We start from the raw sequence: 71,833 nt of genomic DNA, 5'->3' as shown, positions 1-71,833 counted from the left end.
AGGATAGTGCGGTGGTTGAGCTCGTGGTGGAGGACCACGACGTTGCTTTCGTGCTCTCTGAGCTGGAAAGGAAGACGACAGCAGGAGGGGTTGAAGGGGTACGGGCCAGGTGGAAACTGGGCTTGGGCCAGCAAGGAAGAAAGGGAGGAGAGAGGAAGAACATGGGCCACCGGGGGAAGGAGGAAAAGAGAGAGGGGGGAACGGGCCAGGGAGAGAGGGAGCCCACGGGAGGGGTTTGGGTTTTATTTCGAAAATCTTTTCTCTTTTCTTTTTCAAAACTGTTTTAGCCATTTGATTTGAACTTGCTCAAATAAAAAATTGAATTTGAATACAAGATGGATAGAGTGAGAGGAAATTGCCAAAATATTTTATACCCAGAAATATAATAGGTTTGTTGGTTAGGTTTTGTTAAAAGAAAGATAAGAGGAGGTTATTATATAAACCATATGGGAAGGAAAATAAGATAATTTCTATTTAAAATAATTTTTATTTTGTTAAAATCATGTGGATGATATGATGCATATGCCATGATGATGCACAAAAGAAAAACACAAACAAAATCTATAGGGGTACTACCCTGGGCCGTTACAGGGGAAGTGCCCCCGGAAGGCATCTTCATCGACACCACCGCCATCTCCATCAACGCTGCTGTCTCCCATGAGGAGGGAGTAGTTCTCCATCGAGGCTAAGGGCTGTACCGGTAGCTATGTGGTTCATCTCTCTCTCCATGTACTTCAATACAATGATCTCATGAGCTGCCTTACATGATTGAGATCCATATGATGAGCTTGTAATCTAGATGTCGTTATGCTATTCAAGTGGATTTTACTTATGTGATCTCCGGAGACTCCTTGTCCCACGTGTGTAAAGGTGACAGTGTGTGCACCGTGTGGGTCTCTTAGGCTATATTTCACAGAATACTTATTCACTAAGTTATGATTTGAGTTGGATGTCTCTATGAAATTGTGGTGTGTTAGTACCTCCTATGAATGCTCACAGTGAAAGCCTGGGGTGTTTATTAGTACTTGGGAATACATCTTAAAGTTTTCCTACATGATGAATTAGTGTTCGTTATCTTGCCAGAGAGTAATTCAGAATAGCATAGTGAAGTGCTTATTTATATTCCTTTATGATTGCAATGTGCTTTATATCACTATTAATATGTGCTACTCTAGTGATGTTATTAAAGTACTCTATTCCTCCTCCATGATGTAATGGTGACAGTGTGTGCATCATGTAGTACCTGGCGTAGTTTATGATTGTAATCTCTTGTAGATTATGGAGTTAACTATTACTATGATAGTATTGATGTGATCTATTCCCCCTTTCATAGCTTGATGGTGACAGTGTGCATGCTATGTTAGTACTCGGTATAATTGCGTTGGTCTATCATGCACTCTAAGGTTATTTAAATATGAACATCGAATGTTGTGGAGCTTGTTAACTCCGGCATTGAGGTGCTCTTGTAGCCCTACACAATTAATGGTGTTCATCATCCAACAAGAGAGTGTAGAGTGGTTTTATTATGTGATCAATGTTGAGAGTGTCCACTAGTGAAAGTGTGATCCCTAGGCCTTGTTTCCAAATACTGCAGTCATCGCTTATTTACTGTTTGACTGCATCTTTACTTCCTGCAATATTACTACTATCAACTGCACGCCAGCAAGCTATTTTCTGGCGCCGTTACTACTGCTCATATTCATTCATATCACTTGTATTTCACTATCTCTTCGCCGAACTAGTGCACCTATACATCTGACAAGTGTATTAGGTGTGTTGGGAACACAAGAGACTTCTTGTATCGTGATTGCAGGGTTGCTTGAGAGGGATATGTTTGACCTCTTCCTCCCTAAGTTCGATAAACCTTGGGTGATCCACTTAAGGGAAAACTTGCTGCTGTTCTACAAACCTCTGCTCTTGGAGGCCCAACACTGTCTACAGGAATAGAAGCGTGCGTAGACATCAGGTTTCAACGTTTGAGAGGCGGCACGAGAACGAAAGAAAAAGGCAAGTGACCAAATATGAGGTGCCAAAAAAACTCCAAGAAAAGAAAGTTGATTGCACGTACAGGATGACATGCGGGTCCCATTTAGCAGCAGCGGTATCACCGTTTGAGAGGTGGCACGGGACCGAAAGAAAAAGGCAAGTGACCAAATATGAGGTGCCAAAAAAAACTCCAAGAAAAGAAAGTTGATTGCACATAGAGGATGACATGCGGGTCCCATTTAGCAGCAGCGGTCTCAACGTTTCCAAGGCGGCACGGGACCGAAAGAAAAAGGAAGTAGCCAGAAATCAGGGGGTCAAAATAATCCAAGAATAGAAAGAATTTTAGTTCATACAGGAAGACCTGCGGGACCCATGATCCTGCATCGTAAACGGCTCGATCGGAGAGCGTTGAACGAGATGGCGCGATCGAGGAAAAAATCAATGCTAGAGAGGCTGCCATCTGGGCCCTACATCCCTGGGCGGTGCGGATTTGCGTTGACTCGGCCGGCGAACCCGAGAATTCGTGATGCACCACGTCCCGGGCCACCATACGAGACGTTTTGGACGTTTTCGTCGGGCTAGGCGGCCTCAAAAACGAGAAAAAAAAGTTTTGACATGCACCACGGAGAGACGCAAAATCGTCAGCCATGGTGCACCAGCAACCACGGCGCGACTTCAACTTCGTCGGCCATGGCAACTTTTCTTGTAGTGAGACAACGAGTTGCCAGTTCTTACATGGCGTGAGATGAAGGCCATTATGCAAGCCCGTTTCGTCCCCACTAATTATTTGCGAACAATATATGATAAGTTGACCCTCTTGAGACAAGGTGTGAAGACTGTTGATACTTATTTCATGGAGATGGAGATGCTTATGCAGCGTGGCCGTGTCCGTGAGTCACTTGAGATGACAATGCAGCGTTTTCTACATGGTTTGAAGCATGATATCAAAGGCATTGTTCGTCATCATAGTTACACCACTATGAATGAGTTGCTACATCATGCAAGAGAAGCTGAAGCACAATTGGCTGAAGAAGCGCAAATCAAAGGTCGTGCTACGGGAGCTGGGCGCTACACGCCTAGGGCGCCCCCATCTACGCGATCCGCACAGTTTCCTACTTCATCTAGCAAGCCGGTTTCCAATGTTTCCAACACAAAGAAGTCTGAACCTGCTGCAAGTACAAGTGGTTCTAGCATGTCTACTGCGCGCAACCGTGATATGGCTTGTCATACATGTGGTGGCAAGGGTCACTTCAAGAGAGATTGTCCTAATCGCAAGGTCATGTTTATCAATGAGGACAGTGAGTATGAGACTGGAGATGATGTTGATCCATATGGTCCAGAAGATGATGATTATGACAGTGATGGTGTAGATGCTTATCCGTCTGAAGCTCGCACTATTGTTGTGTCTCAGCGTGCTCTTAATGTGTTGCCAAGTGCATCTACTCAGCGCTGCAATTTGTTCCAAACAAAGGCTTTAGTTGGTCCTGACAAGGCTTGCAAGGTCATTATTGATGGCGGGATTTGCCGCAATTTAGCAAGCAAGGAGTTGTGTACCAAGCTGAAGTTGAAGTATCTGCCGCACCCACATCCATACAATATTCAGTGGTTGAGTGACAATGGTGAGATGAAGGTAAACCACATGGTGCGTGTTGAGTTTGATATTTGACCGTATAAGGATTCCATTGATTTTGATGTGGTTCCTATGATGGTGTGTCACCTATTATTGGGTCGGACATGGATCTATGTCACCACAGCAAATTGTCAATGAATCTCGTCAAAAAGTTGAAGTAAACTTGGAGGATGCACCTACAGATAGGCGAGAGAATTGTAATACCGTGAGTGATATAACGAAAAGTGAGAGAGTGAATTCCTTAGTCTTATTAGCCACCAAAGAGGACATGAGAGAATTTAGTGAGGATCCTACAGCCATGCCTCTTGTGCTCATGTACAAGGGTGAGGTTTTGGTTTCTAACGACATGACCCCTATTTCTCTTGGTGTTTCTAGTGTATTGCAGGAATCTCATGCTGGAGGTTTGATGGGTCACTTTGGGCGTGAGAAGACGCTACTCATGCTAGCTGACCACTTTTATTGGCCAAAGATGAGGCGGGATGTGGACATATATGTGAAGAGATGCATTACTTGCAACAAGTCCAAGTCTAAGATGAAGCCTCACGGTTTGTATACTCCTTTACCGGCACCTACTACACCATAGGAAGACATAATTATGGATTTTGTGTTGGGTTTGCCGCGTACTAAACGAGGCCATGATTCTATATTTGTGGTAGTGGATAGATTTTTCAGGGAGATTGTACTAAACGAGGCCATGATTCTATATTTGTGTTGGGTTTGCCGCGTACTAAACGAGGCCATGGGAAGACACACTTTATTGCCTGCCACAAGAGCGACGATGTGTCGCATATTGCTAACCTGTTTTTCAGGGAGATTGTACGTCTACATGGAGTTACGAAGACTATTGTTTCTGATCGTGACGTGAAGTTTATGATCTACTTCTGGAAGACGCTTTGGAGAAAGCTGGGGACAAAGCTACTTTTCAGTACTACTTTTCATCCCCAAACTGATGGTCAAACTGAAGTGGTGAATAGAACATTGTCACAACTGTTGAGATCCATGATCAAGAAAACCTGAAGGAGTGGGAAGATTGTTTGCCACATGTGGAGTTTGCTTACAACAGGGCGGTACACTCTACCACAGAGCTGTGTCCCTTTGAGGTGGTGTATTGTTTCAAACCCATTACTCCACTTGACTTGTTGCCTTTACCCATACATGAGAGAGTCAATATGGAGGCATCAAAGAGCACGGTTTTGTGCGAAAGATTCATGTGAAGACTAAAGAGTTGATAGAGAAGAAAGGCAAGAGCAATGCTGCAAGGGTGAACAAGAAGCGCAAGGAGATATTGTTCAAGCCTGGTGATATGGTCTGGGTACATTTTTGCAAGGATAGGTTCCCGAAGCTACGGAAGTCCAAGTTGCTTCCTCGTGGTGCTGGTCCTTACAAAGTGCTTGCCAAGATCAATGATAATGCATACTCTATAGATCTTCCAATAGATGAGTTTGGTGTCAGAAATTCTTTCAATGTGGCTAATTTGACACCATATGACGGAGAAGACTTTGCAGCGTCGAGGTCGACGCCTTTTGAAGGGGGGGAGATGATGAGAAATTCCCTACTACACTACTACCTCCGTCATTCCAAGATGAAGACGATGCTGTTGTGAAGCTCAAGTCCAATGAAGTCAGGATTGGACCAATGACACGAGCTCGTGCAAAGCTACTCAAACAACATGTGAACTTGTTCCTAAGTGATACTTTGATCGACGAGAACTTTATACTGCCTAAGTCCTTTTACTTATGTATGATCAGGTATGAAGAAGGAGCAAGCATCGCACGAGGAGGAGAAGAGCAATTGGACATGAAGTTGGACATGAAGCTGGACATGGAGCTAGCCATGAAGCTGGACATGAAGACATCCCATGGAAGTGCGAGGGAGGAGAGGGAGGCATGCAGGAGGGAAGAAGACGAAGTCCAGGACGGTGCTAAACCCGGTCTGACTGGCCGCCACGCCGGCGCGCCCGGTCCCAGGCCTGGTCCAACCGGGCGCCCGACCGGCCCAGCCCGGCGCCGACCGGATCCCCAGCTTGAAAAGTTCGATAGTCCTTCTGAAGATGACCCGACCGTCTCTTTCCCTTATTGTCGAGGTAGAAGTGCATCCGACATGGCCCGTTCAATAGATCTTCGGGTGACATGTTGTATGGTCTTTGGAACCTAGGCCGATTATTTTGCCTGCTGGAACTCGGCACATCTCTATGATTGTTCCGCTGGTAATCATCCCGATGATTTTCTCCACTATTTCCTCAGAAGCCAGCCGCCACTTGGCTGGGACCGTCATAATCTGTGAAGTGGCAAAAACCTCGCCTATTTTGATTGTTATTTTTGTTGCGATCTTCCTCGGGTGACCTCTGCCGTTTGTTATGAACAGCATCTTCTCCCCATCAGCCCAGCGATTCGCTATCTCCATGAGGTCAGTTATTTTTCTTCGGTTGGACCTTCCTAATTCCTCGATTAGAACTCTTCTTCGGATTCCTGCAACAAACGCGTTGATTTCCCTTTCATCTGACACGTTCTCAGCAAAAAAAAATTATGATGCTCCACCTCTAGATGTACATCCTCATTGATTCGTCCAACTTCTGCCTGCAAGTCCTTCACTGCTCTTTTGATGCAGGTTTCTTTCACGTGGAACGTAAATTCCTTACGAACAAGTCCTCAAAGGTTTCCCAGCTGTCAATGGATCCTTTCGGTACCTTCTTCATCCAAGATCTTGCGGCTCCGCTAAGGTGGACCTGAATGCTCTGCATGGCCATTGCCCTGGTTCCACCCATCAGCTTCACTGTCTCTAAGTAATCAACTAGGCAATCCTCAGGATCTTGCAATCCGTCGAATTTTTTGTAGCTGTCAGGTAACTTGAAGCTAGAAGGTACTTTAGTTTTACGAACTCGTCGGGTGAAGCAAGGGAGTCCGCATAAATCCTCCTCACTAACTTCCGGTGAGTGTCGACGTTCTCATGTTCTGTTTTCACGGTTCCTCTCGTCCTGTGCTCTGTCGACTCGGGCTTTGGTCACTGTGTTCCTCGCGTCACCTTCTCGTGGAGGATCTCACGCTGCCACCGTAATGGGTCGGGGACTATTTTGCCTTGGACTATTTCTTCGTGGAGCACTTTCGAGCTGTGGTGCACTTGAACCTGCTATCGGTGCCCCCATAACGCTGACTCCTGCCATAGCCATCTGGTACAATGCTTCCCTGGGATCTCCCTGAGGTAGTTTAGATGCCATTATGAAGGCATGTGTCGCCATATATCCTGCTTCCGGAGTTTTTGGGATGATGTTCCCTCTCGTGTCTATCGACATAAAGGACATGTTGAGGTTTTGGATCAGGTTTTCCCGTTCATGATCGGGCACATTTGCCAATCGAGATCTTGCTCTTGCACGGGCGTCTCTGTGACTGTCTCCCGAAGTTCCTGATTGTCGACTCAGGTTGGCCCTGCGCGCACTTGACGCAGAAGCGGCAACTCTTCTTTCGTCGAGTGACTTTCTTTGCTTTTCTAACTCTCGTCCAGCACGAGCGAGTTTATATTGATATTCTTGCAGCACCTTCGGTGTAGCCGTGGTGGTCATCGGCTCTGTACCATCCATGGCTCTCTGAGCTCTATCCCAAGCTGCTTGCGGCAACCGTATTTTTTCTCACGGCGTAGCCCCGATGTATTTGTTTCATGTTCCACGCGTGAGATCTGCGGGATCGATGTATGGATTGCCCAAATCACCGAAAGCCTCCGATGCTTTGTCCTCTTGGCGTCTTTAGGATATTAGGATATCCTGCTAGTTATGCATAAACACCACAGCTTTTATTTCACAATTAAATTATGTATCCCATCATTACGGTTTGGTGCTCAATATTGGTGATGATACATAGAGCCATAATAAAATCCTTAAATATCGGCACTGCCTTTATACATGTAAATCTCCCAATTAATATGAGCATATCTTCTACATAAGCACCATACACTAGTAGAAAACAAGGCTTTCGTGCAAAGCCCCTGGGAGCTTTAGTCCCTGTTTTAAAACAAACCGGGACCAGTGGGGGCATTGGTCCCGGTTCGACCGGCGCAGGTCGACAACACTCTCTAGTCCCGGTTCGTTTGGGGCCTTTGGTCCTGGTTTGTATTACAAAACGGGACCAAATGCCTATCTCTCTCTCTATATATATACCCCTGCCCTGCCCAAGTATGGGCCACAGTCATCTTTTTTCACTTCTTAGCACAGGAGGTGTATGTTTCTTTGCTCTCTCTTCTTATGCACAAGAGGTGTTCGATGAAATTCCTAAGATCTTTTGCTTTCTCCTGTCGTTTTTCCTTCTCGATCGAGGTTAACAACTTTATCCTTTCATCCTTCATTGATAAAATGCATGCATATATATATACATCACTTCACTAATCATGATGTTCTGTATTGGTTTTTGATAAGCTTAATTATATCATGTAGATGAATCGGCAACGGATGTACATTGACCGACGCCTTCACGAGTTCTCTTGAGGCCTGATTTATTTTATCAATGTGGCTGAGAAAAACAAGCGGGGTGGTTTTATATATTGTCCATGTGTTAACTATCAGAATAACATAAATTACTCTTCCTCGAGTACCATTCACACCCACCTGCTGCGGTCCGGTTTCATGCCCCACTACAATTGTTGGACCAAGTACGGAGAAAGAGGGGTTATGTATGGACTGTGGAGATGGATGTTAACACTCTTTTTCCAGCTGAATGTTGTGTCTCGGGACAGAGCATTTGGACTGAAATATAGAGACTAACCCCCATTGTTAATAAATTGTGGCATAAAGTGAAGTAAAGAAAAATTCCGGTGAACAAAAACATTGTAAGCACCAATTTCAGTTTACTAACTTCCGACTTGAAGGATGCTAGCTCACTTTTGGATTTTATGTGAAAACCTGATTTTCGGAACTTGTTGTTTCACACTTAAGTCCTCTATCAGGATCCTATGTATCCATTTGGCTACCCCAGAAGAGCTAGTCTGAATAGTATTCATGTCTTGAACCTTATGCTTAAATGCTAAATCAATCTTCTTTATGTAACCTTTGAATCATGATCCCCTCTTGCATAGAATTACTTGCTTTACTTGAGGACAAGCAAAGATTTGAGTGTGGGGGATTTGATCACTCCTATTCTTTTCATACCTTTTGAATACATTTCATTCAAATTGTGAGCACATTTGGGAATATTACACTTCCATACATATATATTGTATCACCAAAATTAGTTTTACTCCATTTCAAGTCTTTATTGCAGGATGGATGTGTCAAGGCATCAAAAACCTTCTTCTATTCATCATTTGCAATCAGAGTCCACTAGAGCACGACACATCGCAGAGTCAAATTCAAATACTTGTCTAGGGAAAGAGAAATGTATTGGAGGGGGGGCTTGTGCAAAAGGGTACCAACCACTCAAGCTATGGGATCACGTTTCTTAGATGCTATAAGAGGAGAGAAGAGGGTGGCAAAAAGTGACACGCATGGAGGGACGCCACTACAATCACCTACTTTTGAGCGGGAAAGGGAGCAGGAGTCCAGATCGGATCGAGATCTGGAGCGGTGAAGTTCATCGCCATCAACATACATCAACAACTCTTCCTCCCGATCCTTGCTTCGCCGCGTTTACATCAACAACTGAAGTTGATCGTCGCGAGTTTGCACTCTTCCCTCTGATCCTTGTTGTTGAACCATGTGATACTCATGTAAAGCAGAAGTTGAAACTTGAACTCAATTCTCCTCATCCTTTTGCTAGTGTATGTTGATTCGTTGTGGACCACAAAATTCTCCTCATCCTTTTGCTAGTGTCTGTTGATTCATTGTGGACCATGAACCTGAGTTCCAAGTAATTGAGTTGTTCGATTTTCTCTCTCTTATTCTCCTTGCTCGTGTTATCGCCGTATGATGAGTGATCCATGTGTGTTATTATTTAGGGTGTGTTTGGTAATGGAGTGAAGTGGAATGGAATGGAACCGTTCCATTCCAGTAGAATGGAACGGTTCCATGCTCGTGTTTGGTTTGGACAAAAATGTGTGATGGAACGAGCAATATTTAGAGTTCATTACAATCCACTGAATCACGGCAAGTTCACATAACATGCTAGGAATAGTAGTCTTACAACAACACATAACTAAACATGATACCATCATTTCAAATTATATAACACCTGAAGATCTTCTCCACATACCTAGTCACCCAAACCAACTTGTTGTCAAGGCTCAGCGTCATGAATGCATTCGCGATTTTAGGACTGTCAACAAGATGAGCATAGTAGTGAGCTATATGTGAATCATCAAATCCCTTGATTGCTGCTAAAGCATCCCACAAGCCATCAGGTATAGCATCATTGTCTCCACCAGACTTCATAAGAGCACCAGCCATCATTTTGAACCCATCTTTGAGAGTGCTGACTAATGGATCATCTTCAATGTGTACAACCTTAGCCTTCTATTTTGGTGGTGCTTTGGCAGAAGACTCACCTACATTTGGTGACGTTTGCAGCTCACTTTCTTGATCAAGATCAATAGAGAATGTATCATTGCTGGACTTGGCATATTTCCCAGTAGCCGTGGCTGACCCAAAAATTGTTTCCATTGCACGATAGTGTTCAATTGGGGTATTCAACAACGGGTATCAGATTTGTTGTTCTACAAAAAATGCAAAAGTGAGTAACATACTATAGAAAAAAAAGAGGGCAACTGACTAACAAACTGAGTAACATACTATAGATAAAAACTTACCATGCAATTGTGTTCATCGCTAAGCCTAATAGTGCAAGTATCCTCATCCCATAGAGCTCCACTCAGATTTTTTCAATTGAACTAGCCTGCCCCAAATCTTCCTCCACTTTTTAAGATGGTTACTAATCTCATCTCCGGTTAAAGAAAGCTTCAAATTGTCATTCAAAACCTTAGCACATTGGTTGTGATGGCAAGTCTTGAATCCACTTGATGTTCTAGCACCACTAGCCACAAGGTCGGCTAAGAATACTAGCATCATGGTAGACATGGGATTGGTCCAGTGAACCACCCCACTCTTGGCAGTGCTCCCGCTTGCCCCGGTGACACTGGCCCCGGTGTCCATTCCTGTCTAGCCATATAAAGGTTGCCAAAAAAAGATATTGAGCATCACAAACACATGGTTTCATTCAAATAAAGGGTACATAGTTTCATTACAATGAACGGTTCCAAATGTAACACCACAAACAGATGGTTTGATTACAATAAAATGGTACATAGATAGCACTACAAATACATGGAGAATTCCACACTCAATGACCATTCAAGGCTTGCCTATCCGCCCACATTTGGTTAGCCATTTGTTTCCTACCATCTATTGTGTCCCTATGGTCTCTTGCTTGTTGGCTTTGTGTCCGGATTGGTTGAGTGGTCCAAGTCACCTCCGGTATAATGAATTCATCAATTCCTTGAGATAGTGCATAATTATGAAGAACACAACAAGCTACAACAATGTCAACTTGTACCGGTAAAGTAAAGAAAGGTGTGGCATCACTTAAAATTTTAAACCTCCTCTTGAGTGATGCAAAAGCTCGCTCAACCGTTACCCATAGAGACGAGTGCCAAAGGTTGAATAGCTCCTGTGCATTTTGGACGGGATTGCTGCCCCACTCATTCAAATGGTACCTCACATTACGAAAAGGTGGCAAGAATCCAGGCTTCACTCCGTAATATCCAGCATCAACTAGGTAGTATTTGCCTAAAAATAAAACAAAGATTGGTGACAACGGTTTGAACAATATATGGACAACTATATCTAAGGCAATTTGTTACCTTCTGGTACCTGTAGGCCTCTCTCACGTGCTAATGCATCAGCTAAAACTAATGCATCATGTGATGTCCCCTCCCAACCAGCCAACACATATGTGAACCGGAGGTCAAAATCTACCGCCGCCATCACATTTTGAGTAGCAAATGCCTTCCTACCACGAAAGAAATGTTCCACATCTTTGGTAATAGATGCTCTCACATGTGTACCATCTATAGCTCCAATACAGTCCTACATAGTGAAAGTATTAATAAATTATATGAAGGTTTCTCCTAAATAGCTAAGGAATAGTTTGAACAAATACCTTAAAATATGGGTCAAACCGAGGGTTTCCTGCAATTTTTTCTGGAGTGTCCGGTGAAGGTGGCATGATATATTCATTACGCAGCTCACCAATGGCATGAAGGACACGCCTAAAGTACACGCTGATTGTCCAAAATGATCTACCAAAATTGGTTGCAACAACCCTATTCCGAACGTTATGTCCAATGGTGTGAAAAAACATCGCCAATTGTTGCTCTACACTTACATGAACACTATCTTCTAGCAACTTGCGATCCCTCAATATGTTGCACGACCGAAAGAAAGGAGCTCTTTCAAATCTCAACATATTTCTACAGGTGACATCGCATTGCCAAAATTTACTATTGAGATATTCAATATGTTGCCGATCCCTTTCATGCATTGGCCCATAGCTTATACGCGCTCTTCTCTTTTTTTTATAGCCCGAACTGCTACAACAATTGCAGCAAAAACAACAAAAACAGCAGCTCCCCTAATCATTTTTTCCTTCTATCCATCATCTTGGCCATCTACAATGCATTTATCTTGACATAAATCACCACAATACACAGTCAAGTTGCTAAACAAAAATTAGACAGCAACATATACCACATAGATTGCTAAAAAAATGACATGGATTTGAGCCTAACACATGTTTTCAGCTCAATTTTGAAGAGGACAGGGCGCGTAAAAAGAAGAAGAGCATAGGGCCTATACCGCTGCTACCAGCCTGCCGCCGCCGATGCCTGCCGCTGCTGCCCTGCTCGCGCCGGCGGTGCTGCCGGCTGCTCGCTTTGCTCGCGTCCGGTGGCCGCCGGTGCACATTGCCCGGTCTGCTCCCTTTCCGCCGGTCAGAGGAGGAGCGCGAGATGGGGAGAAGCGGGAGGCATGGCGACGCACGGTGGAGAGAGGCCTGGCGGCACGCGATGGAGGCGTGGAGGCACGGGGTGGAGAGAGGCGTGGCTGCGTGCGGTGGAGGCGTGGCGGCAGGAGATAGACGAGAGGAGAGGCACGGGGGTGGACAAGAGGAGAGATGAGTGGGGTGGGGCTCGCTCGGTGAGGGTAAGGAGTTTTCTTTTTTTTTTCTTGCTCGACGCGGTGTTTATTAGCAGCCCGTTCCACCAAATTCCACCGATTTGGTGGAACGGGTGTATTCCGAATCTAAGGGGTATATTCCCTTTTGAGGAACCACTTGCTTCCATTCCTCATGTCCAACCAAACATAAGAATAGCCTCTAGGAATGGAACGGTTCCATTACATTCCACCTCATTCCATTACCAAACACACCCTTAGAGAATTTCCCCTTTTAAACAAACCCTAAAACTTTGCTAACTAGGATGTTTTAATGGTAGCTTAATCCCTGAGGAGAACCACGACAATACCTAAACCCTACTAAACTACTGCGATCAGTGCTTACCTTACGCCCTCCTCCATTGCTGCTGAGCTTAGATTGTGTGGATCTCCCTCCCTATCCAAGAACTTTGCGATTCCTCTGGGGATCTACCATCCTACCAAAGGATCGATTTTTGGTTTGGAGTTGATTCCTGCTAGGAACTTATTGACCTAGGTCTCCTTTGTGGGGATCCTTGTAGGGTGTCTCCTGTTGTGGGGATTCCTCTTGTTTGGGACACCTGGTGGCTAGGTTAGCTATCTAGCACCATGGTGTAGTTGGGATCCTTCTTGTTGTGGAGTTTGCCTCAACCTTATCTAAAAGCTGTGCTACCTTGACATCACCTTGAGTGGACAAGTGGAGGATGCTTTTGTGGTGCTCTTCATTGGATAATAGGTTGAAGCCTTTGGGCCGGCCTTTGTGGCTTCAACAACCTTTGTGGCAGTGCACCTCTCCAAACATAGACGTACTTCCCTTGTGAAGGAACCGTGGGAAACAAATCCTGCATCCTCATCTTGTCTCTTCACTCGCGGTGACTTTGCTCCTTTACTCAACCCGTACTTTGGTTACTTGTTTCATGCACTTGTTGTTTACTCCTTGTATCCGATGTGCATCTAGGCTCACCTTTGCATATAAGAATCACCTTTTATATGTGCCGAGCCATAAAACTTAAAAAGACTAAAAATTGAGTAGTACCTATTCACCCCCCCCCCTCTAGGTACATATATCCCTGGGCACTTTCAACTGGTGATTATACACAAAACCAAAATAAAAAATTAGATATCAGCACTGCTTTTATATGTGTATATCTCCCAACTAATATTAGCATATCTTGCTAGTTTTACACAAACACAATAGCATCTATTTTGCAAAAAAAAATTGTATTCCATCATTATGGCATGGTGTTTAATATTCATTCTGGGTAGAGCTACATCAAAATCTTGTAGATATCGGCACTACATTTATATCTCTATCATAAATTAATGCTCACATATTTTTTTGGATATTGCCATCTTTTTTTAATGGGCTGTTTTGATGGATACTCGACGGTACTCCACAGAAAGTATCCTCAGGAAGGGGTGAAGAACATGGGGAAATAGGGTGGAGAGCCACTGGGATGGTCACACACGAGTTACCAAGCTTTGGATCACGCAACACAATGGCTGGGCCTACTGCTGCTTGTCTGGAATTATCTGGGTGACTAGCGCGAGATTAAAATGAGTAGTGGTTATGCCCGTGAGGGCTCCTGAGATCCATCTTATATAATGCCCCCGGATCTAGGGTTTCTATGGCAGCATCCTACCCGGATAAAACTTTCTAATCTACGTTAAAATGTATTTCCGTACACGTCAAGGTCCACCTTTCTTAGCTACATGATGAGTGCAAAAAAGCTACACATTTACAACTACGTAAATACCTTTAAAATTTTACTTTTGTTATTATTTTACTGCGCATTTGCACACTCTACTTGTGTGTTTTCCCAGGATCTGAAACCAGGAAGTAAATATAAGCGTGACGCAGCAACAACATGGCGGCCATTTTCTCAGAAACTTTGAGATGAAGATGACGTCACCGTTCCCCGAGACGGACTAGAAAACGGCCAGCCTGACCGCAAGTATTGTTTGAGCTCTTTGTGAGAGTTTCAGATAAGAGGTTGGAAAAAAGCGAGGAAAAGTTTTGCGCCTGGGCAAAAGTGAGTAGAACTAAGGAACCAAGGGCACCAAAAAATAAATCCCTTAATAGTATGTTTATTGGAAAATATAATTTTATTTAATTATTGGCATGAGTATACTGATACATTACATGCCCGGGACATCATTCATCATCCTTATGCTGAGCTGCCGCTCTCATTATTTTAGCATATAAGTTGGTGGTGGCGGTGGTCTTGGCTTTCTGATACGGCGTAAGCTCTTACAACAACACATATGATGATCATGACCAAACGCTTTACACTTCGCACGAGTAGGTGCTTTATAGCCTCTTGAGGAGCAGTCAAGTTTGCACGTCATGGGAGCGCAGCTCCGTAAATGTCTACACCACTCGCCTGCAGGAACTACAATCAATACATCACAGAAAAACAATTTAGTAATATATTCCAAACAAAAATATAGATAGTACTTTGAACATTTGAAAATTTCTAGTGAAATAGTAAACATTGTTGCCTACGTGCTTGGCAGGACGGCAACGTTGAACACATGATTGCCGTGAGCAAGAAAGAAACAAAAGCCAAATTGAGCAACTTTGGGTTGGTTTTGCCGAGCGCCATGGGGAAAATATATGAGTTTATCTCGCTGTATCGTTGTGCATGTTTATATAGACACACAATGCAATATTAGATACAGTTGGTTATTCTCGTGCAATATATATGTATCTCTCCCAATTAATATTAGGATATCCTGCGAGTTTTGCATAAATGCTGCAGCTTTTATTTTGCAATGAAATCATGTATCTCATCATTATGGACTGGTGTTTGATATTGGTGATTATACATAGAGCCATAATAAAATCTGTAGATATCAGTAGTGAATTTATATAGGTATCTTTCCCAATTAATATTAGGATATCCTGCTAGTTATGCATAAACACCATAGCTTTATTTCACAATTAAATTATGTATCCCATCATTACGGTTTTGTGCTCAATATTGGTGATGATACATAGAGCCATAATAAAATCCTTAAATACCGGCACTGCATTTATACATGTAAATCTCTCAATTAATATGAGCATATCTTGCTACATAAGCACCATACGCTGGTAGAAAAAAGGGCTTTCGTCCAAAACCCTTGGGAGCTTTAGTCCCGGTTTTAAAACGAAACGGGACTAGTGGGGCATTGGTCCCCGTTCGACCGGCGTAGGGCGATGCCACTCTCTAGTCTCGGTTCGTTTGGGGCCTTTGGTCTTGGTTTGTATTACAAACCGGGACCAAATGCCTATCTCTATATATACCCCTGCCCTGACCAAGTGTCGGCCACTGTTAGCTTTTTCACTTCTTACCACAAGAGGTGTATGTTTCTTTGATCTCTCTTATGCACAAGAGGTGCTCGATGAAATTCCTAAGATCTTTTGCCACTTGACTTCACACAAAGCAATCCACACTTAAGCTTTCTCCTATCTTTTTTCCTTCTCGATCGAGGTTAACAATTTTATCATTTCATATGTCCTTGATAAAATGCATGCATATTACAAACCGGGGCCAAATGCATATAACAATTTTATCATTTCATATGTCATTGATCGAGGTTAAAAAAAATTGTACATCGCTTCACTAATCATGATGTTCTATATTGGTTTTTGATAATCTTAATTATATAATGCAGATGAATCGACAACAGATGTACATTGACCGACGTCTTCACGAGTTCACTTCAGGCCTGATTTTTTTTATCAATGTGGCTGAGAAAAACAAACGGGGTGGTTTTATATATTGTCCATGTGTTTACTATGAGAATAACATAAATTACTCTTCTTCGAGTACCATTCACACCCACCTATCATGTTAGGTTCATGCCCCACGACAATTGTTGGACCAAGTACGGAGAAAGAGGGGCTATGTCTGGAATGTGGAGATGGATGCTAACACTCTTTTTTTTAGCTGAATGTTGTGTCTCGGGACAGACCATTTGGACTGCAATGTAGAGACTAACCCCCATTGTTAATAAATTGTGGCATAAAGTGAAGTAAAGAAAAGTTCCAGTGAATAAAAAGATTGTAAGCACCAATTTCAGTTTACTTTTGGATTTTATGTGAAAACCCGATTTTTAGAACTTGTTGCTTCACAATTAAGTCCTCTCTCAGGATCCTATGTATCCATTTAGCTACCAAAAAAGAGCTAGTGCGAATGGTATTCATGTCTTGATCGTTATGCTTAAATGCTAAATCAATCTTGTTTATCTAACCTTTGAATCATGATCCCTTCTTGCATAGAATTACTTGCTTTACTTGAAGACAAGAAAAGATTTGAGTGTGGAGGATTTTATCACTCCTATTCTTTTCATACCTTTTGAATATATTTCATTCAAATTGTGAGCACATTTGGGAATATTACACTTCCATACATATATATTGTATCACCAAAATTAGTTTTACTCCATTTCAAGTCTTTATTGGAGGATGGATGCGTCAAGGCATCAAAAACCTTCTTCTATTCATCATTTGCGATTAGAGTCCACTAGAGCACGGCACGTCGCGGATTCAAATTCAAATACTTTTCTAGGAAAAGAGAGAAGTATTGGAGGGGGGGCTTGTGCAAAAGGGTACCAACCACTCCAGCTATGGGATCATGTTTCTCGGATGCTATAAGAGGAGAGAAGAGGGTGGCGAAAAGGGGACACGTGCGGAGGGACGCCACTACAACCACCTACTTTTGCGCGGGAAAGGGACCAGGAGTCCAGATCGGGTCGAGATCTGGAGCGGTGAAGTTCATCGCCATAAACATCCAGCAACAACTCTTCCTCCTGATCCTTGCTTTGCCACGTCTACATGAACACCTAAAGCTGATCGTCGCGAGTTTGCACTCTTCCCTCTGATCCATGATGTTGAACCGTGAGATACTCGTGTAAAGCAGAAGTTGAAACTTGAACTCAATTCTCCTCATCCTTCTGCTAGTGTCTATTGATTCGTTGTGGACCATGAACCTGAATTCCAAGTAATTGAGTTGTTCGACTGTTTTCTTTCTTATTTTCCTTGGTCGTGTTACCTCCGTATGATGAGTGATCCATGTGCCTTATGATTTATAGAATTTCCCCTTTTAAACAAACCCTAAAACTTTGCTAACTAGGATGTTTGAACATGTTTGAATGATAGCTTAATCCCTGAGGAGAACCACGGCAATACCTAAACCCTACTAAGTTGCTACGATCAGTGCTAATCTTTCACCCGCCTCCATTGATGATGAGCTTAGATTGTGTGGATCTCCCTCCCTATCCAAGAACTTTGCGATTCCTCCAGGGATCTACCAGCCTACCAAAGGATCGAGTTTTGGTTTGGAGTTGATTACTGCTAGGAACTTATTGACCTAGGTCTCCTTTGTGGGGATCCTTGTAGGGTGTCTCCTGTTGTGGGGTTTCCTCTTGTTTGGGACACCTGGTGGCTGGATTAGCTACCTAGCACCCTGGTGTAGTTGGGATCCTCCTCGTTGTGGAGTTTGCCTCAACCTTATGTAAAGGTTGTGCTACCTTGAACATCACCTTGAGTGGACAAGTGGAGGATGCTTTTGTGGTGCTCTTCATTGGAAAATAGGTTGAAGCCTTTGTGGCGGCTTTGTGGCTTCGACAATCTTTGTGGCAGCGCACCTCTCCAAACGCAGACGTACTTCCCTTGGGAAGGAACTACGAGAAACAAATCCTGCATCTCATCCGGTCTCTTCACCTGCAGTGACTTCGCTCCTTTGCTCAACCCATACTTTGTTGGTTACTTGTTTCCTACACTTGTTGTTTACTTCTTGTATCCGCTGTGCATATAGGCTCACCTTTGCATATAATAATCACCTTTTATATGTGTTGAGCCATAAAACTTCAAAAGACTAAAAATTGAGCAGTACCTATTCACCCCCCTCTAGGTACCTATATCCCTGGGCAGTTTCAACTGGTGATTATACACAAAACGATAATAAAATAGTTAGATATCAGCACTGCTTTTCTATGTGCATATCTTCCAACTAATATTAGCATATCTTGCTAGTTTTACACAAACACAATAGCATCTATTTTGCAAAAAAAAATGTATTCCATCGTTATGGCATGGTGTTCAACATTCATGATTCTGGATAGAGCTACATTAAAATCTTGTAGATATTGGCACTAAATTTATATCTCTATTATAAATTAATGCTCACATATTTTTTTTTGGATATTGCCTTCTTTTTTTCGTGGGCTGGTGTGATGGATACTTGACGGTACTCCAGAGGAGGTATCCCCACGAAGGTGTGAAGAAGATGGGGAAATAGGGCGGAGAGCTAACGGGATGGTCACACACGAGTTACCAAGCTTCGGATCACGCAACACAATGGCAGGGCCTACTGCTGCTTGTCTGGAATTATCTGGGTGACTAGTGTGAGATTACAATGAGTAGTGGTTATGCCCGTTAGGGCTCCTGGGATCCGTCTTATATAATACCCCCAGATCTAAGGTTTCTATGGCAGCATCCTACCCGGATACAACTTTCTAATATATGTTATAATGTATTGCCGTATCAAGGTCCACCTTTCTTAGCTACATGGTGAGTGCAAAAAAGCGACACATTTACAGCTATGTAAACACCTTTATAATTTTACTTTTGTTATCATTTTACTACGCATTTGCGCACTCTACTTGTGTGTTTTCCCAGGATCTGAAACCAGGAAGTAAACATAAGCATGGCGCAGCAGCAACATGGTGGCCATTTTCTCAGAAACTTTGAGATGGAGATGACGTCACGGTTCCCCTAGACGGGCAAGAAAACGGCCAACCTGACCGCAAGAATCGTTTGAGCTCTTTGTGAGAGTTACGGACAAGAGGTTGGGAAAAAGTGAGGAAAAGTTTTGCGCATGGGCAAAAGTGAGTACAACTAAGGAACCATGGGCACCAAAAATGAAATCCCTTAATACTATATTTATTTGAAAATATAATTTTATTCAATTATTGAAATGGGTATACTGATACATTACATGCCCGGGACATCATTCATCAGTGAATTCCTTATGCTGAGAATCTCTGCCGCTCTCATTATTTTAGCATATAAGTTGGTGGTTGTGGTGGTATTGGATGTTCGGTAGGGCGCCTCTTACAGCAACACAGATGATGACCATGACCAAACCCTTTACTATACGCACGAAAAGGTACTTTATAGCCTCTTACGGAGCAGTCAAGTCTGCACGCCAAGGGAGCGCAGCTCCATAAATATCTACACCACTCTTCAGGAACTACAATCAATACATCACAGAAAAACAATTTAGTAATATAGTCGAAAGAAAAAAATAGATAGTACTTTGAACATTTGGAAATTGCTATAGAAAACATTGTTTCCTATGTGCTTGGCAGGACGACAACGTTGAACACATGATTGCCGTGAGCATGGGGAAAATATATGAGTTTATCTCGATATATTGTTGTGCATGTTTATATAGACACACAATGCAATATTAGATACAGTTGGTTATTCTCGTGCAATATATATATATATATATATATATATATATATGTATATGGGAAATAGCCAGATGACTTGGTGGCTAGCTATGCATACCTCCCAAACCGTTGATCTACACCATTATTGATATAGGGAGCAGGCAGGTGGGCTGAAGGATCCCAACGCCGGCAGATCCTTCCGTCACAGCGAGAGCATGCCCCATGTAACATATACGCATTGCATGCATGCTTATAACCGAAACAGAAGGACACACACGCCACCGCAGGACGTAGATTAAACCAAGCACCTCACCACATACGATAAAATAGAAATTGTGGAGGCACGGACGAACAAGCAAGGGCCTCCACATGCTAAGTTGGGTAGGCAGTAAAACCTGGTCTAGAACGTAGTCCGAGTCGCATGGATCATTGTCTGACCCACCTGTTATTTTAGCTTGGATGTTACGTACAAGCAGCTACACATACAATTTTAACCTGGCTTCACCGCTTGTATGATATGTACATTTTTAAACAGACATCATTTTTTTTGATGATAGAAGCAGCTACACAACAAATTGTACCAGGCCTCACCGCTTCCTTTCTTTGAAAACTGAATCGGTCGACCTTCCTGCCCTCGCCTTGAACGCAAGGACCACGGCAGAACATGGTTTGCTAAGACATGGAGCGCCACGGCACAGTCGGAATAATCATGTAGCAAGGCCACGATGCATGTGTGTGTTGTAGCAGGGATTTTTTTTTGGAACAAAGCCGTTACACATTACCTGGAAGTTTTCGTCCTGGCTCGATCGCGCGTTAGCAAATCAAATTTTTGTGCTCTTACGACTCGCCAAACGGAGCACACATTAGTTGTAGTTCTATAGCCGTATCCTCTCCAGCTCGACGAAGGCTTGCATATCATTTCTTGCTCTATCTCCTCACTACACCTACATCCTAGCCAATTGCTGATATCCAGTAAGCAGGAACACCAAAACGCAGAGTATGGGACGCAGACCTGGTTGAATCGGAAAACGACTCTCTATTTTTGCTACAGGCATCTGCTGGTCCGAAGGTACGCATGCGATGTATATGCTGCCTAATTCAATGAGTTAAGTTATACATAGCAGGTTTGCAACAGATCTAGTCAGGCCATTATCTCATCCCTTTTTTCCCGTTTCGTCTGCAATCAGGATGAGTAGCGGGTCAGGAACTTGGACCGGTGGGAAAGGGCGCAACCAGCCGGTTCAAGCGACGAGGACGGTGATGTCTCGAATGGCAAACAATCAGCCCAAGTACGGCAGCTCAGAGCTGCTTGTTCGTCTAAACAACATCGTCAGTTTGTTCACAGAGAAGCAGATTTTGCTTGCAAAGTCTACTGGCTTCAGTACATTTGCAACACCAATCCATCCTATAGAGTTTGACAAGCAGTTCACGGTATGGCTGATGCCAAGAGTCGATACCATGTCCAGGACAATCGGGCCTGTAGATGGTAAGAAGATTATGATCTTCCAGGAGGACGCGGCTATGGTGTTCGGCATCCCATTCTCTGGGAAAGAGGTGTACGACTCCTCATTGGACAAGTCTGCGACGATGCGCCAAGAGGTTATGGCCCTTATTGGCATGGAAGATTGCAAGGCAAAGCCCAGCGATGCAGCTTTCAAGACTTTGTCTGAGCTCGCTGGACGTGAGCTGGACGACGAAGAAGAAGCTAAGTTTAAGGTCTCTTTCGCAGTGTTCGTGGTGTGGATGTTGTGCGATGGAAGGAACCCTGGAGAGAAAGAGTCTGTCAACTTCTGGCCAGCTCTAAAATGCCCTGCACAAATCCACACATTCAACTGGGCATCATATATTCTTGACTCAGTGATTTCAGCCTGTGTTAACGCGAGGATGGCGACGAGGTCGAACACATGCTACTCTCCACCAGCCGGGACCGTATTATTCATGCAGGTATTACGTACTTTGTTTCACTCAGATGACCATCGCCAACTACTGAGCTCACAAATTAGCATCTGTACCCACACCCCGCTCACATTTTTTCTTTCCTCATTGTATTTTCTGGTAGGTTTTTTACTTGGACAACATGGATTATGGTGCACTGTCACTGGCCAAAAGCAGCACGCCACGAATCAAACTATTTGACGCGCAAACCTTGTCCAAACAGATAATGGCAGAAACTATTGGTCTCCGTGGGCAAACTCCATGCAGAATTTTTGGTGCCGGGAAGGTAATTAGAGTTAGATACGTTTTGCCGGCGTATTCATCTTTTCAGCAAAGATGGATAAGAAAGTGAACAGCTGTTTACGCACATATTATGCTAATGCGGGTTTCCTTGTTCATTTTTTTTAGATTAGATCAGACGAGCAAGTAGTGTACAAAAGAGTTGTCCGGCATACTGCAGGGAAAAGGTCACCCGGCACAACCAAAGCATCACCTGTAAAATACAAGACACCAGATTTCACTGGTACAACAACAAACAAGTCGAAGACCATAACACGGACATCGCCGACAATTAAGCAAAAACGGCAGAGGGCTGAAGCACCACAAAATAGCCGTGCCATAGAGGGAGCACCCGCCACGATGGACGTAAGTACAATTTTTTTTTGGCTTATCAGGTAGCGTGCATTTTTTTTTGTGTCATGTTCGATATACTACACAGGACCATGGGGGTCACAATCATAATTTCCGGCATGAGCTACATCTAATAAATATCGCCGATTTGCGTTGTTCACCAGGTCAATATGGAAGCGCTGCTGGCCGTGAAAGCACACAAAGCCAGATGCCTCAAGATACTCGCTGTAGCAAGAAAAGCGTTAGAAGACGAAGCTGATAAGTTGGTCGAACATTTTAGTGTGATTGGCGTCAAGGGGAAAGCCCCATATAGTGTCAATACTGCTCCCGAGCGTGATGATCAACAAGTTGAATTACAAATCTCACCTGGTCAGCCCTTTACTCCATCGCCCACAATGTCCCGCCCAACACGTAAGCATGAATTTCTGCATTCCTTGTAGACAGCATGGTTGTTTTTAAATTGCAAGAGCTGTAATCTTTTTTAGCTGACCCGTCACACATTCATTCTAAGCCAACGTCACTAACAAGATACAAACCAGGGTCCCCTGCCGGAACAAAACTAAGAAGATATGCTGGATGCGAAGCACCGGCGTTCTCTTTCGGGCCAGAGTTCGACGGGATGGAGGTTACAAAACATACAAACAAGCCAGAATTGCTGCATGGGGGTACCTCTGCTGTTTCACCAGTTGGCCCTAGCCCACCGAGAAAAACGATACGACTATCCAGTACAACATCACCGGTGTCAGCCACCAAAAAGAAAAGCGGTGAGTACCTTTTCAACAGAAGGACAACATCGACAATAAACCTCAATGACATTGCAGCCGAAATGGAGTACACACAGTCACCTGTCACTCGGAAGTTTGTCCGCGAAGGACGCATACTATGCCCCCCCAGGGACACATCGCGCCCTTACAATGAAGCGAAAGCAAAGTCAGCATCCGAGTTCCACAAGTGGGCCATGAAATTACCGGGTGACAATAACAGGTAAAAAAACCATATGACTTAAAAAATGCAGTTTCATTTGACCTTAACATTCATCTAAATTTGTGGTCAGCTGTCCGACTAAACGCATAAACAAACACAGGTACTGGGTGCGCCACGGACATCCGAAGTTCATTGAGATATCAATGGAGCAGATCATCGCCCAGTTCAAATCCAACGGGACATATGAACCAGACACTTGCGACGCCTTGCTACGCAGGTTCCAACAATCAGGTGCAAACGGAGCAAAAATTTCATGGAGACATTACCTAGAAACCGATTTCGCGGTAATGGCATATCCAATCAACCGTTGTCCGCAGTTCTAGTTTTTCCCGCTGCATCCCCATCTCCAATGTATGTTTCCTTTTGTCATTGTACTTCCTCAGATGCGGGCACTAGCTGGTGAAGATTACATTTCCTCCCGGAGTATCCAGAACCAATGGATTGGCAAACAGATACAATACGATGTCTCAAAGTGCATGCTGGTGAGATAACATCTATCTGGTGCATAGGTTATGCGACGTTACCCCCTTCTGATTTTTGGCTTTGTTGCCGTATGCAGATAATGACCATGTTCACAGTCGAAAATAGGTGGGTAGCCTTTGCGTGGGACATGAAGAGAAGGCAAATAACCATTCACGATGCAGGTAACAAGGCCGAACAATGGGATTCCCACAACCAGGTGGCAAAGATACTAAACTCTGCTATACGCACTTGCATTGCGGCATTCTTTGACGGGTGGAACATAGATTGGGAACAGTGGGCAACGGTTTATATGTCATCTTCAGCGAGTAAAAATAACATTACCGAGAGGTTAGCACTTTGCCCATCCGATTGTTAAATCACGCAGTCACCATATGTCTCAACTTCTACCATTCAAAGTCATTTATCTATGCAGAACAAAATATCCCAGCACCTATGACTTTGCACCAGAAGCACTTCAGTTCTGCCGGACCTTCGACGGTGTAAAGCAAGGTGGCCGTCTCACATCGGTGAGCACGCGATGCACTGCAATTTTTGTTTTATATGCATCACCACATCACTGCAAAGAATTGCCTAGGATGTATCTTTTGCACGGCACTAGACATGTCCATTCTTTTACGCCAGTCATGTATTATGTATGTTGCATTCGCGTTCCACGACTCACTGTGTACACCCACTTACAGCCAACGGCCGACATACCAGGGGCGGCTGATCTGCTCTTCGACCTCCTACACCTGAAGAACAACACAGGGGCACTGCCGCCCCAGTTCGTGCAGGACGTGGATGAATGATCGCAAGGTTTTCCAACACCAACCATCCTCCCATCCAGTGCAAGCAAGAACAAGTGTGCCTCGGGGCTCCCCTATAACTCTCACTTGTAACCATGACGTGGATCATCCGAAACAAATCATTATTTTGTTACCGCCAAACTCCCTTTTTAAAAAGTTTTACAGGTGTCACGTCGCATATTTGATTCGAGCATTTGAGGAGTTTTTTTTTGGATTGAATGTAGGTTCCACAGGTAGTAGTTGTCTCTGCAAGTCTTTTTGCGTGGTGTCACGATTGAGGTGGGCTTCACATAGTTATCTTGAAGGTCACTTCTGCACCCAAACACACTTTTTTGTCCAGTTGTTTCACCAACACTGTATCTAACGCGGCAGATATGGTTATGATCAACCGCTGCATAATCTATTCCACCTGGACGACCCTGGCCTCACCACTATAGGACCCCTTTAGTGCCGTTTTTTGGTTCTACATCACTAATACAGGTATAACAAACTTACTATGAAAGCTGGTATTTTCTTGGAAAGTAAACTATTGCAGGAAATGTGCTCAGCGCATCGCATTTTTTAGGAAGAAGGGCAACCACCTTCATGCGCATATTTCGTTCCAGTTGGCACCCCCCCTAGAGACAAACATACGTTGCGCAGCACCAACAAAGACAAACTATCTAACTATGCCCTGCGCGCGCACAATTTTTTGCTATCCAGTCGGTTGAAGCCATAGAGGCAACCTGCCCCTGCGCAACACCAGCACGCCCAAAAAACCATCGACAAACAAACTGCGACCAGCTAGGAGTTCATCTGGGGCACCGATTGTGAAACTGCTGCCCACGTTGGCCGTTTGTTGAAACCTATCATATCTCAACGTTGAGTTCATGCCTAGGGAAAATGCACAACAACCCATACAAACATGCACTGCCCTCCATCGTCTTGTGTGAACAACCAGCGGTCCATGCAATGTAGTGAATAAACAGGATGGGCTTGCTGTACCGAAAGACAACAGACAGTACCCATACAAAAATTACGCGTGTGACTCCTTGTATCGTCGGTACGGTTTTTGCAATGCGAGCGCAGGCGGTGGACGTTTAGGATGGCTCACAGTAAGTGACATCGGACTACACTGCGTCCCAATAAACATCCAGACCAACGGCACGGCAACCAAATCAACGCACGACGACGCTGGCGATTCGTCGTCCATATGAACCAGCAGAACATCTATATAAACGAGCACAAACTATCCAAGGCAGAACACATCCAAAGCCGTGAGGAACAATCGCCTTGCCATGCTCTTAGCCGTCCAGGTCGCTTCCAAGCAGATACGCAGGCCCGCCGGCCGTTTAGCTAGAACTCGAAGCATCGCACGGCACCGCCGCACTGCTACGCCGGGATCTCCCGTCTCCACCTTGGCCATTCACACACCCAACAGCCCAGCCTCCCCGCCAACCCCTGGCAATGACATGACACCGCCCATCAGCCCCATTGCTCCTCCAGCCACCCAGATTCCCATCGACGAAACGGAGCCCGTCGTCCCAGGAGACTCTACTGACGGAGTCCCTTCGGAGTTCTCGTCTGACGACGAAGAGGTGCCGGAGTCTCCTATGCCGCTGACGGCGGCGGGGGAACAGGGCGACACCAACGCTGATGGAGAGGATGAGGACGAGGACTACAAGCTAGTCCTAGAGGACTCAATCCGCGACGAGGAACGTCAAGCTAAGGCTGCAGCATTTGAGGCAAACAAGAAGCAGAACGAGACCGTAGATGACTGGCTCAAAGCGGTGTCTGGCGTTGAAGAAACTCCACCCCAGAAGGACACAGGTAAAACTTTGCGAACTCCGACGACACCGGTAATGCACTAGCGTGAACGCGAGTTTTTTGACATGTTTTATCTGATTTCAGTTTCTCCTGGAAAAGACATTGCATCAGTCTTCAACGGGGAACACGGTGTCGCACAAGTCAAGGCTGAGCCAGGGGCACTGCCGAAGAAGGCTGATGATATCATTGACATATCTGACGGAGAGGACTCAGCCAAGGAGCAGGGAACGCCATCGGCACGTCAGGGCAAATGCGAGGACGACGACGACGTCATCAACATATCAGATTAGGTAGATGTAGTTTGGAGAGTGCTACCGTTCCGTGCCATTGGTCGCAGACCAAATCATCCAGTTGCTGTTCTAGTTGTCTTAGTTTCCTAGCACCCTTCCTATGCCTTTCCAAGCCTCTCCCAGTCTATTACCAGTTTAGGTTGTCATGATCCCACCCGCATCTGTGTAATGTACCCGACTGTGACCATTAAATATGAGTGTGTTTCGACAATCGCGCATCAGCGTTAATTACAAGTGTTCGCTGCTACGTAATAGCTATCCACTTTTTTTTCCCTTACATTATACCCCACGCCAAGATATAAATACGAACGTCGACCTATGTAAGGATTTTAAACCATGCTCACCTTGCCGGCCCAGAAAAATAAAAACCCCCAAAATTAAATGTCTGTTATTTCCAGGTCAGACATAATGCATTCCATTTTAAAAGAACTAAAACAATTATGGTTAGAGTTGGAGAATACAATGCTAACTGCATGGGACCAGTTGCCTAGCAGGCCAACAAAGGGACGGCTGCAGCTTATTTCCAAATAACTCAAATAATCAACACGGCGCACGCTTATTTTGACAAAGTAACCCTCTTTTGTCACTTAGCCCAGCAACATATTGTCGGCCAACAAACTAAACGAATAGTACCGACGCCGCGTTTCTAAGTAACATATCGCGCCTTTTGCTTCGAAATGCACTAATAACAGGAACTTTTTACACCAGTACGTCAAACTTACCGACGCGCCCGACAAGCATGATGGCCTAGTAACAGCTTTTTCAGCGACAACCTTGACGCCAAGTCAAGGGAGCTCTAAAATCTGTGGCCGCCACCCCGCGACAGCGTGTAACTACGCGCACGCCGCGTTCCTCGCGTGGAGGTGCCCGTGCGTACCGCTACTGCTGCCGCGGCCACACACGACGCACAATACTATGTAGGTTACGTTGACTTTTGCAGAGGACGCGGACCAGCGGGTAGATGAGAACATGCTAGACGGCCACCTAGTCGAACAACCCGCACCTGGAAGGCCAAGCCAATTGAACCGCAACGGTTGTCCACCTCGACCACCGGTACGTGGTGCTGATCATGTTGCTAAACCGAAACCAAATATTCCTCCTTTATAGGGTGCACACAATCCCGATGCAGACCTTAGTTTGGAACTGGAAGCAGATCAACGCGTTAGCATGTGTACGCTTCCTGATCATTTTTATCCGGCAGTGCTGCTAATTGGTAGTGAACAGATCTTCCAGCTCACTGGTGGTCCGAGCATATTACAGTGCATCATGCTAATATTCCCACTTCATGGGTTAGTTTAAAGCTTTGCTATGCGCACTCGTCTTGTTCTCCCACACTATAAACGTGATGTGCTGAGGAATTTATCTTGATTAGAACAAGGCAAAAATTCTGTAGGAGACTGTGTATGAAGAATTGCAAACTAACATGATTCGTTGCGTTCTTGTAGAGGTTAATAAGGCTATGCTGGCACGTTTATCTGGTGGTTTGAATAAGTAACTTCGCCATATGCCGCTACAAAACGTCGGCATCTCTACATTAACTGTATCACCGCTCAGGTGTAGACAAAGGTACAACACGTGGACCGCTAGACACAGATTGCTCCACAACCTATCAACATTGTTGACAAATGCATTGTTAGCCGAGAAACCTGCTGCTAAAAAACAACACTTATAAGTCCTTTCAGCAGCCTATGGGCGGTAGACCATCTGAAAAACCTTTCTCGTCGCACCATGGATAGGAAGGTGTGCTGGCAACCCAGCTCAACAGCGAGGTACAGGGCGTACTTGACTATACTAGTGGTAACATACGTAACATGGCGGTGCCACTTACCCGTCATAGCTGCTAGCTGCCCACCGGCAGCTAATAGTGCGACATCTCGTATGCCACCGACTTACGTGCTGTTTTCTGTACTGGAGATTTTTTCATAGCAGCTTTGTCGTTTTCGATGCGGAGGGAGGAATCACAAGTTGAGGGGCCTCTGCGAAGACGAGTAGGGCGCATGCGACACCGACGCCGGCATCTTGCTAGTCAACCTCGCCCGCCACAAGTGCACGTCGTTGACCACCTACTCAGCCTACATGAGTTCGACATTTAGATGGGAAGCGCTTCGGTGGACCATAAAGGCGCCATGATTTTTCTCTGGCACGTGAATAGCGCGCGGCCTTTTATGTAGGCCGTGGGACGAGTGGCATCGACATCAATGCGCTCGCCGAAGTTTAGGGTTCAACGTCTATCAAGCTAGGCATGGCACTGACGGAGTCCCAAATAGACTTACAGGCGACGCTGCGTCAATGAGCATAACGCCTAATTAAGACGGTCAAACGACGCATGATAGCTACCATAACTTATGGCTGAAACTTTCTGCAGAACCGTATTGCACATTTTGGTAGATGAGAACATGCTGGACGGCCACATTGTCGGACAACCTGCAACTGGACGGCCACGCTAATTGAACCGAAACGGTCGCCCACCTCGACCACCGGTACGTGCTGATGATCATGTTCCTAAACTGCTTATTGCTACTAATACACCGGGAAACTAAATATCTCTCCTTTTTAGGGTACACACAATCCCGATGCAGACCTTAGTTGCGAATTGGAAGTAGATCAACGCTTAGCATGTTTACGCTTCCTGACCAGTTGGCCCGTCAGTGCTGCTAATTGGTAGTTAACAGATCTTTGCAGCTTTTTGGTGGTCTGAGCATTTTTACAGTACACCGTGCTAATATTCCTACTAATTGTGTAAGTTCAAAGCATCCTATGCGTACTAGTTTTGTTAGTCCACATTAGCAATTTGATGTGCTGAGAAAGTTTTCTTGCTTACAACAAGGCAAAAAGTCAGTTGGAGACTTTTTTATGAAGAATTGCAAACTAGCATGATTCGTTGGGTTATTATAGAGGTTAATAAGGCTATGATGGCACGTTTATTTGGTGGTTTGAATAAGTAACTTCACCATATGCAGCTACAAAACACCAGCATCTACAGATTAACTGTAGCACCGCTTCGGTCCCCGACATCGGTACAAACCGTGGACCGCTACTACCAGAATGTTGCATAACCTTTCAACCTTGATGACAATGGATTTTAAGCCGAGAAACCCGCTGCTAAAAAACTTCACTTACAAGTTTTAACTGCTACGCTTTCGGCCATGTGACATGGTCCTTTCGGCAGGCTATGGTTGGTACATCATCTGAAAAAATTTCTCGCCGCACAATGGATAGGAAGGTGTGCTGGCAACCTTGCTCAACAGCTAGGTAGAGGGCGTACTTAACTCTACCCTTGTTCACATACATAACATGGCGGTGCCACTTATCCGGCATATGTGGCAGATGCCCACACGGCAGCTACTAGTGCGACATCTCGATTGCCACCCACCGTACGTGGTTTTTTCTGTACTTGAGATGTTTTGATAGCAGCTTTGGCGTTTTCGATGCGGAGGGAGGAATCACAAGTTGCGGGACCTTTGCGAAGACGAGCAGGCCGCATGCGACACCGACCCTGGCATCGAGCTAGCCAACCTCGCCCGCCACCATGGCACGTCGTTGACCACCTACTTAGCCTACATGAGTCAGACAATTAGATTGGAAGCGCTTCGGTTGACCATACGACGGCCATGGATTTATCTGGCACGTGAATGGCACGCAGCCTTTAATACATCCCGTGGGCCGTGTCGCATCGACATCGACGCATGTTAGCTAAGAAAACTTATGGCTCGAACCTCTGCAAAACCATAGTGCACATTTTACAAGCCCCGCAAAAAAAATTTCAAAGATACAAATTTTGTCACGAGTTTGGGACGCACTTAACACCCCGATCAATATCCCGTTGTCCTGCTGCAGTCCTACCAGAAGCATTTTTTCTTCCAATCCGATGGAAAAGGAAGATTTTACGCGGGGCCGCATGTGGCTAGTGCTGAAACAGTCTGGTATCTCATATTAACATGCCCATCCACTGCTCTACCAAACTAGATCCACAAACCAAGAACAACACACGCCACCAGCCATAGTCAAGCCCAAACACCCAACGCCACCCCATGGATCCGAAGCAGCACCATGTATTCGGCGACCAAAACATACGCAGAGAGATCCTGCTACGGATCAAATCCACAGCCTCCACCACCAGATCCATCCGCGCCCACAGATGTTTCATGGAGGAGATACAAGAGCCGGATTTTGCAATAGCCTATTCCAAGATCCAAGATCCAGCTAGCATAGGGTTCCTGGTGGCAACCGGATCTGGAGTAGGCCGGATCACCTGGCTTGCCGACACGGACGACAAGCCTGGAGACGACACGGCGGCTCGTCTCAGAGCCCGCATCAGCCGCCCCTCTCTAATGCGTGAGAGGGTTGTCGGCTGCCGATGCGGCCTCGCAGTGGTCGAAAGGAGTGAAGGATACTACACAAACATGCCTTGCATCGGCGATAAACAGCTAACCCCCGTGGCGCCCCCAGTTCCGAAGATCGTGCGGTCACCGGAGTTCCTCTCCTCCAACACCTACGGCAAATTCGTCCTGCTGAAGGATTCTGTTCAAGGAGGGATCGCTTTTTTCGTCCAGGACTCGTCTGCCCAGCCAACACACACAGAGCTTGGGGTAAGCTGCGGTACGTCTGCTGAAACAAGTGTCCACCTCAGTGTATATTCGAAAGGTCAGTGGCGCTGCTACTCCACTCCACAATTCAAGCATCCACACAAGGTCATTTTCAACACCAATCCTACCAGCATTATCAACAATGGTCGGTTGTTCATGCAGTACATACTAGGGGTAATAGTCACTTTTAGGTTCAGCGATTTGAGTTTCAGCCACACAGCACTGCCTGTAGAAGTTAATAACGCTGGTGTGACAGATACTGATTACGCAATAGGCGAGCACCGTAAGGCTGATCTTTTACTGGTTCATCTCAAGTCTGGTATCTTAAGCACATACGTTCTTATCGAAACCTTGGACGAACACACCTGGATCAAGATATCATCGACCTGCCTCTTTGACACTTTTGTAAGCCAGTTTGGAATGTCATTCTGGCATCGTCTAATCAAGACAAACGACGGAGAGTTAGGCGAGGCGGGAGCTAACCCACTCCAGATAAGGGCTACCGCACGGAACGGATCACACGTCTTCATCACCTTGGCCGACGATGGTGGTTACTTCGTATACGACACCATCAGGCTCAAGATAACTGAAGTTTACAGAGGACCAGATGGCAAGGTTGGCAGCGTCCTCACCCTCACTGAACCATGGCCGCCTTTGTTTTGAGTCTGTATCTGTTCAAAAATTTCCATGTCGGAACTATCGTTGGCTTTTGTGTAATACAATATGACTCGTGCGAGGTACTTCTTTTGTTCCAGCTATATCTGTTAACTGTTTTTGTACCGATGTTCCCATAAAAAAGCACAGACACAGCCTTTCGTTCATAGTAGCCTGGACCATTGCTTCCCAAGTTCGTCATTACCTATACAGTTTAACACTCCAGCGTGTCATTTCATTTTTTACATGCAGCAAAACATGATAGCATTCGCATTTTTTTCACGCAAAGCATGGAAATCATAGGTAGACGTGTAGACAAAAAAAATTCCAACTACGTGCACGTCACATATGCGCCACACCAGCTGCTAACTATACAGAATGTATTGTTTCAACGACGAATAGGTAACCGATGTTTGCTGCAAGCACACAAGATAATGAAACTCTAGTTGGTTGACCAAGCCTGGGAGCACAACAGGTTCCACATGTTATTTCGATCAACTCAGCAGGAGAGTTACAACGCAACGCACACTAACAAAATAACCCTCAAAATGAAACTCCAGGACCTCCGCACCCACCACTCCGAAAATAACATGTGTAGGCGAAGAAACTGCAAGGCCATTAGCTAAAATCGAAGAGGCAAATATAACATCTGCTCAAAAAACCTTCTTTCCACACACAGTTCCAACACACAGAGCATAGACGGGGAGCAGACGAGCCATGGATCAGACCAATCAAGCGATGGATGGACAGCCCCTAGCCATCGTCCCAGTTGCATCACCGGCCTGCTTCGCGGTAAGTCGATCCGCCATTCGTTTCCTAAACCATGGTTTCTGTAATCGGCTGTTCGCAACCCAAGCAAGGATCTTGTTCTAACTAGCGGTAAAACTGACAAAAGCATTTCGGCAAGCAGTCGTTTCATTCTAAATCTAGATACAATACAGTTAGCAGCAGTAAGTTAGTTAGACAGCTAATCCCTGTGTTGTTTTCCAATCTCTATGTATGAAGGAGGAAACACCTGTGGCCAAGTCTCGACAGACTAGCGTCGCAAGGTTTTTTACGCCTAAAGAGAAAACTGAAGTATACCTAGGGAAGACTCTCATGCCAGTGAACACAAAGCAGATTGTGGATGCATGGAACAGCCGCACGAACGGTTTCATGGTGATAAACAACACAGCCGTCTCTTCAGTAAGTATATGAAATCCCTAGCTTTTGGACACATACTTGCCACTGGATCGTATTGTTTTCACCGTTCATTCATGACCTTCCCCCCCGCAATCAGTCACCGTACATGTTTCGTTTGCTCATCAGGTTAAAGTCATAGGACAGATTAGAGGAAAAAGGTCGGACGAGTACAAGGGCACATTCTGGATCGAAGACTGTTGCGGTGCAGTCAAGGCATCAATATGGTTCACACACGGGAGAGACGAACTCGAGCTAGTTTCGTAAGTAATGTACACAACAATCTTGCCGGATCAGTACAACCTATTCCGAAGTACAATCAGACCACCCAGCTCTATACATTAGATCTTACCTTACAGTTTAAAAAGCTTGCCCACTTTTTACAGAGAGGGATCATACGCAGCTGTCATCGGGAGCGTGAAGTTAGCAGGTGATTCACCAGAAATTCAGTGTTACGACCGCAGGCCTGTGAAAAATTTCAACGACATCCCCCATCATCACCTGTCAGTCGCTACGCATATTGATCTCGTCACGAAACCGGTAAGCAGCACCTGTATCATTTGCTGAACCTAGTAATTTACCATGCAACCACCAAACTTTCCGTACAAAATAACACATATCGACACTTATAGACGAGTAGACAACCGTCTAGCTAGTCATTTGATTGTTTGTCTACTTATTCCATTTTTCCAGAAAAAAGGTGTCTATGCTCGAGTTGCTGAAATGTGGGCTAAAGACGTTAGTAGTACACAAAACGCAGGTGATAAACTTGCTGCTGCTGCGGTTAAACTGGAGGAATTGGCGAACCGGACGTCTACCGTTTCACCTAAAAAGGAAATCCTATCGCAAGACCAGACGGTAAAAGCTAAGGGCGCACATCCAATTTTTTACATAGCGCACAAAACCAAAGGATAAGTAGATGGTCATACTAGGTGACAGTTGTTTAACAATTTATGTACCAGGTACTGAACATTGCTGAAGCAGCGCTAACCGGATCGCCAACCTGTTCACAAAACGAATCTACTATGAAGATGCTGCGTCTACAGTTCGAAAAGTAAGATCTAGTTCAGGGGACAAAGTTCCACACATCTAATATCTGACACCATCATTTGCGACACAACTGCTAAAAAACTGTTTTACATTTTTTGGATGAGCTGACGAATGTATCTTCCTCTGTGAAAAACAAACATATACACAGAGCTGGCCCGGAGGGTGTTCACGTCGACGACCTATGCGAACAAATGAATATCGACAATGGCACAACAAGGTACACCACAAGCCACATCTCATGAAATCTGCAAACGTTGTAAGCACGAACAAGTTATGCAAAAAAACTCCATGTTACAACGTCTCGTTTTTACACGATGCAGGAAGATACTGGAGGCACTTGCTATAGATGGGGAGGTGTACACCACAGTTGATACCGACCATTTTGCGCCGACCTAGGTACATCCGCACTCCCGATACTAGACGGGAGGAGTCATACAAGCAGCCGTGTCGGAGAATATAGCGAAACAATTTTTATCATGGTTTGACTGCTTTTTTCGATATGTTTCCTCAGCTATGTTTTAACAAAACATTTTCCCAGCCGCAAACTAGTATGTAACGGATAATGTCTGGACACGTAGCACGTTTGAGAGTTTGCAATGTGTCGATGCTTAACGCTTTTATGCCTGACTCCAACGGGAGCTTCTAATCACACGACATCATGTCCAATATGTTGAATCTTTCTAAACGCAAAAGCATAACTTTATGCAGCTAATTATACACCAAACTCGTACGACAAAGAACTGCACCGCAAGGTTGAACTCGCTAAGGAAATTTGAGTAAAGGGGGGACACAGTTCTTCTGAAGAAACATGTCACCTCAAACTCCTTTTGCACTAAGACATGACTAAAGGATTACCGGAATTTTTGCAAACACTGACATGCAACTCGGTGTACAGGTGGGAGTTTTGCGAATGCTGCGGCTTAGTTCGCTGGTGTGGAGCGACCCCGAGGCGACGTGCCCTACCGGGTTAGACAGGGGGGGGGGGTTCACTTCTACACTACTACCAAAGAGGGGGTCTCGGGGAGGGGGGGGGGGAGGATGTAAATGGATCACTACCCTGCTAACCACGACCTCTGAGCCCGGTGCTACTCAATGGCACCACTCGAAAGGATATAGTCCAAGGTGTTGGGTTACGGCAAGGGAACCGGTTGTGACACCTACATTCGTCCACAAAAATAGCCCAGAGAACCAAAAAAATGTAAAACACAAGAGTTATCCGCTAGCCGGGATGTCTCAATGTGTAGGTGGGACATCAACACATTACAAACCTCCCGATTAGGAAATGTTGGCTATACCTTTCCAAGCATCGTTTATATTATACTCCCCGTGAATCATTTCCAAGAGCAGTGCAAATGATGAACCACTAAGCCACCCCCAAACAAAAGCACAATGCTAAATGACTTGGCTAATAATACAACAAAGAACACCACCCAAACAAACTAGGTCTACCGAAAACGGCCTAATAGAATGCGAGAAGCACATTCAATCGAACAGGTTATCAGTTCATGCTTGCGCACAAACCCACCGGTGTTGCTGAACCCGTCTTCCTACAGTACATCTTAAAGCCACATCCTCGCAGTAACATTGGCAAACACATTCGCCTATTTTCAATATGATGACAGAAGGGTACACGATCGTGGACGCATACATCAGTCCGGACGTGTCGTCCCCGGACCATGCATTACCCCATGGCGTCGAGGTTTGGGCGCCACCGATGTGGTAGAGGGACACCAAACCACCAGAACCCTATATACACCCCACATTTTCCGCCCTATACTATGCCCAAAAAGACAGAACGATGAAGGTAGCGCCGCCATATCCGCCCCCGGGAAGCCAATATCTGTGGGATCCCCACGTAGCAGCACTAGTGAGAACATGCAGGTTGCGCCGCCGATGCATCCAATATTGTATCGGTGCGCAACATCGCTACCGCCCGCCACTACCCAGCGGTCCGAGCATGAGTTTCACCATCATCGAAGACTAAGCATTCGGCCGGGTAATGTCCCACAGCGACGCCACCACCGCCCGCCAAATCCTAGAACGAAGATGTTGAGCGAAACGATTGCACCGTACCCCAAAAACTCGACCGAACTGTATGAGGATGTCTGCCCAAGTCATAAGGACTCCCAGGTTTGGCGCGGCGACACCCTCCTCGGGGGAGTGCTAGTTCGCTGGAGAGGTCAGTGGAGGGGTAGGTTGGGGGGTAGGTCGGTAGTAGGGTTTTAGGGGGGTTGCAGTTGTTGTTGCCGTCGACAATAACAAGGACATTATCAATCTGGCACTCTCTCTACTTCCTTCCATAAGGGCATGTACCACAGCATGTAGTCAGCAATCTGTAACGCGTGCCATGTCTGATTTTTGGTTGGTTAGAGGAAAGACAGCAAGAAAAGATAAAGAGGTCGTCGGGAATATTTCAGACGGTCGATTTCCGCTAAACACGGTGGTTATCGACGCCTCCAACCCCATTGTATCGATGGATTCTGTTAGAGAGGTGGTCCCAAAAGAAATCTGGCCCACTTCTCGTTCTATCCCGGTGTATTAGTAGCAATAAGCAGTTGCGAGCATCAGATTTTTACGGACAGTTAAAGAGACGAGATGTTGTACGAGACTTATATTGGGCTATCTATATCCAACGTGTACACGTACTGCAGACTACGATCGTCTACACGACTGTACATGCCCTAAGATCTACGAGGTGCAAATGTGTTAAATTTTGCAGTCATTTGTATGTAACCCGGGGGCGCAACCCTTGTAAAAAAAAAATAGCTACAATGCTTTGGCTACACGGAAGACGCCTGGACAAACAAAGAGAGCGAACTAACCACACCGGGAAAAAATGACTACCAACACATGTAAGCGATAAAAAAACAAAACAAACGCCATGTGTTTCAGTTACGGCCAAACAGCAGTCGACACGGTCAGTCGTTTTCTGCGTGGGGATTGGGTCAACATGCCGCAAACGGTTGCTACCACAGCTCCAGCTTAGCACGCCACAACAAAGACATTACAAGGTGTCGTGCTAGTTGACCAGCACGTCATCTCTTATTTAAAGACGGGGGCGCGTATCAAATGAGGAGCCGTTGTTGGGTGAAATATAAATCATCTAGTGGGAGCCAATGTGGCTCTGCCCATACGGCGCACAGCACCTGTCCAAGCGACATCAGTCATCAACCATCATGGCCCCGCAGGAGGGACGGGAACGCAACTGTTTTCACGTGTCCAAATCGCCCATTCCAAACCAAAGTCGACACACGAAGCTGCAACCTACTCCTCTATGACGTAGAGCTGAGGCGCAAGCCCTGCTGCCGCTGCCTCCTGCCGGATTCAGCTACTAGGTAAATCAAAACATTAATTGGGCTGCAGTAAAGCGGGGAGGTAGCAGGAAGATGTTGGCGAAAGAATGCACTTCTGGTACAGCATAGCCGCCATTGTATCATACGTGGTGGAGGACGATGTGTTGTCCATTGAGAGCAGACATAGAACTTTCTTACCATCGTACTACTTTTATTAAAAGCAGTGTCCTCGGACACGTGTGGGTGGCTAGCAGCTCATTGGATTACCGCAAAAACAAAAAAGGAAATTCAAACAGCACAATTAAGTTCATAGGGGAGCAAGTACGAATGTGTTTGCATATTCTTACAAATATGTTAAAAACAAAATACAGGCAGAGGTTTTATGTAACTTGGGACAAACAAACAGAATTGATACACAACATCTTTTTAAGGCGCGGTCATTCGTATATGCTTGTTTTTTCACAGAGGAATATACATTGTAAGCTCATCCAAAAAATGTAAACAAACATTTTTAGCAGTTTTGTCGCAAATGATGGCGTCAGCTATTAGAGCTGCATTACTGATGGAGCGTTGAAAAATGTTCTACGATCAAACGCGTAGGATCAGTCGTGTCGTAGAACCATCGCGTGATGCCGATTAAACTAATCGGCCCGACCGCAATGCAGCATAAGAGGAGGACAAAAGGAACCTCCGGGCGAGCACCTCCGGGCCAGCTCTGTGTATATGTTTGTTTTTCACAGAGGAAGATACATTGTAAGGCCGTGCCAGCTATGTGTATATGTTTCTTACATAGCACCTCCGGGCCAGCTCTGTGTATATGTTTTTTTTTCACAGAGGCAGATACATTTGTAAGCTTATCCAACAAAAGTAAAACTGTTTTTTTAGCAGATGTGTCGCAAATGATGGCGTCAGCTGATGGAGCATTTGCAAAATGTTCTACGATCAAACGCGTACGATTAGTCGTGTCGTACAACCATCCCGGGGTGCCGATTACAATAATCGGCCAGACCGCAGTGCAGCATAAGAGGAGGGCAAAAGGCATCGGGACTAGGTCGCTGCGATAGCAGGCGGACGCCCGGACTAACCATCTACCCAATACACCACCTTACCGACCGTACATTTCGTGGAAATAGCATCCGAAACGAGTACGCAGGCGTCACTATCATATAGCCGTGCACAACTAGACACCCGCGTCAGCCGTACGCAACACCCAAGTGCAAATACCCTAAGGTCGGCGAATTATGCGACCCCTTTATATACAATTCCTATCTGGGAAACCTTTTAACCGCCGGGATCACACACATATATCTAGCACGGACAACTTTTTCACTGGCATGATAGTCTGTACTCGGTGTGAGAAATAACGGCGTGGTCCACCTGGAGGGGGGCAACCAAGCGCAGAAAAATGGGTCAGGTATTAAATCCCTGCCGAGGATACAACAAAAGCTGACCACGATTTGCAATCCAACGGAACAAAAACACGAAACCGAGCGATTTTCCGTTGGTTTAATGATTACTAAGAATGCATACAGCCTTAGTGTCTGCTAACCTATCCACTTTGTTGTTGTTATTTTTTACTGTGATACTCCACCAATTTTAACTTTTACACGCACAAACAAATTTTTTTAGGACCTAATCTGATCTGTAAATTAAGGACCACGGCAACTGATCCAGGAAAAATCAAGGGGCATGCCTGGTTTATTCTTTGTGTCGAAACTACAATAGAGTAGTGGGGCTCACAAAATCTAACAAGCCGGCCACAGGAGGTAAAGTCTTCTCTCTTTTTCCTTGTCCCGCTGTGCGTGAGGAAGAATAAAGTAATGGGGAACGAAGGGCATGTGGGTCTCAGTCCCCATTTAAACAAGGTACCCCCAAAAACAAAGAACACACCTACCTCATTTGACTCTCTGCTTCCCTTCCCAAGACATCTTCTTCCTTCTCCTATCCACCTGCAACCACTTCCTCCTCGGAAGAGCTATCCCGGAGCGCGTGCAATGGACGGAGGTGGGGATAGCTCATTGAACGCTACCATGGGGTTCACACAACCAGACATCCAGGTCTTGTTCACAATAACTACGCCAATGAAGTCTATCCTATACTCCATTTTCGTATGCTCTGCACTTAGTAATACTCATCTCTGGACTACTGTCTCTTTCTACAGCACCAGCAGACCTCATTAATGGCGGCGGGACTGGGATTCGAGCTACACGGTTTCGGCTTCTCCTCGCCTCCATCGGCAGCCAACAACCAGGCTGGTCAGACGGTACGGCCGCTTCTCCAATAAATCATACCATACTACAAAACTTCTCCCATCCAACTACCCACCGGATCTGTTTCCGAAATAAGCATACCCGTTGTATGAGCACTAAAACTGCAGGAAGATGCATTCTGTTTATATGTAAAACTCTGGGATGAAAATGCTTACCGAATGCTTAACGACTTCTTTACTGCACCTGCGTACCCGCTGTTTCACAGATACAGCATTCTAACCAGTAATGTTTGCTTCACGAATTATATACGACGATGTATGCAGGTTAGCGTCTTTGACAAAGGTTCCAGTTCACTCAGAGGAACACACATGAACTTCAGCCCAATGATGAACACCGTTGATGGGTGCGGTACTGTTCTTGGCGGAACACAGGTTGGTTGCCATATCTCTAGCCCTTCCAAAAAACTAGGAATTGAACTAACCGATTACATTACCACCTAAACCAATATGCATTGCGCGTCTGCAGCATGGACCATACGTCGGGATGTATCAGGCTGTGCAGGAGGCCATCAGCCGGGCAACAACTATTCCCCCCAGCGACGAACTGCCGCCGGCGGAATTTCGAAGCAGAGCATTCCAGGTGTGTGATATCCACCTGTGTTGTTCATTTATGGGTGTTCTTTTTTTCCCTTTCTGGGCAAGCGTTGTGGTTTATGCAAAAACAACAGTACGTACTCAACTAAATAGCCACGACAAATATACCAATTTCTTGTTTCTGCAATAATAATATAACGCCACTGACTGTGATGAAAAACACGACAACCAACAAACGACACGAGACTTTTTCACATTTACTTACTGCGTTAATCAAGGGTGGTAGTGCTAATCATTTGAGCACGAGATGTGGATAGCTCGGCACCTGCCAGCCTACACCACAGCCTCCACTAGTAGAAACACAAAATGACCCGCGATAACACCCTCCACCACATACATTTGTTTTCGTAGTGCCATCCCCATCAACGCACTCAGTCTACGCCTATAAAAAACACGGAGATGGCCTAGCTCATTCATTGCATGACTGTAGGGAGGGGGGGAAGTGCAGAAATCAGTAGTTTGGCAGGAGATTTTCTGCGACCAAAATCTGAGATTTAATGGCAGTTGAGTGGCAATTAGCATTATGGAGTTTCGCTGCAACGGTAAGATTTTGCTATCCCAACGGCGGATCTCGTATTTTCCCCTACCAGATTGGGATTACACTTCTTTTGTAGTGTTCATTTCTGAGGGGTGTGTTGTTTTTCCTCCTGTCAAGCGGATACGGCAAGCATCAGATCTGTTTGATTGCCTGGATCTACTATGTTGCTCAGCATCCGCAATTTTTTTGCTTCCTATCGTTTACTGTATTTCAAATCTGAATCAGGTGCCGGCGTCGAGATCAGCTCTGCGGCCCCTACCTCAGTCATCAACTGCAAGGGTCCTGTTCGAGGAAGATGACCGGGAACAGGTAATATCTAGTCCAAAGTTGCACTCCCTGTAATTAGATCTACATCAGTTGTTCATTCAGACAACATCCCTAATAGATCGACCGTATACGCAGTTGTGTCTGTGTTCTTACTTTTTCTGAATAAATGGTGGCTGCAGACTAACAAAGTAGATCCAGAGTTTCTTCGAGCTATCAAAGATTCAGCTGAACAGTTCAGACTAGCTGTGTCGGCGTTCAGCAAAGCCACAACTAGCATCACCAAGCTTGCAACAACTATTGTGCAGTCAAAGTCAGAAGCAGATGCAAAGTTCAGTTCTTCCATGGATGCCATGAGTGGTAAAATGGAGGAACTGGTTAAAACTATAAAATCTGAACAGAAAAACAAATCAAAAAGTAAGTTTCATCTTATGCACCCAATGCTTATGAGGAGATTTAGTTATGACATTTCAAAGCATCCATTATCAGCTGTCTAACAATGCATTCTATTAAATAGAGTCCGCAGGCGTTGACAGGGCTATCCCATTCAACTGGATGTTTGGCGATGGGACTGCACCAAAGAGAGGAAGGAGAGCTACCAGCGACCAAAACAGGTTCCAACGCCTCAGGGACCACATGAAGGGCACAGCCGCATGGTTCGTACACAATGCAACTAGGGCAGACCTGCGAGAGTAAGTTTGAGACGTCGATCTACAAATGTTCCCAACGGACAAAGGTCCTAATTTACATTGCCAATCTGGTTTTCTCATAAAATCCTTGATGCTCTTGCCTATGATCATGCAGTGTATGGATCGAGTTCAGAGACCCTCCCATGGCATCAGTGGATGGTATATACATCAAGCGATTGCTACAGCTCAGGGAAGAAATGTCTGAAGAAATGGGGAACGTTGTGGTTCGAGTGCTGAGGAACGACGAAGCAGACAAGCGGGCCGAAGCTGATGAAAACGTCCATTACGTGATGCATATGTGGGCGGTTCGTCCTCTGATCCTCCATAGAATCCAGAGAACTTTATGGTTATTCCATTTTCTAACCGTGCTAGTATAACTATGGCGATCGCCCCGGTTGGTGCAATCCTGACTGAAAAATCGTCCACTAAATGCAGGATAAGGTGATGTCTGACGGTTCGAATGTAGATGATTGTGAAGAAACATTTCTTCAACCACATTTCCATTACGATATATCGAACTGTGGAAGGGTAAGCAACTTGAGCCCTTTTTATTAATGCTCACCATGATGACCAAGCATATAGAACGAACTGCACGCGCAGATGATTACTGTTCTAATGCTACATACACTTCATTTTAATTGACCAGGTGGTTGCTATGATCAAGTTTGAACAAGGGTGGGCTTCAGTTTCAGTAGACATGCTGAAGTGCACAACACACCTGGTTCACCCAGCTGTGTCCGGGAAACCGCACATTGATGTGTTGAATTTCTTTCGACCCACAATGGAGAAGCTTACCACATTTGCAGTATCTCACATCAAGCACCTGACAAACAGGCGTATCCCAGAAATCCAATGGGTTTATGACGTTGCCCTGAAGAAACAGCACATTATGCACGGGTACAGAGCCATCTCGCCCTTACTATGCTCATTATCCCACTCAGTTGTTTTTTGACTATGACTACTGCAATTATCAAACTACATATATAAGAGAGGGTGTGCGTGGTACTAATACTATCTGGGAAAACCTAGTTACTCAATCCATTTCCTCTTTACGCAGACCCGACACTGGAGTGAGCACAGCATTCTTCAGTGTCCCCAAGCCAAACCAATTCCTGGTATGTTGTCTGAGGACGTCCGGCTTATCTATTCTTGCAAGGTACTTTCGTATGTGGAAGCGGCTGGTAATCACGTGCTTCTTCTGAATTGCAGCCTGTTTGTCCAGAAACAATATATCTAGCCAAACTGACCTTCGTGTACAAGGGGACCATAGCAGCCTACTCAATCACCAAGAAAACCGCCCCGAAAGGAAAGAAGGTGTTGACAAAGAAGAGAAAGGCAGAAGGGGTCACCGTAGAGGAGGACAAGCGTGCAGGTTATGTCACTGATGAGGGGAGCGACGGAGAAACGAACAACCAAGGTGTGCGGAATGTCCTGCCGACGCAGGCGTTTGCATATTTGGCCTGACCGTCCATACGATCACTTCTATTTGGCACTGGCCAGTTTAGCGTCGTTTAGATGTGCTTTCACTGTGGACGGGTAGTTTGATTGTATCAATGGACTTAGCATCATTACTATCTTAGCTATGTCGCGCTTTTCTGTTCGATTGTGGACAAATAACCAGTGCACTTGAACTTTGTATTCTGGTTTCCAGTGACAATCTTGATCAGCTGCAAGACATGTTTGCATGTTGTTTATTGACGCTGATAAGATACCACAACGACGAGGTACCAAATAGCATCTAGTAAACTTGTAGCGTCTACAAATACAAGTACATGCAGCCGAATGGTTGCATCGTTACATCAGCAGCTGAACAGAATCAAACCCTACTCCCCAGCCAGATTACGGCAACCGCTAGGGCTATTACAGCAAACCGAACAAGCACGAGCTCCGAATGTAAATCCTTAATTCCTTCAACAACTTTTGACGAGTGGACCTGGCTGTTTTGGTTTTGGGAACCAAGCTCCCTACGGCCGTCGAAGCACCTGCTTGGCCGTGCGCTCACCTCATCTTCCCAGAACCAGAACTTGCATTTCTGTATACACATTTAAACGCATCAGCAGAAAACGATTTTCAGCACAGTTAACATGGCAAAACATGGGGAGTTCAAGATCAAAACGGATACCTTTTCCATGCCGCACTTCAGGAATAGCCTGCCTGGGTTCTCCGACGTCCCAGATCTCCACAGATCCGCCGACTCCCCGCAGTAGCAGTGGAACTTCGAAAATCCCAAAAATGCGGTGCTGCTCGCGGATGCACTTGCAGACATGCTTGACATCTTGCCCTACGAGAAAAACTAGCACCCAACGGCGTACGGACTTGATATTTTCAAGCCCTTCAGAGGAAGGATGTGGGATGCTGCTAACCCAAAGGATAGACTGATTGGCCTTGCCCACGATCCGCATAGGTTCTAGTATTTATAGCAATCTGGGGTATGAGTTCAAAAGTGGCAGGTAGCCGTTGCAAAAATAACTTGCGCCCGTTGGCTGCCAAACAAAACTGGCTTATTTTATCCGAAAAAAGATATATGACACTATACAGCACCTTTTTTCCCTGAAAGGGCTAAGTGGGGGTAGGTTTGTTATCGCATTAAAAAATAAAAACAAGACATACTTTTCCAACAAGCAATGACTGGTATCAGACAGGCTTACATTAAATAGTCGCAAAATCGTTCTATTCCCAGAATTCAAAACGTCCCGGCCACCTCGCCATCGAACATCTTACCGCTGTCGCGAAACAAACACGCCACTGAAATGTAGTTCAACGGATGTTTATCATCACAGCTGTATCGTCGTTTCTTAAGCTACTTGCCAGCGAATGCAAGCCCCTCCGATGTTGTTACTTAAAATAAGGATTAAAAATTCAGATTTATTGGGAATGAAACCTCCGCAACTGCAAATTTTTCACATCCGCTATGGGTTGATGTCGAGCTAATGCATGCCCCGCCGACGTTGTTACTTAACCAAGGATTAAAAATTCAGATTAGTTGGGAATAAAACATTCGCAACTGCAAAAAACTCACATCCGTAATGGGGTCATGTCGCTCATTTAGTGGTCGTGTTTTCTTGGAGGGTAGTTAGTTGGGAGACCACCATTGAATATAGCCTGAAAAGCGAAACATCAAAATCAGGTGGAGGAGAAGACGGATAAAAGGTTGGGGTGCGGTACACCACAATGATTTGTGATGTAAGACGATTAAATTAATTATATCCGCCTTCGGTTTGAGTCATACGCGTGCAACACCTAGAAGACCTTTTGACAGCGATCGTTTTTATGTCCATGTCGGAACAAGGGACCTTTAAAAACCCCCGTAGATAATAATATGGTGTATGGCCAGAAAAACAACGCACGTGCATCTAAGAATTGCGTCGGTGGCGCATTACCCTTATTCTTCCATTGGAAAAGGTATTAACAAAAACGCAAGAATAAATTCAATTGTAAGGGCAGAGTCCCGCATCGAACTGGTTCAAACTAACTGTAACATTGAAATTTCGGCTCGTTATATCTATCTCGGGACGAACTACGAAATCTAGTGCAGGTAGCTTTCACTTAAAAACTGGAAAACCTAGGCGGTCCGCTTGTAAACTTTCTACTCCATCTTTCGGGTCGAAAAAGTAAACAAAGGGAACAAGACAAAAAGTGCAGAGCCGATCAAGACAAATGCAGAGCACCCGCCTGGACAAATAGAAACTAACGTTTGACGGTTAGGACATGTGGCCGCACGGGCAAAAAAATGCGACAGTTACATACATCCCACCCAAGATGTGCTAGGCCGTCGCCGTTTGTTTTTTTCTTCCTAAGCTGGCGAACCCAACTCATAACAAAACAGCCAAAAGTTGTAAGTTTGTATCGGCTGCAAGCGTTGGTGTCTCGATCACCATACTCAGCAAAAACACAAACTATAACTACATAACATTTTTTAAAAATTGTCAGCCTGACACTCTCAAATTGCAAATAACAAGCACATCCAACGTCTCAACCTTTTTAACAACATACAAGCGAACTGGTTCAACTAGGAAATACATTAAATCCACCGCGCATGGTTCTGCAGCAAATTATATAAAAAGGGCGGTAAGCTAAGTCTTCGGAGTGTACGTTGACTTCCGTCCACATGTTGATCGGTTATGGCCGACTTCACCACAGCTCTTGCATCTCCTCCTTGTGGCAGTAAACTCCTCTTGCACAGCATTAACAGAGCACTCCGGCGTGAGGTGCTGCGTCGAACCACATGAACCGCAGTGTTCAACCATGTACACGCCTGTTTTTAGGAAACGACTTGACCTCCTTGGACGATCAGCCTCAGGGACACGCGTGCTATCTGCAAAAGGACGCTTGCGCGACCCTGGTGATTCGATTGGGGACTTGTACCTCAACTCTTTAGGCCTACCCCGGGAACGAACTCGGGGTGGTGCCGCTATGGCAGGGTCGAATTTTAACTTCTCCGCGCCTTCTGCAGGTGCACTCTGCACATCCAACGGGATCTCGGCGGGGTTCTTCACAGCAATAGCCGATAAGGCTGCTTTTGCGTGGCTGATGTAATCGATAGCCAACTCAAATGCCTGCCTAGAAGTAGTGCCCATACCAACTAGTTCCATTGCCGCAGCGTGCAACATCCCGTGCATGGAAGCAGCATCGGCTCCTCTGGCTGCAGCGTCACCGTACCCAACGATATTGCACAACACACCATCCCTGGCCGAGGTGCTCCATCTCTTCTTGACCAGGCAATCAGGAAGGTCAGTTGCACCAGTATGCACCAGCACCTGCGGATGGAACCGATTGGATACATCATGCTTAACAAATGCAAACCGAATAGGCGACAAATCGCATTGGATTTAACATGATAGTATTACCTTCAGTACATGCCTGCACGGCATGCCGCAATGCTCGAACGATTTGCAAATACACCAGTAATCGGTTTTTTCTTCATTACACTTAACAATGAACTCCCTCCTGACAGACACAGTGGAGCTCGTTGGGCAGGAATAAGTAACAATAAACCTGTTAGCTTCTTCACTTTCCCGACACAGGAAACTACCCGAGCGGAAAAGCTCCCTAAAAAAAGGCTCAAACATTGATCGGGTGTAGACGATAGTGGCATGTTTCTCGATTGGGACACCGGTTCTAAGGAGAAAATTGACCTGGTGAAGGGAGAAACAAGGGATAAATTTAGCATCATAATATAGTTGCACGTGCTCCGGCTGTCGAAATTATTCATGCAACACAAAAACAAAGAAAAAACACATGGGTGTTAGCAGAAAAAAGAGGGGTCTAAACGTATGAACCTGTTTAGTAGCGTGCTCTTCTCGACCAACATCTGACACACGATCTGTAATTAACCGATCATATTGTGTAACAAACAAATGCATCGGTGCCGACCGAGGTATGTAAGTCTTCAGAACATGATTTGCGCTCTCGCTCCGTTGTGTGCTAGTCATCCCGGCACAGAAGGTATCCGTAAAATAAGGCTTCGCCCACATCTCTCTATTTTCATATGCCCTGGCCAAGAACTCATTGTCACCCAGACCATTGCCAGTCACGATCTCTGCCCACCTAGTCTCAAATTCTTCAACATCCACAATTTGATCTAGCAGGTCGTGAAGTTCTCGCTTGAACAGAGAATTCTTGCTGTATACAGCACCTAGTGACTCTTTAGCTTTCCGAAGGACGTGCCATTTGCACCACCTATGCCGAGTGTCTGGCAGCTCTGAGTCAATAGCCACCCTCATCTGATGGCACTGATCTGGTATAACAAAAGAAAACGGATGTTACTCGGTATCCCATATGTGAATATAAGCCTAACACTAAAACATCTGCGTGTATTTTGTACCTTATGCCATACGGGAAAAACTAACCTGTCAATATAGTCTGTGGTGCTTGGCCACCCATAGCCACAACAAAGTTGCGGAAGGTCCATTTGAACGCATCTGTTGTTTCTTCGGTCAGGAGGACACCCCCAAAAATTATACTCTGGAAGTGGTGGTTGACTCCGACAAACAAACCAAAAGGAAGGTTGTACAAGTTCGTCCTATATGTTGTATCAAACGTGACCACATCTCCAAACAATGCATAGTCCATTCTGCTAGAACCGTGTGCGAATAACATAGACCTAACTCGGCTCTTGTCATCTAGATCCATAGCAACAACAAAACCTGGGTCCCTCTGTTTTATCCTAGCAAATACCTCTAATGTTTTTCCAATGTCACCTTCTATGGATTCCTGTGCTAACTTCGCACAAAGGGTGCGGACGGACTGACGGCTAAATGGAACATACGAATCGTTGTGGTGCACTGAACCTACAATCGAACAAACCCTGGATAGCTGGACATTGTTACCACGCAAGTGACGAATAAGCTCCCGTGTGCTGCCGTCTATCCTACTGTGTGATGTCCAGCGCCGTTTCTCCCCACAAGAAACTGACATGGGGTGGTTGTGTTGTTCGCAGAAACGCTTAACATACCAAGATTCATCGTCTGCTCGCAGCATCGACAATATGCAAGGGCAGTCACACCTAGCAGATCTGCTCATCTCCTGGTTGTCTCTACCCTGGTACATGAAGCAAGTGTTAGCCCGTCAGATCTACTGATCTACAAAACGGAAAAAATGGAGAACAGGTTCTTCATAGGCACATAATATATCTGATAAAACACGACACGGTTCAGATGCCTACCTCGCAAGAGCAAACAAGGTCCTGCCTGGACTTTTCCTTGGCTGCGTTAATCCTGCTACGGCCGTAGCGAATTCCAAATCCAACTTCCCAGGAGTACATATTGAAGAACTCGTATGCTTCTTCCAGCGTTTGGAAAACTTGTCCCTCTGTTGGTAGGAAGATGCACTCCCCCCCTTTGTTTGCAGATTCTCGCAGAGCGATCTCTACAGCCCCGTAGTTCCACGAAGATGGCAGGCAGGGGCCAACCGGGACGCTTCATGAAACAAACAAATAATATCAAATTAGTCCTCCGTTCAGCAAGAAAGCAATTTAACGGCTGCAGAACATCACAAGATCATGAGATTACCCTTTGCCGACGCATTCATCTGCCATGGCGAGTGGTTCCCAAGTTCTTCTGCTGTTTGTATCGACCCTTTCCACCTGTTCGTGCAAGCAAGATCAAGACCTTTTTTTTCAGCAGAGGGCTGAGGAACAAAAGGAGAGGCACCCCTGCTAGTAAATATCTATACGTCTGTCGAACCAGGTTAACACAAGCCGGTCAAAGGGGGTGAAAACCCTAGCAGTTGTATGTTCTTTCATTCCAGTTCACGCGCGCGTTGCTGCGGCAGATACAGAGTTACTAACTAGCATCGTGTAGTCTACTACTATCATATGGCAATACACACACGATACTATCATATGGCAATACGCAGAGGCATAACGACACACACACAAAAAAGGGACAGAACAAGGCGTGTAGTCTACTGTCAGCAAAGTTTAAGGAGTGGATGGTCTCGGCAAATTTCATATCTTGCCTACCAGCCGAATGCGTTAAATCTCGTTGCACCCGAATGCATCAGACTACACAGAATGTTTTTACAACCACGCAGAGAGCATGCGTTTTTTGACGGAGCTGCATGCCGACGTTAGCTGCACAAAACAAGGTGGAGTACCCAGAGACCACAAGTGTCAATCAAGCTCCCTATATCCAACGGCTGAGCTGGTGTGCACAGCTAGCCACCCGGTTATAAAATCCGCGTTGATATATATATATATATATATATATATATATATATATATATATATATATATAGGATAAATACTTCCTACCCCTGGGTGTAGTTACACCCATATCTAATATACTACCATACGGAAGTATGTACGATACTTTATCAGTTTGAGTATGTTCGTACACTATATCTAAGATATTACAATCCAAGTTTGGTGAAAAAAATATAAGTGAGCATGTAGTTTGCACTATATATACGAAATACATGCATATGTATACGTAAAAAATGAGTCTACGTAAAAAAATAGGCATACTGCCTACAAAGTATTATATATACTACCAAAATAGTTTTATATACTTCATACTACATGTACATACTCTTAGGTATGATAGATACTCTCTAGATTATGAGAAACACGCGTGGGTGTAACTACACCCGGGTGTAGTATGAATATGTCCTATATATATATATATATATATATATATATATATATATATATATATATATATATATATATATATATATATATATATATATGTATATATATATATATCTCCCAATTAATATTAGGATATCTTTAAGTAGTTTTGCGTAAATGCCACAGCTTTTATTTTGCAATGAAATCATGTATCTCATCATTATGTACTGGTGTTTGATATTGGTGATTATACATAGAGCCATAATAAAATCTTTAGATATCATCAGTGAATTTATATAGGTATCTTTCCCAATTAATATTAGGATATCCTGCTAGTTATGCATAAACACCACAACTTTTATTTCACAATTAAATTATGTATCCCATCATTATAGTTTGGTGCTCAATATTGGTTATGATACATAGATCCATAATAAAATTCTGGAATATCGGCACTGTATTTATACATGTAAATCTCCCAATTAATATTAGCATATCTTGCTACATAAACACCATACACTAGTAGAAAACATGGCTTTTTTCCAAAGCCCATGGGAGCTTTAGTCCCGGTTTAAAAATGAACCAGACCAGTGGGGGGCATTGGACCTGGTTCGACCGGCGCAGGGAGACGCCCCTCTCTGGTCCCGGTTCGTTTGGGGCCTTTGGTCCTGGTTTGTAATACAAACCGAGACTAAAGGTCGCCCATCTCTATATATATGCCCCTAGCCTGCCCAAGTTTGGGCCACAGATAGCTTTTTCACTTCTTAGCACAGGAGGTGTATGTTTCTGTGCTCTCTCTTCTTATGCACAAGAGGTGCTCGATGAAATGCCTAAGAGCTTTTGCCAGTTGAGTTCACACAAAGCAATCCACTCTTAAGATTTCTCCTGTCTTTTTTCCTTCTAGATCGAGGTTAACAACTTTATCCTTTCATCCGTCAACGATAAAATTCATGTATATATATACATCTCTTCACTAATCATTATGTTCTGTATTGGTTTTTGATAAGCTTAATTATAACCTTTCCGGTAACTCTAACTCAAAAAATGTTTCTCGATTTTGACTGAGTCTACTACCTTAACTTCCCCTTAACTCCAAACCTTTTCAGTCCCTTCATCAGAATAACATTTAAGTAGACCATGTCTTGATGATGACATCCCTACTACACTACTACCTCTGTCATTGCAAGATGAAGACGATGCTGCTGTGAAGCTCAAGTCCAATGAAGTCAGGATTAGACCAATGACACGAGCTCGTGCGAAGCTACTCAAACAACAGGTGAACTTGTTCCTAAGTGATACTTTGATCGACGAGAACTTTACACTACCTAAGTTCTTTTACTTATGTATGATCAGGTATGAAGAAGGAGCAAGCATCGCACGAGGAGGAGAGGAGCAGCTGGACAAGAAGCTGGACGTGAAGCTGGACATGGAGCTGGCCATGAAGATGGACATGAAGACATCCCATGGAAGCGCGAGGGAGGAGAGGGAGGCACGCGCGAGGGAAGAAGACGAAGTCCAGGCCGGTTCCAGACCCGGTCTGACCGGACGCCAAGCCGGCGCGCCCGGTCCCAGGCCCGGTCCAACCGGGCGCCCGATCGGCCCAGCCCGGCGCCGACCGGATCCCCAGCTTGTGCCAACCGGGCACTATCCAGTATGCCTGGATGCCTAGCCCGGTCACCACCCGGTGCCAGGTCCGGTTTGGACCGGCCTGCCCGGTCCCAGGCCTGGTCGGCCGGCCGTATAACCGGCCGACTCCAAGTCTGTCTCGACCAGATCCGATCTGGGTGGGTTTTCTATGTGTTTTTTCGACTCCTGGTCGTCCTGAACTCCTATATAATTGCCCAGGACGCCCCCAAATTAGGTTTAGACCAAGTTTAAGATAAACCCTAGTTCATAGTTGATTGCTTTGCAACTCTATCGAATTTCTACACCATATTGCATTGATCTGGTGTATACCCTGAAAAGTCTTGTGTGACCTGCTGTTCCATTGGGAATTAGACTGTTGCAACTTACCGCTTCGTGGTCGGCGGCTACGTGCGCAATTGTGTGGAGTTGCGAATATCTTGCAGGGTTGAGTGTTGTTGCATTGGCGACAGGGACCAATCGAGAGATCTCATTGCGTCATACAAGTTATCATCCACTTCATCATCAAGTTATCTCCGCTGTGTTCATCCCGTGATCATCATCACCACCGTGCTTACTGAGAAGATCGGGCCACCCCCTATCATCTTGGTATCAGATTTCAGTGTTTCATCGGTAAGTCATCCACAATCCACCCCATAGTTGAGTTGTGAGTGTTTCCTATCCAGAAAAAGCCAAAAATATTAGGGTTAGGGTTTGCCATAGCCTTAGATTGCACTAATTTTGAGTTTTTGTTGCTTTTCGTACTTTTTTAGCGTATCTTTTTCTTCCATCTACTTTTTTAGCGTATCTGGAGCGGTGAAGTTCATCGCCATCAACATACATCAACAACTCTTCCTCCCGATCCTTGCTTCGCCGCGTTTACATCAACAACTGAAGTTGATCGTCGCGAGTTTGCACTCTTCCCTCTGATCCTTGTTGTTGAACCATGTGATACTCATGTAAAGCAGAAGTTGAAACTTGAACTCAATTCTCCTCATCCTTTTGCTAGTGTATGTTGATTCGTTGTGGACCACAAAATTCTCCTCATCCTTTTGCTAGTGTCTGTTGATTCATTGTGGACCATGAACCTGAGTTCCAAGTAATTGAGTTGTTCGATTTTCTCTCTCTTATTCTCCTTGCTCGTGTTATCGCCGTATGATGAGTGATCCATGTGTGTTATTATTTAGGGTGTGTTTGGTAATGGAGTGAAGTGGAATGGAATGGAACCGTTCCATTCCAGTAGAATGGAACGGTTCCATGCTCGTGTTTGGTTTGGACAAAAATGTGTGATGGAACGAGCAATATTTAGAGTTCATTACAATCCACTGAATCACGGCAAGTTCACATAACATGCTAGGAATAGTAGTCTTACAACAACACATAACTAAACATGATACCATCATTTCAAATTATATAACACCTGAAGATCTTCTCCACATACCTAGTCACCCAAACCAACTTGTTGTCAAGGCTCAGCGTCATGAATGCATTCGCGATTTTAGGACTGTCAACAAGATGAGCATAGTAGTGAGCTATATGTGAATCATCAAATCCCTTGATTGCTGCTAAAGCATCCCACAAGCCATCAGGTATAGCATCATTGTCTCCACCAGACTTCATAAGAGCACCAGCCATCATTTTGAACCCATCTTTGAGAGTGCTGACTAATGGATCATCTTCAATGTGTACAACCTTAGCCTTCTATTTTGGTGGTGCTTTGGCAGAAGACTCACCTACATTTGGTGACGTTTGCAGCTCACTTTCTTGATCAAGATCAATAGAGAATGTATCATTGCTGGACTTGGCATATTTCCCAGTAGCCGTGGCTGACCCAAAAATTGTTTCCATTGCACGATAGTGTTCAATTGGGGTATTCAACAACGGGTATCAGATTTGTTGTTCTACAAAAAATGCAAAAGTGAGTAACATACTATAGAAAAAAAAGAGGGCAACTGACTAACAAACTGAGTAACATACTATAGATAAAAACTTACCATGCAATTGTGTTCATCGCTAAGCCTAATAGTGCAAGTATCCTCATCCCATAGAGCTCCACTCAGATTTTTTCAATTGAACTAGCCTGCCCCAAATCTTCCTCCACTTTTTAAGATGGTTACTAATCTCATCTCCGGTTAAAGAAAGCTTCAAATTGTCATTCAAAACCTTAGCACATTGGTTGTGATGGCAAGTCTTGAATCCACTTGATGTTCTAGCACCACTAGCCACAAGGTCGGCTAAGAATACTAGCATCATGGTAGACGTGGGATTGGTCCAGTGAACCACCCCACTCTTGGCAGTGCTCCCGCTTGCCCCGGTGACACTGGCCCCGGTGTCCATTCCTGTCTAGCCATATAAAGGTTGCCAAAAAGATATTGAGCATCACAAACACATGGTTTCATTCAAATAAAGGGTACATAGTTTCATTACAATGAACGGTTCCAAATGTAACACCACAAACAGATGGTTTGATTACAATAAAATGGTACATAGATAGCACTACAAATACATGGAGAATTCCACACTCAATGACCATTCAAGGCTTGCCTATCCGCCCACATTTGGTTAGCCATTTGTTTCCTACCATCTATTGTGTCCCTATGGTCTCTTGCTTGTTGGCTTTGTGTCCGGATTGGTTGAGTGGTCCAAGTCACCTCCGGTATAATGAATTCATCAATTCCTTGAGATAGTGCATAATTATGAAGAACACAACAAGCTACAACAATGTCAACTTGTACCGGTAAAGTAAAGAAAGGTGTGGCATCACTTAAAATTTTAAACCTCCTCTTGAGTGATGCAAAAGCTCGCTCAACCGTTACCCATAGAGACGAGTGCCAAAGGTTGAATAGCTCCTGTGCATTTTGGACGGGATTGCTGCCCCACTCATTCAAATGGTACCTCACATTACGAAAAGGTGGCAAGAATCCAGGCTTCACTCCGTAATATCCACCATCAACTAGGTAGTATTTGCCTAAAAATAAAACAAAGATTGGTGACAACGGTTTGAACAATATATGGACAACTATATCTAAGGCAATTTGTTACCTTCTGGTACCTGTAGGCCTCTCTCACGTGCTAATGCATCAGCTAAAACTAATGCATCATGTGATGTCCCCTCCCAACCAGCCAACACATATGTGAACCGGAGGTCAAAATCTACCGCCGCCATCACATTTTGAGTAGCAAATGCCTTCCTACCACGAAAGAAATGTTCCACATCTTTGGTAATAGATGCTCTCACATGTGTACCATCTATAGCTCCAATACAGTCCTACATAGTGAAAGTATTAATAAATTATATGAAGGTTTCTCCTAAATAGCTAAGGAATAGTTTGAACAAATACCTTAAAATATGGGTCAAACCGAGGGTTTCCTGCAATTTTTTCTGGAGTGTCCGGTGAAGGTGGCATGATATATTCATTATGCAGCTCACCAATGGCATGAAGGACACGCCTAAAGTACACGCTGATTGTCCAAAATGATCTACCAAAATTGGTTGCAACAACCCTATTCCGAACGTTATGTCCAATGGTGTGAAAAAACATCGCCAATTGTTGCTCTACACTTACATGAACACTATCTTCTAGCAACTTGCGATCCCTCAATATGTTGCACGACCGAAAGAAAGGAGCTCTTTCAAATCTCAACATATTTCTACAGGTGACATCGCATTGCCAAAATTTACTATTGAGATATTCAATATGTTGCCGATCCCTGATACGTCTCCGACGTATCGATAATTTCTTATGTTCCATGCCACATTATTGATGTTATCTACATGTTTTATGCACACTTTATGTCATATTCGTGCATTTTCTGGAACTAACCTATTAACAAGATGCCGAAGTGCCGATTCTTTGTTTTCTGCTGTTTTTGGTTTCAGAAATCCTAGTAAGGAAATATTCTCGGAATTGGACGAAATCAAAGCCCAGGGGCCTATTTTCTCACGAAGCTTCCAGGAGTCCGAAGGAGAGACGAAGAGGGGCCACGGAGGGGCCACACCATAGGGCGGCGCGGCCCCCCCCTTGGCCGCGCCGGCCTGTAGTGTGGGGCCCCCGTGCCGCCTCTTGACCTGCCCTTCCGCCTATAAAAAGTCTCCATGACGAAACCCCCAGTACCGAGAGCCACGATACGGAAAACCTTCCAGAGACGCCGCCAACGCCGATCCCATCTCGGGGGATCCAGGAGATCGCCTCCGGCACCCTGCCGGAGAGGGGAATCATCTCCCGGAGGACTCTACGCCGCCATGGTCGCCTCCGGTGTGATGTGTGAGTAGTCTACCCCTGGACTATGGGTCCATAGCAGTAGCTAGATGGTTGTCTTCTCCCCATTGTGCTATCATTGTCGGATCTTGTGAGCTGCCTAACATGATCAAGATCATCTATCTGTAATTCTATATGTTGCGTTTGTTGGGATCCGATGAATAGAGAATACTTGTTATGTTGATTATCAAAGTTATATCTATGTGTTGTTTATGATCTTGCATGCTCTCCGTTATTAGTAGATGCTCTGGCCAAGTTGATGCTAGTAACTCCAAGAGGGAGTATTTATGCTCGATAGTGGGTTCATGTCTCCGTGAATCTGGAGGGGTGACAAGAACCTCTAAGGTTATGGATGTGCTGTTGCCACTAGGGATAAAACATTAGTGCTATGTTCAAGGATGTAGTCACTAGTTACATTACGTGCAATACTTAATGAAATTGTCTGTTGTTAGCAACTTAATACTGGAGGGGGTTCGGATGATAACCTGAAGGTGGACTTTTTAGGCATAGATGCAGTTGGATGACGGTCTATGTACTTTGTCGTAATGCCCAATTAAATCTCACTATACTCATCATGATATGTATGTGCATGGTCATGCTCTCTTTATTTGTCAATTGCCCAACTGTAATTTGTTCACCCAACATGCTGTTCGTCTTATGGGAGAGACACCTCTAGTGAACTGTGGACCCCGGTCCAATTCTCTTTCTTGAAATACAATCTCTTTGCAATACTTGTTCTACTGTTTTCTGCAAACAATCATCTTCCACACAATACGGTTAACTCTTTGTTACAGCAAGCCGGTGAGATTGACAACCTCACTGTTTCGTTGGGGCAAAGTACTTTGGTTGTGTTGTGCAGGTTCCACGTTGGCGCCGGAATCACTGGTGTTGCGCCGCACTACATCCCGCCGCCATCAACCTTCAACGTGCTTCTTGACTCCTACTGGTCCGATTAAACCTTGGTTTCTTCTTGAGGAAACTTGCCGCTGCGCATCACACCTTCCTCTTGGGGTTCCCAACGGACGTGCCAACCACACGCATCAAGCAAATTTCTGGCGCCGTTGCCGGGGAGATCAAGACACGCTGCAAGGGGAGTCTCCACTTCTCAATCTCTTTACTTTGTTTTTGTCTTGCTTAGTTTTATTTACTACTTTGTTTGCTGCACTAAATCAAAATACAAAAAAATTAGTTGCTAGTTTTACTTTATTTGCTATCTTGTTTGCTATATCTAAAACACAAAAAAATTAGTTACTCGCATTTACTTTATCTAGTTTGTTTTATTTACTGTTGCTAAAATGGCCAACGCTGAAAACACTAAGTTGTGTGACTTCACAACCACAAATAATAATGATTTCTTATGCACACCTATTGCTCCACCTGCTACTACAGCAGAATTCTTTGAAAGTAAACACCTTTCTTGAATCTTGTTATGCGAGAGCAATTTTCCGGTGTTAGTTCTGATGATGCTACTGCCCATCTTAATAATTTTGTTGAATTATGTGAAATGCAAAAATATAAAGATGTAGATGGTGATATTATTAAACTAAAATTGTTCCCTTTCTCATTAAGAGGAAGAGCTAAAGATTGGTTGCTATCTCTGCCTAAGAATAGTATTGATTCATGGACTAAATGCAAGGATGCTTTTATTGGTAGATATTATCCCCCTGCTAAAATTATATCTTTGAGGAGTAGCATAATGAATTTTAAACAATTAGATACTGAACATGTTGCTCAAGCTTGAAAGAATGAAACCTTTGGTTAAAAATTGCCCAACCCATGGACTGACTACTTGGATGATCATCCAAACCTTCTATGCAGGACTAAATTTTTCTTCACGGAATTTATTGGATTCAGCTGCTGGAGGTACCTTTATGTCCATCACTCTTGGTGAAGCAACAAAGCTTCTTGATAATATGATGATCAATTACTCTCAATGGCACACGGAAAGAGCTCCACAAGGTAAGAAGGTAAATTCTGTCGAAGAAACCTCTTCCTTGAGTGATAAGATTGATGCTATTATGTCTATGCTTGTGAATGATAGGACTAATATTGATCCTAATAATGTTCCGTTAGCTTCATTGGTTGCACAAGAAGAACATGTTGATGTAAACTTCATTAAAAATAATAATTTCAACAACAACGCTTACCGGAACAATTCTAGTAACAACTATAGACCATATCCTTATAATAATGGCAACGGCTATGGTAATTCTTATGGGAATTCTTACAACAATAATAGGAGTTCACCCCCTGGACTTGAAGCCATGCTTAAAGAATTTATTAGTACACAAACTGCTTTTAACAAATCTGTTGAAGAAAAGCTTGGGAAAATTGATATACTTGCTTCTAAAGTCGATAGTCTTGCTGCTGATGTTGATCTTTTAAAATCAAAAGTTTTGCCTAATGAGAATCATCATAATAAAATTGTTACTACAGCAAATGCCATTCAAGTTAGAATTAATGAGAATATAAGATTAATGGCTGAACTGCGTGCTAGGTGGGATAGAGAAGAAAATGAAAAACTAGCTAAAGAAAAGAATATAGCTAAAGTTGGGACTATTACCACCACTAGTAATGCTAATGCTACACATGTTGCTGCACCTCCTACTCATACTAATAAAAGAATTGGTGTTAGCAATGTTTCCACTTCTAATGCAAAGCGCGAAAAACTGCCTGAAAGCTGCTAAAGCTGCTGAAACTGCCTTTGATAAAGGCTGCTGAAATTTTTTCCAACATTGGGGATGATGATCCCATTGCTTTAGATTATAATGGTTTGAATTTTGATGATTGCCACATCTCTGAAGTTATAAAGTTCTTGCAAAAACTTGCTAAAAGTCCTAATGCTAGTGCTATAAATTTGGCTTTTACACATCATATTACAAATGCTCTTATAAAAGCTAGAGAAGAGAAACTAGAGCGCGAAGCCTCTATTCCTAAAAAGCTAGAGGATGGTTGGGAGCCCATCATTAAGATGAAGGTTAAAGATTTTGATTGTAATGCTTTATGTGATCTTGGTGCAAGTATTTCTGTTATGCCTAAGAAAATTTATAATATGCTTGACTTGCCACCATTGAAAAATTGTTATTTGGATGTTAATCTTGCTGATCATTCTACAAAGAAACCTTTGGGTAAAGTTGATAATGTTCGCATTACCGTTAACAATAACCTTGTTCCCGTTGATTTTGTTGTCTTGGATATTGAATGCAATGCATCTTGTCCCATTATATTGGGAAGACCTTTTCTTCGAACTGTTGGTGCTGTTATTGATATGAAGGAAGGTAATATAAAATATCAATTTCCTCTCAAGAAAGGTATGGAACACTTCCCTAGAAAGAGAATGAAGGTACCTTTTGATTCCATTATGAGAACAAATTATGATGTTGACACTTCGTCTCTTGATAATACTTGATACACACTTTCTGCGCCTAGCTGAAAGGCGTTAAAGAAAAGCGCTTATGGGAGACAACCCATGTTTTTACCTACAGTACTTTGTTTTTATTTTGTGTCTTGGAAGTTGTTTACTACTGTAGCAACCTCTCCTTATCTTAGTTTTGTGTTGTGTTGTGCCAAGTTAAGCCGTTGATAGAAAAGTAAGTACTAGATTTGGATTACTGCACAGTTCCAGATTTCTTTGCTGTCACGAATCTGAGTCCACCTCCCTGTAGGTAGCTCAGAAAATTAAGCCAATTTACGTGCATGATCCTCAGATATGTACGCAACTTTCATTAAATTTGAGCATTTTCATTTGAGCAAGTCTGGTGCCATTTTAAAATTCGTCAATACGAACTGTTCTGTTTTGACAGATTCTGCCTTTTATTTCGCATTGCCTCTTTCGCTATGTTGGATGAATTTCTTTGATCCATTAATGTCCAGTAGCATTATGCAATGTCCAGAAGTGTTAAGAATGATTGTGTCACCTCTGAATATGTCAATTTATATTGTGCACTAACCCTCTAATGAGTTGTTTCGAGTTTGGTGTGGAGGAAGTTTTCAAGGATCAAGAGAGGAGTATGATGCAACATGATCAAGGAGAGTGAAAGCTCTAAGCTTGGGGATGCACCCGGTGGTTCACCCCTGCATATTCTAAGAAGACTCAAGCGTCTAAGCTTGGGGATGCCCAAGGCATCCCCTTCTTCATCGACAACATTATCAGGTTCCTCCCCTAAAACTATATTTTTATTCCATCACATCTTATGTGCTTTTTCTTGGAGCGTCGGTTTGTTTTTGTTTTTTGTTTTGTTTGAATAAAATGGATCCTAGCATTCACTTTATGGGAGAGAGACACGCTCCGCTGTAGCATATGGACAAGTATGTCCTTGGTTTCTACTCATAGTATTCATGGCGAAGTTTCTCCTTCGTTAAATTGTTATATGGTTGGAATTGGAAAATGATACATGTAGTAATTGCTATAAATGTCTTGGGTAATGTGATACTTGGCAATTGTTGTGCTCATGATTAAGCTCTTGCATCATATGCTTTGCACCCATTAATGAAGAAATACATAGAGCATGCTAAAATTTGGTTTGCATATTTGGTTTCTCTAAGGTCTAGATAATTTCTAGTTTTGAGTTTGAACAACAAGGAAGACGGTGTAGAGTCTTATAATGTTTTCAATATGTCTTTTATGTGAGTTTTGCTGCACCGGTTCATCCTTGTGTTTGTTTCAAATAAGCCTTGCTAGCCTAAACCTTGTATCGAGAGGGAATACTTCTCATGCATCCAAAATACTTGAGCCAACCACTATGCCATTTGTGTCCACCATACCTACCTACTACATGGTATTTTCCGCCATTCCAAAGTAAATTGCTTGAGTGCTACCTTTAAAATTCCATCATTCACCTTTGCAATATATAGCTCATGGGACAAATAGCTTAAAAACTATTGTGGTATTGAATATGTAATTATGCACTTTATCTCTTATTAAGTTGCTTGTTGTGCGATAACCATGTTCACTTGGGACGCCATCAACATTTCATAGTAGAATTTCATGTTAGTTTCTATGCATGTCCGTCTTGTCAAGTAAGAGAGATCTACCACCATATGGTTAAGCATGCATATGTTAGAGAAGAACATTGGGCCGCTTAACTAAAGCCATGCTCCATGGTGGAAGTTTCAGTTTTGGACAACAATCCTCAAATCTCAAATGAGAAAATTATTAATTGTTGGTATATGCTTATGCATAAAAGAGGAGTCCATTATCTGTTGTCTATGTTGTCCCGGTATGGATGTCTAAGTTGAAGAATAATCAATAGCAAGAAATCCAATGCGAGCTTTCTCCTTAGACCTTTGTACAAAGTGCATAGAGGTACCCCTTTGTGACACTTGGTAAAAACAATGCATTGTGATGATCCGGTAGTCCAAGCTAATTAGGACAAGGTGCGGGCACTATTAGTACACTATGCATGAGGCTTGCAACTTATAAGATATAATTTACATGATGCATATGCTTTATTACTACCGTTGACAAAATTGTTTCATGTTTTCAAAATCAAAGCTCTAGCACAAATATAGCAATCGATGCTTTTCCTCTATGGAGGACTATTCTTTTACTTTCAATGTTGAGTCAGTTCACCTATCTCTCTCCACCTCAAGAAGCAAACACTTGTGTGAACTGTGCATTGATTCCTACATACTTGCTTATTGCACTTATTATATTACTCTATGTTGACAATATCCATGAGATCTACATGTTACAAGTTGAAAGCAACCGCTGAAACTTAATCTGCGTTGGGGTTGCTTCAATGCCTTTACTGTGATTTCTTGCTTTATGAGTTAACTCTTATGCAAGACTTATTGATGCTTGTCTTGAAGTGCTATTCATGAAAAGTCTTTGCTATATGATTCACTTGTTTACTCATGTCATATACATTGTTTTGATCGCTGCATTCATTACATATGCTTTACAAATAGTATGATCAAGATTATGATGGCATGTCACTCCAGAAATTATCTGTGTTATCGTTTTACCTGCTCGGGACGAGCAGAACTAAGCTTGGGGATGCTGATACGTCTCTGACGTATCGATAATTTCTTATGTTCCATGCCACATTATTGATGTTATCTACATGTTTTATGCACACTTTATGTCATATTCGTGCATTTTCTGGAACTAACCTATTAACAAGATGCCGAAGTGCCGATTCTTTGTTTTCTGCTGTTTTTGGTTTCAGAAATCCTAGTAAGGAAATATTCTCGGAATTGACGAAATCAAAGCCCAGGGGCCTATTTTCTCACGAAGCTTCCAGAGTCCGAAGGAGAGACGAAGAGGGGCCACGGAGGGCCACACCATAGGGCGGCGCGGCCCCCCCTTGGCCGCGCCGGCACTGTAGTGTGGGGCCCCGTGCCGCCTCTTGACCTGCCCTTCCGCCTATAAAAAGTCTCCGTGACGAAACCCCCAAGACCGAGAGCCACGATACGGAAAACCGTCCAGAGACGCCGCCAACGCCGATCCCATCTCGGGGGATCCAGGAGATCGCCTCCGGTACCCTGCCGGAGAGGGGAATCATCTCCCGGAGGACTCTACGCCGCCATGGTCGCCTCCGGTGTGATGTGTGAGTAGTCTACCCCTGGACTATGGGTCCATAGCAGTAGCTAGATGGTTGTCTTCTCCCCATTGTGCTATCATTGTCGGATCTTGTGAGCTGCCTAACATGATCAAGATCATCTATCTGTAATTCTATATGTTGCGTTTGTTGGGATCTGATGAATAGAGAATACTTGTTATGTTGATTATCAAAGTTATATCTATGTGTTGTTTATGATCTTGCATGCTCTCCGTTATTAGTAGATGCTCTGGCCAAGTTGATGCTAGTAACTCCAAGAGGGAGTATTTATGCTCGATAGTGGGTTCATGTCTCCGTGAATCTGGAGGGGTGACAAGAACCTCTAAGGTTATGGATGTGCTGTTGCCACTAGGGATAAAACATTAGTGCTATGTTCAAGGATGTAGTCACTAGTTACATTACGCGCAATACTTAATGCAATTGTCTGTTGTTAGCAACTTAATACTGGAGGGGGTTCGGATGATAACCTGAAGGTGGACTTTTTAGGCATAGATGCAGTTGGATGACGGTCTATGTACTTTGTCGTAATGCCCAATTAAATCTCACTATACTCATCATGATATGTATGTGCATGGTCATGCTCTCTTTATTTGTCAATTGCCCAACTGTAATTTGTTCACCCAACATGTTGTTCGTCTTATGGGAGAGACACCTCTAGTGAACTGTGGACCCCGGTCCAATTCTCTTTACTGAAATACAATCTACTGCAATACTTGTTCTACTGTTTTCTGCAAACAATCATCTTCCACACAATACGGTTAACTCTTTGTTACAGCAAGCCGGTGAGATTGACAACCTCACTGTTTCGTTGGGGCAAAGTACTTTGGTTGTGTTGTGCAGGTTCCACGTTGGCGCCGGAATCACTGGTGTTGCGCCGCACTACATCCCGCCGCCATCAACCTTCAACGTGCTTCTTGACTCCTACTGGTCCGATTAAACCTTGGTTTCTTACTGAGGGAAACTTGCCGCTGTGCGCATCACACCTTCCTCTTGGGGTTCCCAACGGACGTGCCAACCACACGCATCAATCCCTTTCATGCATTGGCCCATAGCTTATACGCGCTCTTCTCTTTTTTTTATAGCCCGAACTGCTACAACAATTGCAGCAAAAACAACAAAAACAGCAGCTCCCCTAATCATTTTTTCCTTCTATCCATCATCTTGGCCATCTAAAATGCATTTATTTTGACATAAATCACCACAATACACAGTCAAGTTGCTAAACAAAAATTAGACAGCAACATATACCACATAGATTGCTAAAAAAATGACATGGATTTGAGCCTAACACATGTTTTCAGCTCAATTTTGAAGAGGACAGGGCGCGTAAAAAGAAGAAGAGCTTAGGGCCTATACCGCTGCTACCAGCCTGCCGCCGCCGATGCCTGCCGCTGCTGCCTGCCTGCCGCCACTGGTGCCTGCCGCTGCTCCGCCTGCTCGCGTCCGGTGGCCGCCGGTGCCTGTTGCCCGGTCACTGCTCCCTTTCCGCCGGTCAGAGGAGGCGCGCGAGATGGGGAGAAGCGGGAGGCGTGGCGACGCACGGTGGAGAGAGGCCTGGCGGCACGCGATGGAGGCGTGGAGGCACGGGGTGGAGAGAGGCGTGGCTGCGTGCGGTGGAGGCGTGGCGGCAGGAGATAGACGAGAGGAGAGGCACGGGGGTGGACAAGAGGAGAGATGAGTGGGGTGGGGCTCGCTCGGTGAGGGTAAGGAGTTTTCTTTATTTTTCTTGCTCGACGCGGTGTTTATTAGCAGCCCGTTCCACCAAATTCCACCGATTTGGTGGAACGGGTGTATTCCGAATCTAAGGGGTATATTCCCTTTTGAGGAACCACTTGCTTCCATTCCTCATGTCCAACCAAACATAAGAATAGCCTCTAGGAATGGAACGGTTCCATTACATTCCACCTCATTCCATTACCAAACACACCCTTAGAGAATTTCCCCTTTTAAACAAACCCTAAAACTTTGCTAACTAGGATGTTTTAATGGTAGCTTAATCCCTGAGGAGAACCACGACAATACCTAAACCCTACTAAACTACTGCGATCAGTGCTTACCTTACGCCCTCCTCCATTGCTGCTGAGCTTAGATTGTGTGGATCTCCCTCCCTATCCAAGAACTTTGCGATTCCTCTAGGGATCTACCATCCTACCAAAGGATCGATTTTTGGTTTGGAGTTGATTCCTGCTAGGAACTTATTGACCTAGGTCTCCTTTGTGGGGATCCTTGTAGGGTGTCTCCTGTTGTGGGGATTCCTCTTGTTTGGGACACCTGGTGGCTAGGTTAGCTACCTAGCACCATGGTGTAGTTGGGATCCTTCTTGTTGTGGAGTATGCCTCAACCTTATCTAAAAGCTGTGCTACCTTGACATCACCTTGAGTGGACAAGTGGAGGATGCTTTTGTGGTGCTCTTCATTGGATAATAGGTTGAAGCCTTTGTGCCGGCCTTTGTGGCTTCAACAACCTTTGTGGCAGTGCACCTCTCCAAACATAGACGTACTTCCCTTGTGAAGGAACCGTGGGAAACAAATCCTGCATCCTCATCTTGTCTCTTCACTCGCGGTGACTTTGCTCCTTTACTCAACCCGTACTTTGGTTACTTGTTTCATGCACTTGTTGTTTACTCCTTGTATCCGATGTGCATCTAGGCTCACCTTTGCATATAAGAATCACCTTTTATATGTGCCGAGCCATAAAACTTAAAAAGACTAAAAATTGAGTAGTACCTATTCACCCCCCCCCCCCCCCTCTAGGTACATATATCCCTGGGCACTTTCAACTGGTGATTATACACAAAACCAAAATAAAAAATTAGATATCAGCACTGCTTTTATATGTGTATATCTCCCAACTAATATTAACATATCTTGCTAGTTTTACACAAACACAATAGCATCTATTTTGCAAAAAAAAATTGTATTCCATCATTATGGCATGGTGTTTAATATTCATTCTGGGTAGAGCTACATCAAAATCTTGTAGATATCGGCACTACATTTATATCTCTATCATAAATTAATGCTCACATTTTTTTTGGATATTGCCATCTTTTTTTAATGGGCTGTTTTGATGGATACTCGACGGTACTCCACAGAAAGTATCCTCAGGAAGGGGTGAAGAACATGGGGAAATAGGGTGGAGAGCCACTGGGATGGTCACACACGAGTTACCAAGCTTTGGATCACGCAACACAATGGCTGGGCCTACTGCTGCTTGTCTGGAATTATCTGGGTGACTAGCGCGAGATTAAAATGAGTAGTGGTTATGCCCGTGAGGGCTCCTGAGATCCATCTTATATAATGCCCCCGGATCTAGGGTTTCTATGGCAGCATCCTACCCGGATAAAACTTTCTAATCTACGTTAAAATGTATTTCCGTACACGTCAAGGTCCACCTTTCTTAGCTACATGATGAGTGCAAAAAAGCTACACATTTACAACTACGTAAATACCTTTAAAATTTTACTTTTGTTATTATTTTACTGCGCATTTGCGCACTCTACTTGTGTGTTTTCCCAGGATCTGAAACCAGGAAGTAAATATAAGCGTGACGCAGCAACAACATGGCGGCCATTTTCTCAGAAACTTTGAGATGAAGATGACGTCACCGTTCCCCGAGACGGATTAGAAAACGGCCAGCCTGACCGCAAGTATTGTTTGAGCTCTTTGTGAGAGTTTCAGATAAGAGGTTGGAAAAAAGCGAGGAAAAGTTTTGCGCCTGGGCAAAAGTGAGTAGAACTAAGGAACCAAGGGCACCAAAAAATAAATCCCTTAATAGTATGTTTATTGGAAAATATAATTTTATTTAATTATTGGCATGAGTATACTGATACATTACATGCCCGGGACATCATTCATCATCCTTATGCTGAGCTGCCGCTCTCATTATTTTAGCATATAAGTTGGTGGTGGCGGTGGTCTTGGCTTTCTGATACGGCGTAAGCTCTTACAACAACACATATGATGATCATGACCAAACGCTTTACACTTCGCACGAGTAGGTGCTTTATAGCCTCTTGAGGAGCAGTCAAGTTTGCACGTCATGGGAGCGCAGCTCCGTAAATGTCTACACCACTCGCCTGCAGGAACTACAATCAATACATCACAGAAAAACAATTTAGTAATATATTCCAAACAAAAATATAGATAGTACTTTGAACATTTGAAAATTTCTAGTGAAATAGTAAACATTGTTGCCTACGTGCTTGGCAGGACGGCAACGTTGAACACATGATTGCCGTGAGCAAGAAAGAAACAAAAGCCAAATTGAGCAACTTTGGGTTGGTTTTGCCGAGCGCCATGGGGAAAATATATGAGTTTATCTCGCTGTATCGTTGTGCATGTTTATATAGACACACAATGCAATATTAGATACAGTTGGTTATTCTCGTGCAATATATATGTATCTCTCCCAATTAATATTAGGATATCCTGCGAGTTTTGCATAAATGCTGCAGCTTTTATTTTGCAATGAAATCATGTATCTCATCATTATGGACTGGTGTTTGATATTGGTGATTATACATAGAGCCATAATAAAATCTGTAGATATCAGTAGTGAATTTATATAGGTATCTTTCCCAATTAATATTAGGATATCCTGCTAGTTATGCATAAACACCATAGCTTTATTTCACAATTAAATTATGTATCCCATCATTACGGTTTTGTGCTCAATATTGGTGATGATACATAGAGCCATAATAAAATCCTTAAATACCGGCACTGCATTTATACATGTAAATCTCTCAATTAATATGAGCATATCTTGCTACATAAGCACCATACGCTGGTAGAAAAAAGGGCTTTCGTCCAAAACCCTTGGGAGCTTTAGTCCCGGTTTTAAAACGAAACGGGACTAGTGGGGCATTGGTCCCCGTTCGACCGGCGTAGGGCGATGCCACTCTCTAGTCTCGGTTCGTTTGGGGCCTTTGGTCTTGGTTTGTATTACAAACCGGGACCAAATGCCTATCTCTATATATACCCCTGCCCTGACCAAGTGTCGGCCACTGTTAGCTTTTTCACTTCTTACCACAAGAGGTGTATGTTTCTTTGATCTCTCTTATGCACAAGAGGTGCTCGATGAAATTCCTAAGATCTTTTGCCACTTGACTTCACACAAAGCAATCCACACTTAAGCTTTCTCCTATCTTTTTTCCTTCTCGATCGAGGTTAACAATTTTATCATTTCATATGTCCTTGATAAAATGCATGCATATTACAAACCGGGGCCAAATGCATATAACAATTTTATCATTTCATATGTCATTGATCGAGGTTAAAAAAAATTATACATCGCTTCACTAATCATGATGTTCTATATTGGTTTTTGATAATCTTAATTATATAATGCAGATGAATCGACAACAGATGTACATTGACCGACGTCTTCACGAGTTCACTTCAGGCCTGATTTTTTTTATCAATGTGGCTGAGAAAAACAAACGGGGTGGTTTTATATATTGTCCATGTGTTTACTATGAGAATAACATAAATTACTCTTCTTCGAGTACCATTCACACCCACCTACTGCGGTTAGGTTCATGCCCCACGACAATTGTTGGACCAAGTACGGAGAAAGAGGGGCTATGTCTGGAATGTGGAGATGGATGCTAACACTCTTTTTTTTAGCTGAATGTTGTGTCTCGGGACAGACCATTTGGACTGCAATGTAGAGACTAACCCCCATTGTTAATAAATTGTGGCATAAAGTGAAGTAAAGAAAAGTTCCAGTGAATAAAAAGATTGTAAGCACCAATTTCAGTTTACTTTTGGATTTTATGTGAAAACCCGATTTTTAGAACTTGTTGCTTCACAATTAAGTCCTCTCTCAGGATCCTATGTATCCATTTAGCTACCAAAAAAGAGCTAGTGCGAATGGTATTCATGTCTTGATCGTTATGCTTAAATGCTAAATCAATCTTGTTTATCTAACCTTTGAATCATGATCCCTTCTTGCATAGAATTACTTGCTTTACTTGAAGACAAGCAAAGATTTGAGTGTGGAGGATTTTATCACTCCTATTCTTTTCATACCTTTTGAATATATTTCATTCAAATTGTGAGCACATTTGGGAATATTACACTTCCATACATATATATTGTATCACCAAAATTAGTTTTACTCCATTTCAAGTCTTTATTGGAGGATGGATGCGTCAAGGCATCAAAAACCTTCTTCTATTCATCATTTGCGATTAGAGTCCACTAGAGCACGGCACGTCGCGGATTCAAATTCAAATACTTTTCTAGGAAAAGAGAGAAGTATTGGAGGGGGGGCTTGTGCAAAAGGGTACCAACCACTCCAGCTATGGGATCATGTTTCTCGGATGCTATAAGAGGAGAGAAGAGGGTGGCGAAAAGGGGACACGTGCGGAGGGACGCCACTACAACCACCTACTTTTGCGCGGGAAAGGGACCAGGAGTCCAGATCGGGTCGAGATCTGGAGCGGTGAAGTTCATCGCCATAAACATCCAGCAACAACTCTTCCTCCTGATCCTTGCTTTGCCACGTCTACATGAACACCTAAAGCTGATCGTCGTGAGTTTGCACTCTTCCCTCTGATCCATGATGTTGAACCGTGAGATACTCGTGTAAAGCAGAAGTTGAAACTTGAACTCAATTCTCCTCATCCTTCTGCTAGTGTCTATTGATTCGTTGTGGACCATGAACCTGAATTCCAAGTAATTGAGTTGTTCGACTGTTTTCTTTCTTATTTTCCTTGGTCGTGTTACCTCCGTATGATGAGTGATCCATGTGTGTTATGATTTATAGAATTTCCCCTTTTAAACAAACCCTAAAACTTTGCTAACTAGGATGTTTGAAGATGTTTGAATGATAGCTTAATCCCTGAGGAGAACCACGGCAATACCTAAACCCTACTAAGTTGCTACGATCAGTGCTAATCTTTCACCCTCCTCCATTGATGATGAGCTTAGATTGTGTGGATCTCCCTCCCTATCCAAGAACTTTGCGATTCCTCCAGGGATCTACCAGCCTACCAAAGGATCGAGTTTTGGTTTGGAGTTGATTACTGCTAGGAACTTATTGACCTAGGTCTCCTTTGTGGGGATCCTTGTAGGGTGTCTCCTGTTGTGGGGTTTCCTCTTGTTTGGGACACCTGGTGGCTGGATTAGCTACCTAGCACCCTGGTGTAGTTGGGATCCTCCTCGTTGTGGAGTTTGCCTCAACCTTATGTAAAGGTTGTGCTACCTTGAACATCACCTTGAGTGGACAAGTGGAGGATGCTTTTGTGGTGCTCTTCATTGGAAAATAGGTTGAAGCCTTTGTGGCGGCTTTGTGGCTTCGACAATCTTTGTGGCAGCGCACCTCTCCAAACGCAGACGTACTTCCCTTGGGAAGGAACTACGAGAAACAAATCCTGCATCTCATCCGGTCTCTTCACCTGCAGTGACTTCGCTCCTTTGCTCAACCCATACTTTGTTGGTTACTTGTTTCCTACACTTGTTGTTTACTTCTTGTATCCGCTGTGCATATAGGCTCACCTTTGCATATAATAATCACCTTTTATATGTGTTGAGCCATAAAACTTCAAAAGACTAAAAATTGAGCAGTACCTATTCACCCCCCTCTAGGTACCTATATCCCTGGGCAGTTTCAACTGGTGATTATACACAAAACGATAATAAAATAGTTAGATATCAGCACTGCTTTTCTATGTGCATATCTTCCAACTAATATTAGCATATCTTGCTAGTTTTACACAAACACAATAGCATCTATTTTGCAAAAAAAAATGTATTCCATCGTTATGGCATGGTGTTCAACATTCATGATTCTGGATAGAGCTACATTAAAATCTTGTAGATATTGGCACTAAATTTATATCTCTATTATAAATTAATGCTCACATATTTTTTTTTGGATATTGCCTTCTTTTTTTCGTGGGCTGGTGTGATGGATACTTGACGGTACTCCAGAGGAGGTATCCCCACGAAGGTGTGAAGAAGATGGGGAAATAGGGCGGAGAGCTAACGGGATGGTCACACACGAGTTACCAAGCTTCGGATCACGCAACATAATGGCAGGGCCTACTGCTGCTTGTCTGGAATTATCTGGGTGACTAGTGTGAGATTACAATGAGTAGTGGTTATGCCCGTTAGGGCTCACAGGATCCGTCTTATATAATACCCCCAGATCTAAGGTTTCTATGGCAGCATCCTACCCGGATACAACTTTCTAATATATGTTACAATGTATTGCCGTATCAAGGTCCACCTTTCTTAGCTACATGGTGAGTGCAAAAAAGCGACACATTTACAGCTATGTAAACACCTTTATAATTTTACTTTTGTTATCATTTTACTACGCATTTGCGCACTCTACTTGTGTGTTTTCCCAGGATCTGAAACCAGGAAGTAAACATAAGCATGGCGCAGCAGCAACATGGTGGCCATTTTCTCAGAAACTTTGAGATGGAGATGACGTCACGGTTCCCCTAGACGGGCAAGAAAACGGCCAACCTGACCGCAAGAATCGTTTGAGCTCTTTGTGAGAGTTACGGACAAGAGGTTGGGAAAAAGTGAGGAAAAGTTTTGCGCATGGGCAAAAGTGAGTACAACTAAGGAACCATGGGCACCAAAAATGAAATCCCTTAATACTATATTTATTTGAAACTATAATTTTATTCAATTATTGAAATGGGTATACTGATACATTACATGCCCGGGACATCATTCATCAGTGAATTCCTTATGCTGAGAATCTCTGCCGCTCTCATTATTTTAGCATATAAGTTGGTGGTTGTGGTGGTATTGGATGTTCGGTAGGGCGCCTCTTACAGCAACACAGATGATGACCATGACCAAACCCTTTACTATACGCACGAAAAGGTACTTTATAGCCTCTTACGGAGCAGTCAAGTCTGCACGCCAAGGGAGCGCAGCTCCATAAATATCTACACCACTCTTCAGGAACTACAATCAATACATCACAGAAAAACAATTCAGTAATATAGTCGAAAGAAAAAAATAGATAGTACTTTGAACATTTGGAAATTGCTATAGAAAACATTGTTTCCTATGTGCTTGGCAGGACGACAACGTTGAACACATGATTGCCGTGAGCATGGGGAAAATATATGAGTTTATCTCGATATATTGTTGG

The 71,833-nt window shown here is 44.1% G+C and overlaps 5 protein-coding genes across 5 annotated transcripts; 1 reads left to right on the top strand and 4 right to left on the bottom strand.

Moving 5' to 3' along the window:
* Nucleotides 1-10,869: 10,869 nt before the first annotated feature.
* On the bottom strand, nucleotides 10,870-13,100 carry LOC127340358 (protein ALP1-like). Its single transcript, XM_071824934.1, has 4 exons — nucleotides 13,084-13,100; nucleotides 11,689-12,115; nucleotides 11,390-11,615; nucleotides 10,870-11,315 (listed from the first exon to the last, which is right to left on the bottom strand). Exons 1-4 carry the CDS (start codon nucleotides 13,098-13,100, stop codon nucleotides 10,870-10,872), a joined length of 1,116 nt encoding a protein of 371 aa, XP_071681035.1.
* Nucleotides 13,101-33,032: 19,932 nt separating this feature from the next.
* On the top strand, nucleotides 33,033-34,940 carry LOC127340348 (replication protein A 32 kDa subunit A-like). Its single transcript, XM_051366112.1, has 8 exons — nucleotides 33,033-33,107; nucleotides 33,321-33,500; nucleotides 33,624-33,757; nucleotides 33,881-34,034; nucleotides 34,188-34,352; nucleotides 34,457-34,548; nucleotides 34,693-34,761; nucleotides 34,865-34,940. The coding sequence occupies exons 1-8, from the start codon at nucleotides 33,033-33,035 to the stop codon at nucleotides 34,938-34,940; spliced, it is 945 nt and encodes a 314-aa protein (XP_051222072.1).
* Nucleotides 34,941-43,771: 8,831 nt separating this feature from the next.
* On the bottom strand, nucleotides 43,772-44,466 carry LOC127340338 (uncharacterized). The gene is made up of 3 exons (XM_051366104.1): nucleotides 44,314-44,466; nucleotides 44,056-44,223; nucleotides 43,772-43,858 (listed from the first exon to the last, which is right to left on the bottom strand). The coding sequence occupies exons 1-3, from the start codon at nucleotides 44,464-44,466 to the stop codon at nucleotides 43,772-43,774; spliced, it is 408 nt and encodes a 135-aa protein (XP_051222064.1).
* Nucleotides 44,467-46,264: 1,798 nt separating this feature from the next.
* On the bottom strand, nucleotides 46,265-53,520 carry LOC139834995 (protein FAR1-RELATED SEQUENCE 5-like). Its single transcript, XM_071824933.1, has 5 exons — nucleotides 53,327-53,520; nucleotides 48,856-49,108; nucleotides 48,041-48,731; nucleotides 47,471-47,928; nucleotides 46,265-46,948 (listed from the first exon to the last, which is right to left on the bottom strand). Exons 1-5 carry the CDS (start codon nucleotides 53,518-53,520, stop codon nucleotides 46,265-46,267), a joined length of 2,280 nt encoding a protein of 759 aa, XP_071681034.1.
* Nucleotides 53,521-54,407: 887 nt separating this feature from the next.
* LOC127340329 (protein ALP1-like) lies at nucleotides 54,408-55,637 on the bottom strand. The gene is made up of 3 exons (XM_071824932.1): nucleotides 55,227-55,637; nucleotides 54,928-55,153; nucleotides 54,408-54,853 (listed from the first exon to the last, which is right to left on the bottom strand). Exons 1-3 carry the CDS (start codon nucleotides 55,635-55,637, stop codon nucleotides 54,408-54,410), a joined length of 1,083 nt encoding a protein of 360 aa, XP_071681033.1.
* Between the last annotated feature and the right edge of the window lie 16,196 nt (nucleotides 55,638-71,833).

The sequence above is a fragment of the Lolium perenne genome, chromosome 1 (assembly GCF_019359855.2).
Source record: "Lolium perenne isolate Kyuss_39 chromosome 1, Kyuss_2.0, whole genome shotgun sequence".
NCBI lineage: Eukaryota > Viridiplantae > Streptophyta > Magnoliopsida > Poales > Poaceae > Lolium > Lolium perenne.
The sequence above is the reverse complement of the archived record's forward strand: the minus strand, read 5'-3'. Positions and strand labels throughout refer to the sequence as shown.

Bases quoted from the DNA above. Each gene is read 5' to 3' on its own strand.
- LOC127340358 (XM_071824934.1), bottom strand. The intron at 11,616-11,688 runs GTATTTGTTCAA...TTCACTATGTAG, and splicing joins GGTTTGACCCATATTTTAAG to GACTGTATTGGAGCTATAGA. The intron at 11,316-11,389 runs GTAACAAATTGC...TTTTATTTTTAG, and splicing joins AGGCCTACAGGTACCAGAAG to GCAAATACTACCTAGTTGAT.
- LOC127340348 (XM_051366112.1), top strand. From the start codon at position 33,033: ATGGATCAGACCAATCAAGCGATGGATGGACAGCCCCTAGCCATCGTC. The intron at 33,501-33,623 runs GTAAGTATATGA...TTTGCTCATCAG, and splicing joins ACAACACAGCCGTCTCTTCA to GTTAAAGTCATAGGACAGAT. The intron at 33,758-33,880 runs GTAAGTAATGTA...CACTTTTTACAG, and splicing joins GACGAACTCGAGCTAGTTTC to AGAGGGATCATACGCAGCTG.
- LOC127340338 (XM_051366104.1), bottom strand. From the start codon at position 44,466: ATGTCAAGCATGTCTGCAAGTGCATCCGCGAGCAGCACCGCATTTTTG. The intron at 44,224-44,313 runs GTATCCGTTTTG...ATGTGTATACAG, and splicing joins TGAAGTGCGGCATGGAAAAG to AAATGCAAGTTCTGGTTCTG. The intron at 43,859-44,055 runs GTAATAGCCCTA...CATGTCTTGCAG, and splicing joins TCGTGCTTGTTCGGTTTGCT to CTGATCAAGATTGTCACTGG.
- LOC139834995 (XM_071824933.1), bottom strand. From the start codon at position 53,520: ATGGCTGGTGCTCTTATGAAGTCTGGTGGAGACAATGATGCTATACCT. The intron at 48,732-48,855 runs GTAGGCATCTGA...TTCATGTACCAG, and splicing joins ACCTTGTTTGCTCTTGCGAG to GGTAGAGACAACCAGGAGAT. The intron at 47,929-48,040 runs GTTAGTTTTTCC...TTGTTATACCAG, and splicing joins ACCACAGACTATATTGACAG to ATCAGTGCCATCAGATGAGG.
- LOC127340329 (XM_071824932.1), bottom strand. From the start codon at position 55,637: ATGGAACATAAGAAATTATCGATACGTCGGAGACGTATCAGGGATCGG. The intron at 55,154-55,226 runs GTATTTGTTCAA...TTCACTATGTAG, and splicing joins GGTTTGACCCATATTTTAAG to GACTGTATTGGAGCTATAGA. The intron at 54,854-54,927 runs GTAACAAATTGC...TTTTATTTTTAG, and splicing joins AGGCCTACAGGTACCAGAAG to GCAAATACTACCTAGTTGAT.